At 36.7% G+C, this 72,089-nt stretch overlaps 1 protein-coding gene and 3 long non-coding RNA genes across 10 annotated transcripts; 2 read left to right on the plus strand and 2 right to left on the minus strand.

Annotated features, from left to right (window-relative positions):
- The first annotated feature begins 3,038 nt into the window (after positions 1-3,038).
- Positions 3,039-6,409, plus strand: LOC139355043 (uncharacterized). Of its 4 annotated transcripts, none has more exons than XR_011605806.1 (2): positions 3,039-3,174; positions 5,889-6,409. It is a non-coding gene; the product is annotated as an uncharacterized lncRNA (long non-coding RNA). The 4 variants fall into 4 exon arrangements; XR_011605805.1 differs by lacking the exon at positions 3,039-3,174 and adding an exon at positions 4,575-4,712; XR_011605807.1 differs by lacking the exon at positions 3,039-3,174 and adding an exon at positions 4,809-4,956.
- Positions 6,410-10,052: 3,643 nt separating this feature from the next.
- On the plus strand, positions 10,053-13,495 carry LOC139355055 (uncharacterized). Of its 4 annotated transcripts, none has more exons than XR_011605819.1 (2): positions 10,053-10,188; positions 13,180-13,495. It is a non-coding gene; the product is annotated as an uncharacterized lncRNA (long non-coding RNA). The 4 variants fall into 4 exon arrangements; XR_011605820.1 differs by lacking the exon at positions 10,053-10,188 and adding an exon at positions 11,390-11,756; XR_011605821.1 differs by lacking the exon at positions 10,053-10,188 and adding an exon at positions 11,763-12,000.
- A 14,072-nt stretch (positions 13,496-27,567) lies between these two features.
- On the minus strand, positions 27,568-29,234 carry LOC139355059 (uncharacterized). The gene is made up of 5 exons (XM_070999369.1): positions 29,209-29,234; positions 28,476-29,120; positions 28,207-28,412; positions 28,050-28,118; positions 27,568-27,971 (listed from the first exon to the last, which is right to left on the minus strand). The coding sequence occupies exons 1-5, from the start codon at positions 29,232-29,234 to the stop codon at positions 27,568-27,570; spliced, it is 1,350 nt and encodes a 449-aa protein (XP_070855470.1).
- A 5,364-nt stretch (positions 29,235-34,598) lies between these two features.
- On the minus strand, positions 34,599-35,373 carry LOC139355044 (uncharacterized). The gene is made up of 3 exons (XR_011605809.1): positions 35,245-35,373; positions 34,991-35,178; positions 34,599-34,934 (listed from the first exon to the last, which is right to left on the minus strand). It is a non-coding gene; the product is annotated as an uncharacterized lncRNA (long non-coding RNA).
- Positions 35,374-72,089: the final 36,716 nt, after the last annotated feature.

The following is a 72,089-nucleotide window of genomic DNA, read 5'->3' on the forward strand; positions in this document are numbered from 1 at the left end:
TCGTGAATTCTATATTGGAACCTTTAGGAATGATAACTTCCACTTTGTTCTCTTATCAAAAGGTCATATTCATGAGACTAGTCCAAGTCAAACACGAAGATATGTTTAGAATTCTGACTAAATACCTAGATGACAACAAAATTAACTACTACACTTATCACCTTAAAAGCAGCAAAGGCCAACAAGTAGTAACTAAGGGCATTAAAGCAGACGTACAACCAACAGAAGTAGCACATGTACTAAGGGAGAACGGATTTGAAGTAAAGCGACGCCCTTATCCCTTAATCAAGGTGGAACTGCTACCAGCGCTTAAAGCTTTGAAAAAGAATGAAATGCTTCCCATCTACAAGCTCCCGTACTACCTTCAGTGCAGAGCCTTTGTTGAGGAGCCGCATAAACGCAATGGCCCGGTATAATGCACAAATTGCTCGATTCGCCCCATATGAGTAGCTTGTGGCGAGTTCCATGGCACTGATGACTGCAACTTAAACAAAAAATAAACAAAAAACCAAAAGTGTGGAAACTGTGGAGGTAACCACACCGCAAACTTTACAGGTTGTCCGATTTACAAGGAGCTGAGAAGCCGGATCCAACACAAAGTGTCTACATCTCGGTTCCAGACTGCACCATTGATACAGCTGCGAAAAAAATAATAGCACCACTTACTCGAGCAATGTTTGGATAGTCACTCTACCTATATTTTTAGCACTGTCAAAACATGCCAATACCTTTTTGGAATCAAAATGCAACAAAGTATCAGAAAGTGAAAACAAAAATTTTATTTCTTTTTTGGTTTTTAAAATATTTAAAAAAACTTTACTAAAACTTGAAAAACTTAACGAAAAAAATAATAGCACCACTTTTCAAAAATGGGTTTAAAATTATAGAAACTTCCAATATTCATGAGATAACAATATTAAACTGTTAAATCTATGCTTATATTCTTCATTTAATACTTTGTGGTGTATCCTTTATTGGAAATAACATCTGCGCAGCGTCTTGGCATGGGGTCAACTACGTTCTTGCATCGCTTTATGGAAATTTGAGTCCAGGACTCCTTAATTACTCCCCAAAGGGATCCGATGGATGTTGGTTTTGATGCAGCGACTGCCTTCTTGACGTCCGACCATAGATTCTCTGTTGGATTAAGGTCTGGAGACTTCGGAGGCCACTACATATCGTTCACAGAGTTGTCCCCAAACCTTTTCTTTGCCTTCTTGCTGTTATGTTTGGCGTCATTATCTTGTTGGAAGACCGACACGAGCGGCATTTCATACTCTGCGAAAGGTAGCATAATGGTATCCATGATATCCACGTATACGTGCTGATCCATGATGGCCTTGATCCAATGTATCGGGCCTACTCCGTAATAGGAAAAGCGGGCCCATACCATCACACTACGCCCTACATGCCTTATGGTCCTTGTGGTGTACTGGGGCTTAAATTCCGAGTTCTTTGGACGTCTGAAATACGATCTGGATCCTTTTCCACCAAACATAACCACCTTGCTCTCATTTGACCATAAAATATTCCTCCACTGTTCGGGTGACCAATTTGCATGATCCTTTGCAAATTTCAATCGCTTAGATACATTTCTGGGACTTAAAAGTGGTGCCTTTCTCGGGCTGCAGGCTTTTAGGTTATGTTGTCTGAGATATGTACGCACAGTTTGCTCCGTCGCATTTATTTTAAGCTCCTTTTTAAGCTCAGTAGCAGACTTGAAAGGTTCCTTCTTGCTTTGACGAATCAATCGATTGACATGAAGGGGGGTCATAGATCGCTTTCGTTCTCGTGTTTCAGGTTTTTCCTTATAGTTTAGAGCGTTCTTTATCATTTTATTTGAACACCCGACCAATCGACCAACTTCCCTGTACGATTTTCCATCCTTTATCAACTTTTGGATGATATCACGCTTTTCCTCAGTGCAATGCTTTCCACGTCCCATTTCAATGGTATTGTCAAACTTTTTATGTTCAAAATATTGAAATAATAGACAAATCTAATTGACACGTACTTTGAATTAGACTATTCGCCAAATTTGTATGGTATTTGCTAATAAATGTGTTAGTGGCGCTATGTTTTTTTTCGCCATTTTTTGGGCTTTTTTAATAAAATACTTAAAAATAAATATATAGGCAGGACTTCTAAGTATGGTAACACATTTTTTGGTTAGAAGGAATACTAAAGAGTACAAAAAAATTTTTGTGTTGAAAAAAACAAACACTGAAAACAATTTTAATTTACCCAGAAGAAAATGTATTGAAGTGGTGCTATTATATTTTTCGCCACTGTACCTTCGAAACCTACCCTAACGTCTTCTTTTCACCTGCAGGGATATCTTCATTGTGTTGTTCAAACGTTTAGAAATTCAACCTTACCGGGACTACATTCCATGATGAAATATCACCTGCAGCCACCTACCAACCTATTGAGCAGACAGGTACCAAAATGGAAGTATTGATACGTAACCTGCAACAAAGTAGGCAAGAGCTCATGAAATTTATAGAGACGACCATGCAAGGTCTGATGGGAAATCAAGATATTTTGATTCAGATGCTTCAAAACACCTTATCAAAATAATCAATGGCTTACCTGCGTGTAGCTTTGTGGAATGCTAACGGGGTTTAACGGCACAAACTTAGGCTACACCAGCGGCCAGAAACCGAAGACAATCCTTGGAAAATCATTTCAAATAGAACAAACTGGGTCAAATTTAAAAAGTTCGTAAGCTTGCACTTTGAGCTATACCCACGGCTAAACAACGTAGTAGACATAAACAGCTTTACCAACACACTCGAGTCGGTTTTGGTCTCAGCGGCTCAAGTCTCAACACCCCAAAGAAGAAACTCAACCTAATGCTACACAAATGCAGAAATCGGGAGGCTGGTCCATGAAAAGTGCTAATCAAGAAGAGAGTGGCTGTTACTTAGATCGCCATTCGCAAAGATAAAGTTAAAAGAAGTCACACAACTGCTCACCGAGGCATTGAGACAAGAGGACAGAACCAAGCATAGGGCAAACAAACGGTACTCTTGACAAGCAACATGTTTTTTTTTTCGTCTCTTGCATTTCTCGTCACTTGCATTTTCAATTTGGAAAAGTGAATTTCAGTTCCTCGTGTTTTATTAAATTTTGTTGCTTTTTGCCAACAACTATTAATTAATATTTTCACAGGTGAGGAAAGTGTAGTTAGTGTATGTGATTAAAAAACACATATGAAAAATGTTTTTAAAGGGCTAAGGGAGTTCGAGCTTGTAAAAACATCGGTATGGGGGTCTGAAATAATTAACTTAAAGCCGAAAAATCAAATTGTAGCCTTAGTTTGATCGTCTGTGGTTGTTTATTTTGTAATTAATAACATATTTTCTTAACAAATGTAAGCAAGATTTACAAAAAGTTTTTTTTATGAATGTAGGGCTTTATTGGAAACATGAAAACTTTTAAATTACTTTAGAGTTCGAAGAATTAATTTTCCTTATTTCCTTCTTACTCGTTCTTTAATTATTAGTTTTTTTCGTTCTTTTAGGATGTCCTTGATGTACCAATTTCTCAAATTGTAAAGAAGTCCGTTTCACCTTCAAAGGCAACCCTTTGCCACTCTTTGTAATAATTTATTTATTTATATAAAGCTAGCTTAAAGTTAAAACTATAGGCTAACTTAATTAAGAGCTATAGCAGCTAAGGCCTTCAACTCAACTCTTTGTAATAATTATAACACCTTTTATCATCTAATTTGTTCCTCAAATTCTATCCCTGTATTGAAAACTAAAATTTTAACTCATTTGCTTTAGTCTAAGTTTCTCTTTGATTTGTCCCGCCTTTATTTGTTTTATGAACTATCCTCGCGAACCATATGCGTCCGAAATGAAAAATGGGCCCCGCGCGTAACAAGCACGTGCTTGGTGTCGTTGGGCCACTTGTTTCAACGTTCAACAATATATATACATTATATATTGATATGTCTGTCAAAATATAGCTCTGACTGTAAAATAAAAAAATTGGCTTGAATGGGTGGATACAAGTCGAGATATACGAAGAAATTAAAACAAGAGAAAACTATATAGTCGACGGCCTCGACTATCAGATAGCCTTTTCTCTGCTTTTTTAAATATCACACCTAGCCTATAGCGCCACCTAACGCCACCTAGCGGCACCTAGAGCCACCTAGCCTATACCGTCACCTAGCCTACAGCGCCAACTAGCTTATAGTATATAGATTCTTGAGCTTCTTGAGTAGGGTGCCACTCCCACTCTAACGCGCACAAACGCCCATAACAATAAAACCCGTTAAGCACCAAAATTTCTTAAAATTTTGGAAAATTTTAAATAAGAATTTGTTTTGACTATCAATGTCCAACTGCATTCCAAAAATTGTTTAATTCGGCCCATTCATTAAAAAGTTAAAAGCAACTAAAGTATGAAATCTTGCGAAGAGAGTCTTTGCTACTTATTAATCTCTATCTCCCTCCCGCCCAGTACACTTAGCTGAGTAACGGGTATCTTACAGTCGATGGCATTAACTATAGCGTTCTCTCTTGTGTTGTCTTCTGTCGTTGCTGTGTATCGCAGCTGTGGTGCTGGCGCATGATCGACCTTTCAAGAATTGGCAGCGGTGTACCAGAAACTTCCAGCACTCGTCACATTTAACAGCTTCTGGCAGCAATTCTTCCAGGCTGCTCTTACTTAAACCGGATTCCCTCTTTACTTTGGCAGTTAAGTTTTTTATATCAATTTCCATTTTTGGGCGCTCCAGTCAAGGGGAAGTGCATTTTTTTCCTTGGTCATGTTGAACTGTTGTGGTCAACAGTGGCAGCCTAGAGAGGGGAAACACAACGGTTCAAATAGGACACTGACACTACCACGGCCCACCTCGGCGTTGTGTTTATTAGCGAAGACGAAAAACAAACTCAGCACGTGGTCGTTTGGGTAAAGCAGCGGCTTGTGTGTGTCTGTGATGTAAGTTTACTTCCCAAACGAAAATTCCGGAACGCATTCCGAAAAAACAGTTCTAGGTCGCCATTTTGTTCTGGCTCCTACAGTTTTGATGCTAGAATAAAAACTTTAACTGAAATGTATTGTTCTTATCAATACCTATCGATTGACCAAAAAAAAAGGTTGTTACGCCCACTCTAAAGCCCACAAACCGCCCTAGCCTGTGGCGCCCACAATTTTCATTTAATTTATGTTTTCTGTTCACATGTGTAACTCCTGAATAAATATTAGCACTTCTAGCTTAAAATAAATTTAAATTAGTTATAATAATAATATGTGACGCATCTTCGATGCTATATTTTCTTCCACCACTGTAAAAGAACCAAGCACAGGCCAAACAAAAGGTACCCTTTGACAACCAACCGAAAAATAGGGACATGGGAAAATGTGTGCAGTTCTTTTTCGGCCCTTGGATTTCTCGTCACTTGCATTTTCAATTTGGAAAAGTATATTTAAGTTCCTCGTGCTTCATAAAATGTTGTTGCTTTTTGCCAACAACTTCTAACTAATATTTCCATAGGTAAGGGAAGTGTAGTTAGTGTAAATTAAGAAAATTGAAAATTAAAACAATTGAGTGAAAAGGTAAATGTGATTAAAAGCACATATTAAAAATGTTTGCAACGGGATGATTTTTAAAGAGCTGAGGGGGAGTTCGAGATTTTAAAAACATCGGGGTTTAAAATAATAAACTTAAAGCCAAAAAATCGAATTGTAGCCTTAGTTTGTTCGTCTGTGCCTGTTTACCTTGAAATTAATAACATATTTTCTTAAAAAATGAATGTAGGGCTTTATTGGACAATATGATAACTTTTAAATTACCCAAGAATTTAAACAGTTAATATTCCTTATTTATTTCTTACTCGTTCTTCAATTATTAATTTATTTCGTTCTTTTAGGATGTGCTCGATGTACCAATTTCTCAAATTGTAAAGACGTCCGTTTCACCTTCAAAGGCAAGTGTCCGGAAACAAAATCAAGTGCAAAGTAAAAAGAAACGGAGAAAAATGGAGTCATCGGATGATGAAAACAGTGAGGCGGAGAATGCATGAGATAAATATTATAAATTGGCTTACTTAATATATGAAGTATAAAAAAAGTCTAATGTAAACTCCAATAATATTACATGTACTTTAAAAAACATGTTAAATATCTTTACTGCAAGCATAAACTTATTGTTTATGAGAAAAAATAAATATGTTAGTCTGTAATTACTTCAGTTAAGCTTTTTTTCATTATATTGAGGAATCATTGAAACACACTTTCTATAGACTAACAAAACATTTTTTTGTAGAAAAATAAATACCTTATATTTTGATTTCAATTAACACACACTTAATAAAAAACGATTCAGAATAATGCCCGTACTTGTATATTTAGCTAATCAAATTCTAATAAATGTAAACATTTAATAAATATATTATGTGGAAGCGCTGTTGTTACTTAGTCCAAAGTTTCTGAAACTAAATAGTTTTCTTTACTAGTAGGTCTTGCAAATACAAAAACTTATTTATTTAAAAAGTTTTAAGAATTTCCTTTTAAATTTTAAAAATTTTAGAAATGTTTTTTCAACGTGTCTCAAGTTATAATTTTTGAAATTTACACGTCGTTGGGAGTAGACGTGTTTTCGGTGAGCGCGCATAGTGACCACACATTGGCAAGAAAGTAAGTAAGTGCAAAGTAAGTTTTGATGGCGAAATTTTTTTTAAATTTATTTATTTTATTTTGTGTAATTGACATTGCACTTAAAATTAATAATTAAAAACTGCCGGCAAAAACAAGTTCGACCGTGCAGACTGGAATGGATCGCTACATTCAAATAAAGCGGAAAGCTAAGTTGGGCAATATGGTCATGATTTACCGTGTTGCCTCCAAACAACTTGAGGCGGAGAACACAAGCAGAGAGAAGAGATTTGCAATTCTGGAGGACCAGTCCTATGTTCTGCCCGATACAGCCACTGAATCGGAGAAGAAAAGGCCAAAATCCAGCTCCAATTTGTATACGAGAGAAAACTTCCAACTCCTTCGTGAATTCTATATTGGAACCTTTAGGAATGATAACTTCCACTTTGTTCTCTTATCAAAAGGTCATATTCATGAGACTAGTCCAAGTCAAACACGAAGATATGTTTAGAATTCTGACTAAATACCTAGATGACAACAAAATTAACTACTACACTTATCACCTTAAAAGCAGCAAAGGCCAACAAGTAGTAACTAAGGGCATTAAAGCAGACGTACAACCAACAGAAGTAGCACATGTACTAAGGGAGAACGGATTTGAAGTAAAGCGACGCCCTTATCCCTTAATCAAGGTGGAACTGCTACCAGCGCTTAAAGCTTTGAAAAAGAATGAAATGCTTCCCATCTACAAGCTCCCGTACTACCTTCAGTGCAGAGCCTTTGTTGAGGAGCCGCATAAACGCAATGGCCCGGTATAATGCACAAATTGCTCGATTCGCCCCATATGAGTAGCTTGTGGCGAGTTCCATGGCACTGATGACTGCAACTTAAACAAAAAATAAACAAAAAACCAAAAGTGTGGAAACTGTGGAGGTAACCACACCGCAAACTTTACAGGTTGTCCGATTTACAAGGAGCTGAGAAGCCGGATCCAACACAAAGTGTCTACATCTCGGTTCCAGACTGCACCATTGATACAGCTGCGAAAAAAATAATAGCACCACTTACTCGAGCAATGTTTGGATAGTCACTCTACCTATATTTTTAGCACTGTCAAAACATGCCAATACCTTTTTGGAATCAAAATGCAACAAAGTATCAGAAAGTGAAAACAAAAATTTTATTTCTTTTTTGGTTTTTAAAATATTTAAAAAAACTTTACTAAAACTTGAAAAACTTAACGAAAAAAATAATAGCACCACTTTTCAAAAATGGGTTTAAAATTATAGAAACTTCCAATATTCATGAGATAACAATATTAAACTGTTAAATCTATGCTTATATTCTTCATTTAATACTTTGTGGTGTATCCTTTATTGGAAATAACATCTGCGCAGCGTCTTGGCATGGGGTCAACTACGTTCTTGCATCGCTTTATGGAAATTTGAGTCCAGGACTCCTTAATTACTCCCCAAAGGGATCCGATGGATGTTGGTTTTGATGCAGCGACTGCCTTCTTGACGTCCGACCATAGATTCTCTGTTGGATTAAGGTCTGGAGACTTCGGAGGCCACTACATATCGTTCACAGAGTTGTCCCCAAACCTTTTCTTTGCCTTCTTGCTGTTATGTTTGGCGTCATTATCTTGTTGGAAGACCGACACGAGCGGCATTTCATACTCTGCGAAAGGTAGCATAATGGTATCCATGATATCCACGTATACGTGCTGATCCATGATGGCCTTGATCCAATGTATCGGGCCTACTCCGTAATAGGAAAAGCGGGCCCATACCATCACACTACGCCCTACATGCCTTATGGTCCTTGTGGTGTACTGGGGCTTAAATTCCGAGTTCTTTGGACGTCTGAAATACGATCTGGATCCTTTTCCACCAAACATAACCACCTTGCTCTCATTTGACCATAAAATATTCCTCCACTGTTCGGGTGACCAATTTGCATGATCCTTTGCAAATTTCAATCGCTTAGATACATTTCTGGGACTTAAAAGTGGTGCCTTTCTCGGGCTGCAGGCTTATAGGTTATGTTGTCTGAGATATGTACGCACAGTTTGCTCCGTCGCATTTATTTTAAGCTCCTTTTTAAGCTCAGTAGCAGACTTGAAAGGTTCCTTCTTGCTTTGACGAATCAATCGATTGACATGAAGGGGGGTCATAGATCGCTTTCGTTCTCGTGTTTCAGGTTTTTCCTTATAGTTTAGAGCGTTCTTTATCATTTTATTTGAACACCCGACCAATCGACCAACTTCCCTGTACGATTTTCCATCCTTTATCAACTTTTGGATGATATCACGCTTTTCCTCAGTGCAATGCTTTCCACGTCCCATTTCAATGGTATTGTCAAACTTTTTATGTTCAAAATATTGAAATAATAGACAAATCTAATTGACACGTACTTTGAATTAGACTATTCGCCAAATTTGTATGGTATTTGCTAATAAATGTGTTAGTGGCGCTATGTTTTTTTTCGCCATTTTTTGGGATTTTTTAATAAAATACTTAAAAATAAATATATAGGCAGGACTTCTAAGTATGGTAACACATTTTTTGGTTAGAAGGAATACTAAAGAGTACAAAAAAATTTTTGTGTTGAAAAAAACAAACACTGAAAACAATTTTAATTTACCCAGAAGAAAATGTATTGAAGTGGTGCTATTATATTTTTCGCCACTGTACCTTCGAAACCTACCCTAACGTCTTCTTTTCACCTGCAGGGATATCTTCATTGTGTTGTTCAAACGTTTAGAAATTCAACCTTACCGGGACTACATTCCATGATGAAATATCACCTGCAGCCACCTACCAACCTATTGAGCAGACAGGTACCAAAATGGAAGTATTGATACGTAACCTGCAACAAAGTAGGCAAGAGCTCATGAAATTTATAGAGACGACCATGCAAGGTCTGATGGGAAATCAAGATATTTTGATTCAGATGCTTCAAAACACCTTATCAAAATAATCAATGGCTTACCTGCGTGTAGCTTTGTGGAATGCTAACGGGGTTTAACGGCACAAACTTAGGCTACACCAGCGGCCAGAAACCGAAGACAATCCTTGGAAAATCATTTCAAATAGAACAAACTGGGTCAAATTTAAAAAGTTCGTAAGCTTGCACTTTGAGCTATACCCACGGCTAAACAACGTAGTAGACATAAACAGCTTTACCAACACACTCGAGTCGGTTTTGGTCTCAGCGGCTCAAGTCTCAACACCCCAAAGAAGAAACTCAACCTAATGCTACACAAATGCAGAAATCGGGAGGCTGGTCCATGAAAAGTGCTAATCAAGAAGAGAGTGGCTGTTACTTAGATCGCCATTCGCAAAGATAAAGTTAAAAGAAGTCACACAACTGCTCACCGAGGCATTGAGACAAGAGGACAGAACCAAGCATAGGGCAAACAAACGGTACTCTTGACAAGCAACATGTTTTTTTTTTCGTCTCTTGCATTTCTCGTCACTTGCATTTTCAATTTGGAAAAGTGAATTTCAGTTCCTCGTGTTTTATTAAATTTTGTTGCTTTTTGCCAACAACTATTAATTAATATTTTCACAGGTGAGGAAAGTGTAGTTAGTGTATGTGATTAAAAAACACATATGAAAAATGTTTTTAAAGGGCTAAGGGAGTTCGAGCTTGTAAAAACATCGGTATGGGGGTCTGAAATAATTAACTTAAAGCCGAAAAATCAAATTGTAGCCTTAGTTTGATCGTCTGTGGTTGTTTATTTTGTAATTAATAACATATTTTCTTAACAAATGTAAGCAAGATTTACAAAAAGTTTTTTTTATGAATGTAGGGCTTTATTGGAAACATGAAAACTTTTAAATTACTTTAGAGTTCGAAGAATTAATTTTCCTTATTTCCTTCTTACTCGTTCTTTAATTATTAGTTTTTTTCGTTCTTTTAGGATGTCCTTGATGTACCAATTTCTCAAATTGTAAAGAAGTCCGTTTCACCTTCAAAGGCAACCCTTTGCCACTCTTTGTAATAATTTATTTATTTATATAAAGCTAGCTTAAAGTTAAAACTATAGGCTAACTTAATTAAGAGCTATAGCAGCTAAGGCCTTCAACTCAACTCTTTGTAATAATTATAACACCTTATATCATCTAATTTGTTCCTCAAATTCTATCCCTGTATTGAAAACTAAAATTTTAACTCATTTGCTTTAGTCTAAGTTTCTCTTTGATTTGTCCCGCCTTTATTTGTTTTATGTACTATCCTCGCGAACCATATGCGTCCGAAATGAAAAATGGGCCCCGCGCGTAACAAGCACGTGCTTGGTGTCGTTGGGCCACTTGTTTCAACGTTCAACAATATATATACATTATATATTGATATGTCTGTCAAAATATAGCTCTGACTGTAAAATAAAAAAAATTGGCTTGAATGGGTGGATATAAGTCGAGATATACGAAGAAATTAAAACAAGAGAAAACTATATAGTCGACGGCCTCGACTATCAGATAGCCTTTTCTCAGCTAAAGGGAGTGCCAGAGGGATGCTTAAAGCAACTCTGCTTTTTTAAATATCACACCTAGCCTATAGCGCCACCTAACGCCACCTAGCGGCACCTAGAGCTACCTAGCCTATACCGTCACCTAGCCTACAGCGCCAACTAGCTTATAGTATATAGATTCTTGAGCTTCTTGAGTAGGGTGCCACTCCCACTCTAACGCGCACAAACGCCCATAACAATAAAACCCGTTAAGCAAATTTTAAAAATAAGAATTTTAAATAAGAATTTGTTTTGACTATCAATGTCCAACTGCATTCCAAAAATTGTTTAATTCGGCCCATTCATTAAAAAGTTAAAAGCAACTAAAGTATGAAATCTTGCGAAGAGAGTCTTTGCTACTTATTAATCTCTATCTCCCTCCCGCCCAGTACACTTAGCTGAGTAACGGGTATCTTACAGTCGATGGCATTAACTATAGCGTTCTCTCTTGTGTTGTCTTCTGTCGTTGCTGTGTATCGCAGCTGTGGTGCTGGCGCATGATCGACCTTTCAAGAATTGGCAGCGGTGTACCAGAAACTTCCAGCACTCGTCACATTTAACAGCTTCTGGCAGCAATTCTTCCAGGCTGCTCTTACTTAAACCGGATTCCCTCTTTACTTTGGCAGTTAAGTTTTTTATATCAATTTCCATTTTTGGGCGCTCCAGTCAAGGGGAAGTGCATTTTTTTCCTTGGTCATGTTGAACTGTTGTGGTCAACAGTGGCAGCCTAGAGAGGGGAAACACAACGGTTCAAATAGGACACTGACACTACCACGGCCCACCTCGGCGTTGTGTTTATTAGCGAAGACGAAAAACAAACTCAGCACGTGGTCGTTTGGGTAAAGCAGCGGCTTGTGTGTGTCTGTGATGTAAGTTTACTTCCCAAACGAAAATTCCGGAACGCATTCCGAAAAAACAGTTCTAGGTCGCCATTTTTTAAGCAAAGCGAAACGTTTGAAACTTTTCAAGGCAAATGTACATGATAGGTGCAGTTCATGGCGGTGCCTTCTAGTGCCACGCCCACTCTAACGCCCACAAACCTCCCAAAACTCTGGCTCCTACAGTTTTTATGCTAGAATAAAAACTTTAACTGAAATGTATTGTTCTTATCAATACCTATCGATTGACCCAAAAAAAGTTTGTCAAGACCACTTGAACGCCCACAAACCGCCCACAAACTTCATAAAATCGTACATATGAACGCGGATATCTCGAAATCTATTAAAGATCGAGAATTGGGATTTTAGATTTAGATTCTGTAGACTTGTACGCAGCGCAAGTTTCTTACGCGAATATGCCACGCCCACTCTAAAGCCCACAAGCCGCCCTAGCCTGTGGCGCCCACAATTTTCATTTAATTTATGTTTTCTGTTCACATGTGTAACTCCTGAATAAATATTAGCACTTCTAGCTTAAAATAAATTTAAATTAGTTATAATAATAACATATGACGCATCTTCGTTGCTATATTTTCTTCCACCACTGTAAAAGAACCAAGCATAGGCCAAACAAAAGGTACCCTTTGACAAGCAACCGAAAAATAGGGACATGGGAAAATGTGTGCAGTTCTTTTTCGGCCCTTGGATTTCTCGTCACTTGCATTTTCAATTTGGAAAAGTATATTTAAGTTCCTCGTGCTTCATAAAATGTTGTTGCTTTTTGCCAACAACTTCTAACTAATATTTCCATAGGTAAGGGAAGTGTAGTTAGTGTAAATTAAGACAATTAAAAATTAAAACAATTGAGTAAAAATGTTTTAAAAAATGTTTGCAACGGGATGATTCTTAAAGGGCTGAGGGGGAGTTCGAGATTTTAAAAACATCGGGGCTTAAAATAATAAACTTAAAGCCAAAAAATCGAATTGTAGCCTTAGTTTGTTCGTCTGTGCCTGTTTACCTTGAAATTAATAACATATTTTCTTAACAAATGAATGTAGGGCTTTATTGGACAATATGATAACTTTTAAATTACCCAAGAATTTAAACAGTTTATGTTCCTTATTTATTTCTTACTCGATCTTCAATTATTAATTTATTTCGTTCTTTTAGGATGTGCTCGATGTACCAATTTCTCAAATTGTAAAGACGTCCGTTTCACCTTCAAAGGCAAGTGTCCGGAAACAAAATCAAGTGCAAAGTAAAAAGAAACGGAGAAAAATGGAGTCATCGGATGATGAAAACAGTGAGGCGGAGAATGCATGAGATAAATATTATAAATTGGCTTACTTAATATATGAAGTATAAAAAAAAGTCTAATGTAAACTCAAATAATATTACATGTACTTTAAAAAACATGTTAAATATCTTTACTGCAAGCATAAACTTATTGTTTATGAGAAAAAATAAATATGTTAGTCTGTAATTACTTCAGTTAAGCTATTTTTCATTATATTGAGGAATCATTGAAACACACTTTCTATAGACTAACAAAACATTTTTTTGTAGAAAAATAAATTTTAATTTCAATTAACACACATATTTAGCTAATCAAATTCTAATAAATATAAACATTAATAAATATATTATGTGGAAGCGCTGTTGTTACTTAGTCCAAAGTTTCTGAAACTAAATAGTTTTCTTTACTAGTAGGTCTTGCAAATACAAAAACTTATTTATTTAAAAAGTTTTAAGAATTTCCTTTTTTAAATTTTAAAAATTTTAGAAATGTTTTTTCAACGTGTATCAAGTTATAATTTACACGTCGTTGGGAGTAGACGTGTTTTCGGTGAGCGCGCATAGTGACCACACATTGGCAAGAAAGTAAATAAGTGCAAAGTAAGTTTTTATGGCGAAATTTTTTTTAAATTTATTTATTTTATTTTGTGTAATTGACATTGCACTTAAAATTAATAACTAAAAAACAAGGAAGAACGCTATAGTCGAGTACCTCGACTATCAGATACCCGTTACTCAGCTAAAGGAACCAAAGGGAAATGGAGATATGCAAGCAGCAAAGCAAGATTAAATTAAGCCACCTACCGGCGGTAGACAGATTCAAGCGTTATGGGCGTTAGAGTGGGCGTGGCAAATTTTTTTTTGGATCAAACGATAGGAATTGACGAGACCAATACATTTCATTTACAATTTTTTAACTGGCATGAAAACTGGGCGTCACAGGTTTAGCCGGTTTGTGGGCGTAAGAGTGGGCGTGGCAAACTTTTTTTGGGGTCAATCGATAGGTATTGATGAGAACAATACACTTTGGTTAAAATGTTTATTCTAGCATTAAAACTGTAGGAGCCAAATTTGGGCGGTTTGTGGGCGTACGAGTGGGCGTGGCACACTGTTGAAACAAACTTGCGCTGCGTAAGAAGCTCAGGAATCTGCACGCCAAATCTCAATAGCCTAGCTCTTATAGTTTCCGAGATCTCAGCGTTCATCCGGACGGACAGACAGACGGACATGGCTAGATCGACTCGGCTAGTGATCCTGATCAAGAATATATATACTTTATGGGGTAGGAAACGCTTTCTTCTGCCTGTTACATACTTTCCGACGAATCTAGTATACCCTTTTACTCTACGAGTAACGGGTATAACAAATCAAAGAGACGCACTGCCGGCAAAAACAAGTTCGACCGTGCAGACTGGAATGGATCGCTTCATTCAAATAAAGCGGAAATTATACCCACAGAATGCTAAGTTGGGCAATATGGCCATGCTAAACCGTGTTGCCTTCAAACAACTTGCGGTGGAGAACACAAGCAGAGAGAAGAGATTTGCAATTCTGGAGGACCAGCCACTGAATCGGAGAAGAAAATGCTAAAATCCAGCTCCAATTTGCATACGAGAGAAAACTTCCAATACCCTCTTGAGTTCTATATTGGAATGATAACTTCCACGTTGTTCTCTTATCAAAATGTCATATTCATGAGACCAAAGACCAAGTCAAACACGAAGATATGTTTAGAATTCTGACTAAATACCTAGATGACAACAAAATGAACTACTACACTTATCACCTTAAAAGCAGCAAAGGCCAACAAGTAGTAACTAAGGGTATTAAAGCAGACGTACAACCAACAGAAGTAGCACATGTACTAAGGGAGAACGGATTTGAAGTAAAGCGACGCCCCTAACCCTTAATCAAGGTGGAACTGCTACCAGCGCTTAAAGCTTTGAAAAAGAATGAAATGCATCCCATCTACAAGCTCCCGTACTTACTTCAGTGCAGAGCCTTTGTTGAGGAGCCGCATAAACGCAATGGCCCGGTATAATGCACAAATTGCTCGCTTCGCCCCATATGAGTAACTTGTGGCGAGTTCAATGGCTCTGATGACTGCAACTTTATCAAAAAAAATAAACAAAAAACCAAAAGTGTGGAAACTGTGGAGGTAACCGCACCGCAAACTATAGAGGTTGTCCGGTTACAAGGAGCTGAAACGCCGGATCCAACACAAAGTGTCTACATCTCGGTTCCAGACTGCACCATTGATACCTTCGAAACCTACCCTGACGCCTTCTTTTCACCTGCAGGGAAATCTTCATTGTGTTGTTCAAACGTTTACAAATCCAACCTTACCGGGACTACATTCAATGGTGAAATATCACCTGCAGCCTCCTACCAACCTTTTGAGCAGACAGGTTCCAAAATGGAAGTATTGATACGTAACCTGCAACAAAGTAGGCCAGAGCTCATGAAATTTATAGAGACGACCATGCAAGGTCTGATGGAAAATTAAGATATTTTGATTCAAATGCTTCGAAACACCTTATCAAAATAATCAATGGCTTACCTGCGTGTAGCTTTGTGGAATGCTAACGGGGTTTAACGGCACAAACTTAGGCTACACCAGCGGCCAGAAACCGAAGACAATCCTTGGAAAATCATTTCAAATAGAACAAACTGGGTCAAATTTAAAAAGTTCGTAAGCTTGCACTTTGAGCTATACCCACGGCTAAACAACGTAGTAGACATAAACAGCTTTACCAACACACTCGAGTCGGTTTTGGTCTCAGCGGCTCAAGTCTCAACACCCCAAAGAAGAAACTCAACCTAATGCTACACAAATGCAGAAATCGGGAGGCTGGTCCATGAAAAGTGCTAATAAAGAAGAGAGTGGCTGTTACTTAGATCGCCATTCGCAAAGATAAAGTTAAAAGAAGTCACACGACTGCTCACCGAGGCATTGAGACAAGAGGACAGAACCAAGCATAGGCCAAACAAACGGTACTCTTTACAAGCAACATGTTTTGTTTTCGTCTCTTGCATTTCTTGTCACTTGCATTTTCAATTTGGAAAAGTGAATTTCAGTTCCCCGTGTTTTATTAAATTTTGTTGCTTTATGCCAACAACTTTTAATCAATATTTTCACAGTTAAGGAAAGTGTAGTTAGTGTAGTTCTAAATTAAAACAATTGAGTGAAAAGGTAAAAGTGATATAAAAACACACACGAAAAAGAAGCAGAGAAAAATGGAGTCATCGGATGCATGAGATAAATATTATAAATTAAGTAAATAATATTACATGTACTTTAAAAAAATGTTAAACATCTTTTCTGCAAGCATGAAAAATTAAATGTGTTAGTCTGTAATTTCTTGATTTAAGCTTTTTTCTATTATATTGAGGAATGAAACACATTGTACATAGAGTATGTTTTTTTATCACGATACGGTAACAAAACATTTATTTTATAGAAAAATAAATACCTTATATTTTGAATTCAATTAACACACACTTAATAAAAAACGATAATCATATTGTAATAAATGTAAACATTTCATAAATATATTGTTGTTACTAACTCCAAAGTTGTTGAAATTAAATCGATTTCTTTGTTAGTAGGTCTTGCAAATACAATAACTTATTTATTTATAAAGTCTTAAGAATTACTTATTTTAAATTTTAAAGATTTTTGAAATATTTTTTTAACGTGTCTCAAGTTTTAATTTTGTAATTGGCATTGCACTTAAAATAAATGATTAAACAAGGAAGAACGCTATAGTCGACTATTAGATACCCGTTACTCATCTTAAGCGACCAAAGGTAAATGGAAATATGCAAGCAGCAAAGCGAGATTGAAATGCGCCACCTACCCGTGATCTCAATAAATGGTAATGTGGGTGGTAGACAGATTTAAGCGTAATGGGCGTTAGAGTGGGCGGTGCAAACTCGATAACTATTGACGAGACCAATACATTTCAGTTAAAATTTTGTATCTAGCTTGAAAATTGTGGGCGCCACAGATTTGGGCGGTTTGTGGCCGTTAGAGTGGGCGTGGCATTTTCGCGTTACAAACTTGCGCTGCGTACAAGGCTACGGAATTTAAATCTGAGATCCCAATTCTCTATCTTTGATAGTTTCCGAGATATCAGCGTTCATATTTACGATTTTTTGAAGTTTGCGGGCGTTAAAGTGGGCGTGGCAAACTTTTTTTTGGGTCAGTCGATAGGTATTGATGAGAACAATACATTGATGAGAACAACACATTTCAGTTAAAATTTTTTACCTAGCATCAAAACTTTAAGAGCCACAGTTTTGGGCAGTTTGTGGGCGTTAGAGTGGGCGTGGTACCCTGCTGAAACAAACTTCCAATTCGCAGGAATCTCAGGAATCTGCATGCCTTATCCCAGTATTGTAGCTTTTATAGTTTCCAAGATCTCAGCGTTCATACGGACAGACGGACATGGTTAGATCGACTCGGCTATTGATCCTGATTAAGAATATATATACTTTATGGGGTCGGAAACGATTCCTTCTGCCTGTTACATATTTTCCGACGAATCTAGAATACCCTTTTACTTTTCGAGTGACGGGTATAAAAACACAAATCAAAGACAGTCTTATATTAAATATGAGTCAAAACGATAATCGGGCCCAATGTCAACGCGTGCAAGACGAGCGTCGGCTTTCTATACAGCGAAGCTGTACGCCGGGGGGTAGCGGGGTACCGTCAGCGCTGGTAGAATGGCGGCGTCGGCGGGAACTGCTGCGCTGGGATTCGGCGGCTTGCTGCTGATGCGTCTGGCGTACGTTGGCTGCGGCGTACTGCGTCGAGCTGCAGGGGAGAAACACACGATACGCGAAGTGCTTCTTGACCGAAAAGAAAAAAGTTCACTTTATAATATATGATATATGACTGCCAAAATCGATATACTTAAGTCCAAGCTCAGTTCTGCGCTTCAACGCGTCCGGAGACTTCACGGAACCCCGGCCAGTCGCCCACGCCTTAATCCTGCATGCAGGCGCCGGACTACTGGCAGTCCCTCGTCGACCATTTGGAATCCCGGCTGTATCACCTTCGGGAAGACGTCCGCGCCCAGGATTAAGGAAATGGTGGCTGGCCGATGGAACCGCTCATCCACGAGTGGTAGCTTTCTGAACATCTTTACTACGCTCTCACTGAGCGCACGGATGGGGTGCGGATGCGCACGTTCGTCTCGATCTTGAGGATCACCTCCAGCTTGATGGCGTCGTCGACCTTCGACCGAATCGTCGCCGTGCAGATGCTCTCATCGCCCACGTTTGTTGTCGGAAAACGAAACTCGTCGGGGTTCACGGATCGATGAGTGAGGCGGTGTCGAACGTCACCAAAGCAGTCGGGAGGACGTTGAAGCTATGACGTTGGAAAAGTGCCGCGAGCCTGAGCGCTACGTGGACGTAGAGCCATTTTCCTGGTTAGAGTGTGGATAAGGAAAAAACAAACAGGGCTGATTAACAATGACGTGGATAATGGGTACGGACTAAGGTGTATAAGAAACGCGGCTCGTTACTAGGTAGTTTTGGACGGCTCTCTTGGAAGAAGAACCACTTTGGTCACAGGGCGTTTGACAATGCCGCGTGCCGTACGAAAGCGCGGACATTGCCATCGGTTTAAGGAAAAACGGAGTCTGTTCTTCCGAGTTGCAACTCATTTGAGGGCAAATGGTAATCCTTAATGACGACCATGTCGCCGACGCCCAGATTTTATGTGGGAATTTGCCACTTGCTGCTCTTGTGGAGCTCCTTAAGGTACTCATCCTTCCATCGAGTGCGGAATTGTGGATGGAGAGACTTTAAGTGCTGCCACCGGTTCAGAATGGACTTGGATTCGCCCTTTACTTCAGGTTCCAGAAGAGGTCCACCGACAAGAAAGTGCCCTGTTGTGAACGCTATGAGATCAGATGGATCCTCGGACATAGGAGATTCGATTCGATTCTCGCTAGGAGGGTGGACAGCTCTTCAAAGGTGTACTTCGGTGTAGCGGACTCGTAAAACAAGGTCTTGAAGCTCTTGACACCAGCTTCCCATAGGCCGCTCATATGGGGTGCCCCAGGAGGAATGAAATGCTAGGTGAGCTGCTGATGATTATACTCATCGGTCACAGACTCTTTAACGGCTTGCAGAAAGTCTCGGGAAAGCACAGTAGAAGCGCCAACAAAGGTCTTTCCATTGTCGGACTGGACTTGGCGAGGACACCCTCTTCTAGATACGAAACGATGGAAGTAGGCTCTAGATGGATGGCCTTTGTAGAAAAACAAACGAAAACCAACACACCAACATACTCTTTTGTAATGAGACAAGCTCTACGGGTATAATTTTTTATATAAAACGGGCCGGCGTAGTCCATCCCTGTGTACACTTGAACGACGGGAAAAAGACACTCGTTCTTTCGGAAAACTTCCCATCATCTGGACTTGGGATACCGTTTTGACTGGCGCCACACGCGTCTTGGCCATAGATCGCAGCTCCGAATGCCTTTTGCGAGCCGTCACAGAATCCGTGATGCTCTACGCGGAACTCTGGACGGAAGGAAACCCATCTGGGTATTCTGACTTGGTCTACGACCGAATAGCTCTGGAGAAAGCTGTTCCACCTTTAGCACAGCTCAGTTGGAAGTTTATCGTCCCAACCTAGATCCTGAAGCCAAATCTCTTGCATAAAGATTTTGGCACACACAACAAAGGGAGCAAGCCAGCCTGCTGGATCAAATAGCTTGGCAATTTGGGAATGGACTTGGCATTTCGTGGGGGAGATTTCAGTTGCTAAATCTGGTGGAACGAAAGAGAATTTATCGAAAATCGCCTTCCATCGCCAACATTTTTTAAATAGTTCTGAATTTCGAATTTAATTTTATCAAAATCGGACGACTAAATCATGTAGCTGCCATAGGAACGATCGGAAAATATGTGGGAAAATAATATGAAACAAATTATAGCTTCGGTGTTTTCTGACATATATACTATTGGGAATATCATTTATTGTATTTTTAAATTTAATAAATATAACTGCAAGGGTATACAAACTTCGTCTTGCCAAAGTTAACTTCCTTTCTTGTTTTCAAGAATTTTTTTTTGAAAAATTACTTTTTTTATGATTTTGTAAGAGATTTTATAGCGATTTTCTAAAATTAAAGGCAATATGTATTTTTGTTCTCTAAAAAATTTTCAGATTGCAAAACTGTTTTTCTGTCTTTTTAGAAAAACAATAAAGGGCGAATTAATGTCGGAATAGAAAAAAACACCTTATACTTAAGAATGAAAATACCGATTTAAAATTAACGGAAAACGTTTAAGAAATGCTGTTCTCTATTTTAGAACTTAATTCTTAAACACAGATATTTTTATTTTTTTATATTTTAGAAAAATAATTGTTGAGAGTAGCTTCCAGATCCGATATTTGTGCTGTTTCGATTTTGTTCGCCTTGCTATTTTGAAGCAGATGTAACTCCAAACGCCTGTGCACCCGGATTTATATCAGTACGTCATTCTGTCTCTTGTATTAGGATGTCCTCGCACAAATACAATGCTTATTTCCTATCTGCTTTTTGATTCTTGGCTCCTACGGGGTGCAACTTTTTGCTTAGAGAAAAGTTTCGTTTTATTACTACTTGACCTTTCCCTAAAGAACGAGGTCGGGGAAGGAGAATGTAGACTCGGTTTTTGAGATAATCTTTTTTCACGTTGATCTGATCGAATGTAAGTTCGTAGCACAGCGTTAATAGATCAATTGACTCGCTCATAGAAATTGTTTTGTGGGGAATAGACTCCAGTGTACTTGGATAACTTTTTAAGAAGACAAAAATGAGACAAACTCCTTCTTTTTAAATTAAGATCCATTATCGCTCATTTAGATCATCATATCAATTCGCAGATATTGGATAATGACCTTGGATGTTAATTTCTTCACGGGTTTGAGATATGAAAACATCGAAAAATTATAAAACAAATTATTTAATGATCTAAAATTATAAAGATTTCAATATTTCTAAGTCGAACTGGAACAAATAACTTGTACTCGGATTCGAGATGAAGGATTCCCAGAATTATAATACAAGTACTTGTCTATGACTTAGTAATCGAGAAATGTAATTTTTGAAAATTTGTTCTTGAGTTCTAAGTATTCCTTGTCTAAGAAGGCTTGAGAGTTTATATTAATTTGAGGAAGGGTTTCGATCTTTCAAGCCGGCTTCGTCTTCGTGAGTTTTGGAAGGCTCATCTGCAACTACATTTTGGGAACTTTTACGATGTTTTGTACAAGAACTGAACCCATGCATCCACTTAAGGCTGGCGCGATCTGTCACCATCTTAAACGGGTGCCCGTCGATGCACATCCGAAATCTCTCAACTGCTAAATCCACAGCCAACATTCTAGCTCGGTCATCCTGTTATTCAGCTTTTTCGACGTGAAGCCTATCGGAAGATTGTCTTCATCTTCACCCATCTGAGTTAACACAGCACTAACGCCGTAGGGGGAGGCGTCGCGTTGGACTATAAACGGTCGGTTGTAGTTAGGATGTTGAAGGAAGGGAGCGGAACAAAGTAAGAGTAAAATGGTATATTAGATTCGTTGCAGGTATGCATATGGAAGCGTTTCCGAACCTATAAAGTATATATATCTGATCTAGCCTTGTCCGCCTGACCTTCTGTTCGACTGTCAGTATGAACGATGAGGTCTCGGAAATTATAAAAGCTACAAATTTGGAATAAACATGTAGATTCCACAGATTCCTGCGCAGCTTTGTTTCAGCAAAGTTTCACGCTTTCTCTAACGCCCATAACGCTAAAGTCTGTCTGGCACCCACATTTTTGATGATTTTCTTACCGTGTGAATTGAACTTGATTTTATTGATCAATACCAATCTAAATGCTAAGAATCGATTGCGATTGGTACGCATTGTTGCGGCTGCTATTAAAGTATCTGGCTCAAGTTACTTCTAGCCATATTAGGACCGATTCACCTTTTCCCTAACATTTTTTTGGACCTTTATCGATAAAAGCGCCATACAACTTTTTCATGTTTGATAACTCGTATACATTTTCGATCAATCATTATTTCATAACTTTCGACGTGGATTATTACGACACGGGTGCATTGATGAACTGAAATCTTTGTATGATTAAACTAAAGCACTGTGAAAAACTGGTTTAAGACGAAGTGCCAAAGAACTTTGCGTGCGTGAACTGATAATGCAGGATCGTTATGTGACATACCGTGAGATATAGGCATACATTCGATATTACATGAACAAATGGCCGTAAAAACGTTTGTTCTCGTTGAATCCCGTACAATTTGACAATCGATCAAAAGGCTCGTGTTTGGTGCATTGGTGGATTGGTGCGAAGAAATTACAATTACAATTATAATCTACATACCAAGTCCAAACTTTCTAGCTTTTATAGTTTCCGAGATCTCAGCGTTCATACGGACGGACATGGCTAGATAAACTCGGTTAGAGATCCTGATCAAGAATATATGTATATATTCTTGCTACATACTTTCCGACGAAACTAATATGCCCTTTTACTCTAAGAGTAACGGGCTTTAAGATACATACACTCAAAGAAAAAACAAAAGTTGCCTTTGTTTTTAGAAAATCGCATATGATTTTGCTTCAACGACGATTTTACCTATATTAAAGGAAGTATTATTTTAAATGCAAAGTCGTACCCTAAAAAAACAGAACAAAGTTTTGCAAAGCTTTCATACACTTAATTGCACAAATAATATTTAATTTTTTTTTTTAATTTTAAGTCATCTTATGGATGACAACACCACTGCCGCGCGATACACCCACGTAGATTAAGCTACTATCGATATTAATCGTGGATATTCTCAATGTCATGATGATCAAGGCTTTTCCTCCAGATTGTTCTTCTCAAGGTAGTGATGTTGGAAAATGTAGGTAACTATTCCACCAGACGGGTTACCCGGGGGGTATTGACAAGGCGTTGTTGGTACATTTTTGGCAATCAAAGATCATATGCTCAGCGTATTCAGGTACATTACATATATCACATGAGTTCGCACTTACAGCTTTTATATTGTGAGGAAAAACCTTATCATATGTCGAGTCAACTATAAGTCTTTTCAAAACTTTTATACTTTTGGCATTCCATTTTAGATGGCTTTTTTTGTATAATTGGGAAAACCTTTATGAGGTTTTATTTCTTTATTATACACGTGTGCTTGTAATCCTATTTTCAGTTAGATTCTAAAAGTTTTTTGATTTCCGTTAGAGCATCTTTAATGTTAAGCTTAATGTCTATTGATTCTCCTTCGTTTACAGCTGATTTGGCGAAGAGGTCACTTTTTTCATTAAAGTTAATGCCCTTGTGGCCAGGTACCCAAACTAGCTCTAGCTTTTCAGCATCTGACTTCTCAATTGTGTTGTGTATCTCTTGAACCATGTACACTTCTGACTTTTTATTATTGATTAAACTATTAGCCCCGAAGTAGTATGGAAACGCGGATTCTGTGACAATTAGCCTATTAATGGTCCCCAACCAAAGGTTGTTATCTTAAAGGAACATCACCGATCATGTTGGGGAAAGGCGTGATCACGAACCCTATTGCCTCGTTATCACAGGTGTTGTTGTTGGTTCATGTTGGGGAATAACGTTTCCTATGATTGTAAAACTAATTTAGAAATCAAAAGAACACCAATAAAATAAATCTCACAAGTTAATGATTCTCAGATGTAGAATATTTTCAAACACTCAATTTTTTTTCCGCCCCAGAACGTTTAACTGGTGAATTGTCTAAGATTCTCTCCTTTCCACAAACGGGTCATAAACATGTCATAAAAGGGATTCAAGCAAGCGCTACTCGAACATGCACCCCTCTTCATTACCTGACCGGAATAAAAGGGACACAAGCCTGAAGGCGCATGCTCATTGACAAGATCATGGGTCTGACGCCAACGACCTCACGGGTGACTGCTAGCTCGAATACGTCCCATAATAGGGGTTGAAGTCACGACTGCGCAACAACTCGCAAGTAGCCGACATATCTCAGTCAAGGAAATATTTTCCGTTCTCCGTACCTGTAATTTTAACTCGAAATAAAAAGTCAGATGTATATTTTGAATCATAATAATACATTTATTTATTTATTTTGGTATTGCGAACATGTTTTAATTAATTTTCTGGCTTCGATCCGGGGATTTGCATAGAAGAGGCAGGCGCACGTTTCCGACGTCATTTCAGGATTACAAAATGTAAAGTGTTCACCATATTTCGTAGTTTTGAGATCATGTTCACCTCGATTCATGAACATATTTTTCGTGTTGAAAGTATTGAAAATGCTGACTGTACGCCGGGGTTAAATGGCGTGGATTGCTGCTGGTGCGGCTGGCGCTCGATTCGTGAAGTACCCCGTTGACCGAAAGACATTACATAATTGTTAGCTTGTAAAATATAGAGTTGGGGGAGCGACCGCGGTATATTCGTTGACTGACAGAATCGAACTACTTAAGCCTAAGCAGAGTTCCGCGCTCCAATGCGCAGTGGAAACTCCACGGAGGGAAGATGGAAACAGAGCGGGAGAGCGAGAGAGCGGTGCAATTGGATAGTGGTACCGGAGTCCAGATTTTCCGGACAGTGGGCCTGAACATTCCGCCTTCCTTGAAATCGCTAGCGTTTCAAAAAGAGATCTAAGCCCGGCCAGTCGCATACGCCTTAAGCCTGCGTACAGGCGCCGGAGAGGATCCACCCGAACACCGTCTTCTGGGCTACTGGTAGTTGCTCGTCGACAATGTGGAAGCCATGTATCACCTTCGGGTAGAAGTCCGCGACCAGGATCAGGGAAATGGTGGCTCTCACTGAAATGGTACGCTCTCACTGAGCGCACGGATGGGGGTGCGGATGCGCACGTTCGGCTCGATCTTGAGGACCACCTCCAGCTTGATGGCCTCGTCGACCTTCGACCGAATCGTCGCCGTGCAGATCCTCTCATCGCCCACGTTTGTTGTCGGCAAACGAAACGCGGCGGCCAGGGATGCATCGACGGAGCTTGTCGGGTGGCACGGATCGATGAGTGCGGCGGTGTTGAACGTCTTCTCCCCGGTCCCGACGATCACCAATGCAGTCGGGAGGACGTTGACGCTATAACGTTGGAGAAGTGCCGCGAGCGACGGGGCTGGTGTCGAGGATGCTGAGCGCGGTGGAGGGGGAAGCGTTTGGCGAGTTGGCGGATCTTGCCGGCGCGAACGCTGCGGAGAAGCGGGCTGTTGCTTGGAGCCGGACTTTTCCGGGAAACAAGTTCGTGCATGAGGAGCAGAGGATGGATTCCGCGGCAGACTCGGCATCGGTAGGATTGAGTACCTCTCGTACGTCTGCTTTCCAATACCTGAGCGCTACGTGGACGGGGAGCCATTTTCCTGGTTAGAGTGGATAAGGAAAAAACCAACAGGGCTGATAAACAATGACGTGAATAATGGCTACGGACTAAGGTGTATAAGAAACGCGGCTCGTTACTAGGTAGTTTTGGACGGCTCTCTTGGAAGAAGAACCACCTTGGTCACTGGGCGTTTGACAATGACGCGTGCCGTACGAATGTCGACTACGCGGAGATTGCCATCGGTTTAAGGAAAAACGGAGTTTGTTCTTCCGAGTTGCCACTCATTTGAGGGCAAAAGGTAATCCTTAATGACGACCATGTCGCCGACGCGCAGATTTTATGTGGGAACTTGTTACTTGCTGCTCTTGTGGAGCTCCTTAAGGTACTCATCCTTCCATCGAGTGCGGAATTGTTGATGTAGAGACTTTAAGTGCTGCCACCGGTTCAGAATGGACTTGGATTCGCCCTTTACTTCAGATTCCAGAAGAGGTCCACCGACAACCGTCAACGCTATGAGATCAGATGGATCCTCGGACATAGGAGATAGCGGTCTGGAATTCAGACAAGCTTCGATTCTCGCTAGGGGGGTGGACAGCTCTTTAAAGGTGTACTTCGGTGTAGCGGTGGACTTGTAAAACAAGGTCTTGAAGTTCTTGACAGCAGCTTAAGATAGGCCGCCCATTTGGGGTGCCCCAGGAGAAATGAATTGCCAGGTGAGCCGCTGATGACTATACGCATCGGTCACAGACTCTTTAACGGCTTGCAGGAAGTCTCGGGAAAGCACGGTGGAAGCGCCGACGAAGGTCTTTCCATTGTCGGACTGGACTTGGCGAGAACACCCTCTTCTAGATACGAAACGAGCGAAAGCGGCAAGGAACTCTTCAATCGTTAAGTCGGATGTAGGCTCTAGATGGATGGCCTTTGTAGAAAAACAAACGAAAACCAACACATACTCTTTTGTAATGAGACAAGCTCTTCCGGTATAATATTTTATGTCAAACGGGCCGACGTAGTCCATCCCTGTGTACGTGAACGGACGGGAAAAAGACACTCGCTCCTTCGGACAACTTCCCATCATCTGGACTTGCAATCTCCTTTTGTGGATAACGCAGACCTTGCAGGAGTTGACCAACGCCGTCGGCACCCAGTATCAAGACTGAGTGAGACGCACCACTAACTGATTACCACCATGTAATGAAATGAGATGCGTAAATTTTACCAGAAGCCGCGAGAGTGCATATTCGTACGGTAGGATTATAGGATGTCGTTCATCATACCGTCCATGGTCCATGCCACCAAAGCGGGTTATCCACCAGCTCTTGAAGGGGAACTCCTCGACTAGCCTAATCAGCTGGATTATGTTCGGATTGAACGTGTGACCAATTGGCTGCCTCTGTGGACTCGGTGATCTTCGTCACCCTGTTGGCAACGAACGTTGTTCAAAGGCACGCTGGTTTGGCTAACCATGCTAGCACAATCGTGGAATCGGTCCAGCAATGGAGTTTTGAGGTCAGCCACGGCGTATTAAGAAAAATAGCTTCGACCATCTCGGACAAAAGGAGAGCCCCACATAACTCCAGCCTGGGAAGGGACACCGTTTTGACTGGCGCCACACGCGTCTGGGCTGTGAGCAAGTGTACCATCGCTTTATGGCCCACCAGTACGCTCCGTATGCCTTTTGCGAGGCGTCACAAAAACCGTGATGCTCTACGCGGAACTCTGGACGGAAAGAAACCCATCTGGGTATTCTGACCTGGTCTAGGACCGAATAGCTCTGGATAAAGCTGTTCCACCCTTAGCACAGCTCAGTTGGAAGTTAATCGTCCCAACCTAGATCCTGAAGCCAAATCTCATGCATAAAGATTGTGGCACACACAACAAAGGGAGCAAGCCAGCCTGCTAGATCAAACAGCTTGGCAATTTGGGAAAGGACTTGGCGTTTCGTGGGGGAGATTTCAGTTGCCAAATCTGGGGGACGAAGGAGATTTCATCGAAAGTCGCCTTCCATCGTTCGCCGAGAGTTTCGGCTGTGCTCTCAGTGTTGATCTCGAGGAAGTCTGTTGTCAGAAGATGATCGCTTTGGATATCAGCTAATATTTCTTTGTGGTTTGAGGTCCATTTTCTCAATGGAATGCCCGCGGAATCTAGAGCACTTTGTAGCTCGCGAAGAATGAGCTGAGCGTCCTCGGCGGAGTCAGCTCCCGAAAAGACATCGTCGCTCGCTTTTGGATGGCTGAGCTGCACGTCAGGTGCAGGACTCGAATCGCCAGGAATGGCGCGCAATTGACTCCAAAAGTTACCGTCTGTAATTCAAAATCTTAAATGTGCCCCTCGCTGTTGCGGAATAAGATGCGCTGGAACGGGGAATGCTTCGGATGTACCCATATCTGTCGATACATTTACTCGATATCGGCACTGCAGACGTATCGGAAATATCACCACTTCAGGATCTGGATGGTTAGATCGGACTGTAAGACTGGGCCAGCATGAAGGATATTATTTAAACTGACCCCATTCTCTGAAGGCATTGAAAACCACACGCAGCTTGGTGGTTGTACTTTCCGGCTTGAGCACGGCATGATGCGGAAGGTAGAAGGTAGAAGGCAGAATTATGGGTAGGACGGACTTCTTTCATGTGATGAAGGTCGAGATACTCTTGAACCACGGAGTCGTATTTGATTTTCACCTGAATGTCCCTCTTTAGACGTTGCTCGGTTCTTAGGAACTGCGATAACGCGGAGGATCTGGAGTGACCGAGGGCGGATTTTACGTTTTCAGGATCACGAAACGGAAGACTTACGACATACCTGCCGCTATCGTCTCTCGTAGTCGTCCGGAGAAAATTTTCCTCACAGGTCAAATCGGAAGTTTTTGTCTTTTTTACTGGCAGATACTCCACCTCCCAAAATTTGGTGAGAAGCCTATCCAGGAACGTGACAACCGTGTGCGAGATTTGCGTGGAAAAATCGTTAGGATGCACCCGAAAATGGTTTCTTGACCGAGGAGAGAGCCACCCTGTCAAACGGGTGCCGCTTAGGAGAATGGATGGCAGTACGTCGGCCCCGACCAGAATATCTATTTGCGCGGTCTCGTAGAATTTTGGATCCGCTAGTGGCAGTTCGGGAAGATCCCGTAAAAACTGTTGCGGAATCGGACAAGGTGGGAGGTTTCCAGCTAATTGAGGAAGACCATAGGCCGTCGTGTTTATTTGCAAGTCAGGCCTACCCTTGTGTAAGAATTTTTTCTTCGAGGCGCTGCAGTGGGGGCGGATGTTTTTGGCAGAGATTGACTCGAGCCTGACGGCTGTACGTCGTCTATGGCTTCTTAGGTACGGTGACGCTCCGTAAGGAATGCGTTCAGATCCTGCCACGTCGGAATCTCGGCCTTGTTGTGCAGGGACTGTTCTCACAACGATAGCGTGAGCTTCGGACGTTTGGAGGAGCACATGTACACTAAGAGGCAATCCCAATTATCGGTATGAATTCCGGACATTTCTAAAGCCGTGAGGCAACCCTGGATGGTACGTTGAAGTTCACTGACCCAGATTCCTGATTAACGGACTGCATATTGAAGAGTATATTTAATTGGCTTTTTACTAACAACTGCTTGTTTTCGAAACGCTTAGTCAGGTTAGCCCAAGCTGAGCGAAAGTCATCGTTAGTAAGGGGGGAGTTCGACACTATCGTGTGTGCATCGCCACTTGTTTTTGCATTTGGGTGAAACAGTTTTTCGTCAGCATTGGATTGTTTATATTAATGGCCGTAAAAAGATCGCTAAAGGTCGGCCAAGGCAGATAATCTCCGGTAAAAGCCTCGGTATCACACGGAGGCAGCTGACAGCCGGAGGAAATGTAAGTCTGGGTAGGAACAGCTTGAACTTGGGGAGCTTGGGCTATCATACCCGCGATCTGAGCCCCACATCTCTCTAAACGGAATAGCAGTAGCCGTATTTAGCTTTGAGAATTGGCAAACTAATATCTGCACTGTTTCCGCCTTCTGCTATGCACCCGGTGCATTCATCGTTATCTGCCTTGATGTGGTTCCATAACGCGCGTATTTCTTCGCGGCAAATGTTAAGCATGGACAGAGTAGGAGGGACCGGCGAAGGAGTGTTTGTTCTGGATTTAAATTCACTCAGCAGATCTGAGACCTCAATAAATTTGCTTAGAGCAATTTGGAAAGCTGTTATTGCCATTTTGACGATTGCACGGGTGACCTTTTTTCGGTGCGACGAGGACTTAGCGTTTAGTTCGGGTGTGGGCGGATCTACGGATATGCCTGGGCAGGTGGAACAGACAACTTGTTGTTATCACTTCCAACGGACATTAAAAAAAAACATTTTCTTGGGTCAGAATCTGCTCGTCTTTGCTTATGTCGAATAAATAGGAACCCGGCCCACTTCTGGAACTGTGGAAAGAGGTGTCGACAAAAAAGGTAATGGATCGGAGAAATAGAAATTGAAGCACGTACCGACCTGGTTTACTTTGCGGAATTAAACTCAATGATACGGATTAGGAAAGGTGATTAAGGAGTTCTTATATTACCCGTGGAGAAAAAATACTATGGTATTTAACCTCTTTGGTATATGTATATTATAATGTGGTATAATTGGGATCAAGTTTGGTTTTTTTTTTATTGCTGGAATTTTTTTTTACTTTGAAATAACTCGAGGGGGTTAATATGTATTATAGTCCCCGGTGCAGTAATAGTATTATTTCGCCTTAATTTAAACTTCTGAGTGAAGAAAAATACCAAGGTATGCCAATAAGTTGTTGGCCGGAGGATGCTTTTTTTTTATTATTTAGTAGTAGAGTATTATTTAAATTTTATTTAATATCCCGAGGGGAAAATACTAAAATATACCGAAAAAATTGGTGGACGGAGGATGCTATGCATGCGGTGGAGTGCTAGTATTATTTTCCCTGGATAAAGAAAATTTTACGGAGTAAATAGCAAATACCGAAAAAATACTAAAAAGTTTGGTGGTTCTTAAATAAAACACAATGACCAAAAAAAATTTTCACGTCGGTTGGTGTAATTTTTATTTTATTATTTTTAACCGGATGGCAGACTGAAAACTTTATTTAGTGGGAACGGGATGGTGGAATTAAAATTATATGTGAATGTATATAGGTATGTGTGTATGTAGATATTTATGTATGTAGATATGTATGTATGTAGATATGTATGTAGATGTGGATATGTTTGTATGTAATGGACATGTATATATGTAAAGTTCGCAGGTCTTAAATTTATTGATTAATTATTGCCGGCGGGTATGTGTTGTGGTGGACGTTTTCGATTTATTTGTATGTGGACTGTATTTGGAAAAACAAAAAATATGTGCAAGTAGTTAGCGGCTGCGGAAATACAGTGAGAAAATCTTGGAAAGTTTTGGGGGCCCGAATTGGCAGAACACTGGAAATTAAATAAAATGGCATAGTAATTTATTCATTGCCGTTGTCGGATTTAATCGGACTTGGATTTTAGACAAATCGTACAGAAAGTCAAACGAATTATTGGGAATGATAACTTCCACGTTATTCTCTTATCAAAAGGCCATATTCATGAGACTAAAGTCCAAGTCAAACACGCAGACAAGTTCACAATTTTGACTAAAAAACCTAGATGACAACAAAAAGAACTACTACAGTTATCAGCTTAAAAGCAGCAAAGACCAACAAGTAGTAACTAAGGGCATTAAAGCAGACGTACAACCAACAGAAGTAGCACATGTACTTAGGGAGAACGGATTTGAAGTAAAAAGTGTTACCAACATAATTAAAAGAAATTTACGCCCTCAACCCTTAAACAAGGTGGAACTGGTACCAGCGTCTCCAGAACTTACTTCACCGCAGAGTCTTTGTTGAGGAGCCGCATAAACGCAATGGCCGGTACAATGCACACAAAACAAGTAAGAACGCTATAGTCGAGTACCTCGACTATCAGATACCCGTTACTCAGCTAAAGGGACCAAAGGTAAATGGAGATATGCAAGCATCAAAGCGAGATTAAAATACGCCACCTACAGGCGGTCGACAGTTTTAAGCGTTATGGGCGTAAGATAATACATTTCAGTTAAAATTTTTTATCTAGCATGAAAACTGTGGGCGTCACAGGTTTGGGCGGTTTGTGGGCGTTAGAGTGGGCGTGGCACTCTACTGAAACAAACTTGAGCTGCGTAAGAAGCTTAGGAATCTGCACGCCAAATCTCAATAGTCTCACATAGTTTCCGAGATCTCAGCTTTCATCCGGACAGACAGACGGACATGGCTAGATCGACTCGGCTAGTGATCCTGATCAAGAATATATATACTTTATGGGGTCGGTAACGCTTCCTTCTGCCTGTTACATACTTTCCGACGAATCTAGTATACCCTTTTACTCTACGAGTAACGGGTATAATAAATCTTAATAAATACTACTATAATTACTATTATTTTTATTTTTAATTTTTAATTTTTAATTTTTAATTTTTAATTTTTAATTTTTAATTTTTAATTTTTAATTTTTAATTTTTAATTTTTAATTTTTAATTTTTAATTTTTAATTTTTAATTTTTAATTTTTAATTTTTAATTTTTAATTTTTAATTTTTAATTTTTAATTTTTAATTTTTAATTTTTAATTTTTAATTTTTAATTTTTAATTTTTAATTTTTAATTTTTAATTTTTAATTTTTAATTTTTAATTTTTAATTTTTAATTTTTAATTTTTAATTTTTAATTTTTAATTTTTAATTTTTAATTTTTAATTTTTAATTTTTAATTTTTAATTTTTAATTTTTAATTTTTAATTTTTAATTTTTAATTTTTAATTTTTAATTTTTAATTTTTAATTTTTAATTTTTAATTTTTAATTTTTAATTTTTAATTTTTAATTTTTAATTTTTAATTTTTAATTTTTAATTTTTAATTTTTAATTTTTAATTTTTTATTTTTAATTTTTAATTTTTAATTTTTAATTTTTAATAGAGGTTTACGCCGATGGTTTCAGCAGCGGCGGCGGCGTAGAGTTCTAAATTACCCAGCGGCGGCGGCGTAGCCGTTAGAAAGAACCGGCGGCGGCGGCTGGCGGCGTAAGCATTTAATAAACTGATTTTTTTTTTCCTTTTATTAATAAGTGAGTCAAGCGAAATAACAAATTAAACTAAAACTAAATAAGAGTCTTTTCTTGACTTGATAATTAATTTTTAAGTTAAGCGAAATAACAAATTAAACTGAAATTATTGACTTCATAATTAATAAGTAAGTAAAGCGAAATAACAACTTAAACTAAAATTAAAACAAAATAACAGTCTTTTCTTGATTTGACAGTTTTGAGATTCATTGTCTTTTCTTGACTTGACAGTTTTGAGATTCATTGAAATTGATTGAAATTGAAATTCATTGTCTTCATTATTAAACTATTAAAAAAAAATTCTTAAGAAAAACTTTCCTTACAAGTTTCGTAGTTATCATGAATGAAAATAATTTTATTGACGTTGTGAGGACTGAGCTGCGACCGTTCATGTGTAATTGTAAGACCAGCAATGGAAAAGACTCGCTCACTTGGTGTGCTCGTTGCCGGAATACACAATACTTTTTGTGCCAGCTTCGATAGTAAGGGCATTGCAGTTGTTTTTTCCTTCCAAAAAGCTAGTACGTCTTGGCGTGAAGACAAACTTAACAGTAGATGGCATTCTGCTTCCAAGTTGCCATGTTTTGTGTTTGTAGAATGTCGTTCAGCAAGCTTTAATATTTTGTTTGCAGGTTGATTTTCGCTATCATTTAATTGATCGATATCTTGTTGTATATCGCCAATCAGCTCTTTGTACATTTTTAGCGAAAACTCGGTTTTTTTTAGATTATTTTCTTTACAATAATCAACTACACAATCCAATGAGCTAAATCGCGGATCTAATAAGGATGCGCAGATTAGTATGTCCGATAGTGGGAATCTTGAATCCAATTTCATCTTAATGTTATTTTTCATATAAGTCAAAGAAAGTGGCTCATTGCGCTCGGTTTCATCCAATATTGAGACGATCTCTGTTCTTATTATTAACGCCATGCTTATAGATGGATACGAATCTCCAGACAAAATATTGACAGCGTCTTTAAATTTTTTCAAGAAATCGCGTAACTTATATAAAAGCTGTGCTTCAGTCTCTGATAATATTAAATGAGTCTTATTGCTGCTTGTAAGCAATTTGTTGATCGCAGTTTTTTGGCACCCAAGACTGTCTAGCATGGTTAACACGCTGTGCCACCTAGTTGGGACCGAGTTCTTAAGAGAAACATTTCTCTTGTCCACCAAACTACTTCGCAAGTCATTAGGGTTGTTTATATTCATATAAGTTTGCAAGGGAACATCATCTAATGGCCCAAAATCATCATCGTAGTCAACCCATTCAGTATCTTCGGAAGCTAGCAGTTCTTCTAAATTGTCGATATTGGACAAAACTTCATTTTGAAGTGCGTCAGCTTGACATTTCAAGATATGTTTCTTAAATCGTAAAGCACTCACAATATTTTTGCACTTTACAATTAAATTTTTGATTTCCGACTCGGAATTGAAGCCATCTACATTAAGCAAATTGTGTAGTCCATGTCCAAGGCAGAAATGGTTGTTTATACACCCCATACTGATAGCTTTTTTGATGTTGCTGCCTTGGTCGGTTACGACGAAATTAGAACCCATTTGCAAACTAAACATTTCGGAAACATTTTCGAGCTCTGTTAAAATATTACTTGCCGTATGAGACTTCGACACGTACTTTGTTTCCAGCGTTAAATGCTTCATCGCAAAGTTCCGTGACAAAAAATGGAAGGTAAATGTTATATAACTTCTTCTTCTATAGTTGTCCGTCCACAAATCAAAAGTTAGGGCAAAGTGTTCTTGTCCAGATACCATACGACTAACTGCTTGAAAAATGCATTCATACACATCGTCGAGTGCAGTTGTTGAAAGCGTTTTGTAATGAGGAATGTCATCAGGAGACACAACAACTTTGTATTTGGTTAAGAAGTCTTTTAGTCCATTGTGGCAAATTATATGAAATGGTAGAAGATCTCTAGCCATCTACAAAGCAAGCTCCCGTCCCAGCGCCCATTTACTATCTCTATGAGATTTTATTGGAGTGCACTTGTTGAAAAAAGATGATATTTTTCCTCGTGAAGCCAATGATGTACTCGGAGAGTCGATTTCACGTATATTGCGTTCATTTTTAAGATGACGAGTTAAGTTCCCTGTGGAACAGTTCTTAGAATATGATTGAATTTTAGCACTGAAACAATTAAAAAAATATAATTTTGAACTTGAAATAATAAATTTAACTGTTACCATGAAAAGATTGTTGTTTCGTCTTCTTTTTTCTGTTCATCCAAACACAATTTGCAAAAAACCTTGTCTTCTTCGATGAACTTGTTTTCTTCTTTCGCTTGCAAGACACCAAAAAACTCCCACACTTTACTTTTACGACTTGCGTTGCGCTGTAGTTCAATTGAATACATGTTCAATGCCTTATCCATCTGTTTGTTGGGATATTTAATTCTTATACATAATTCTTAATCCAATTATAACACTGTAAAACTTACTTCGTGAAATTAATTACGCACTCAGCTGTTAAATGTTTTAGAGATGGGACACATGTAAGGAGATGGGAGATGAGACATTTAATCGATAACTGAAAGCGATTATTGTCGAAAATTTTTTTAGGATATATTAATAATAACCTTTTTTATTTATAAAATGAATAAAAATTTGTATGACGCCGAACGCCGCCGCCGCCGCCGCCGCGCCGGTTTTTACGTGACTCGGCGGCGGCGCGTCAAAAAAGCAAAAAATCGGCGGCGGCGGCGGCGTGGCTCGACGGCGTATATGTCTAATTTTTAATTTTTAATTTTTAATTTTTAATTTTTAATTTTTAATTTTTAATTTTTAATTTTTAATTTTTAATTTTTAATTTTTAATTTTTAATTTTTAATTTTTAATTTTTAATTTTTAATTTTTAATTTTTAATTTTTAATTTTTAATTTTTAATTTTTAATTTTTAATTTTTAATTTTTAATTTTTAATTTTTAATTTTTAATTTTTAATTTTTAATTTTTAATTTTTAATTTTTAATTTTTAATTTTTAATTTTTAATTTTTAATTTTTAATTTTTAATTTTTAATTTTTAATTTTTAATTTTTTATTTTTAATTTTTAATTTTTAATTTTTAATTTTTAATTTTTAATTTTTAATTTTTAATTTTTAATTTTTAATTTTTAATTTTTAATTTTTAATTTTTAATTTTTAATTTTTAATTTTTAATTTTTAATTTTTAATTTTTAATTTTTAATTTTTAATTTTTAATTTTTAATTTTTAATTTTTAATTTTTAATTTTTAATTTTTAATTTTTAATTTTTAATTTTTAATTTTTAATTTTTAATTTTTAATTTTTAATTTTTAATTTTTAATTTTTAATTTTTAATTTTTAATTTTTAATTTTTAATTTTTAATTTTTAATTTTTAATTTTTAATTTTTAATTTTTAATTTTTAATTTTTAATTTTTAATTTTTAATTTTTAATTTTTAATTTTTAATTTTTAATTTTTAATTTTTAATTTTTAATTTTTAATTTTTAATTTTTAATTTTTAATTTTTAATTTTTAATTTTTAATTTTTAATTTTTAATTTTTAATTTTTAATTTTTAATTTTTAATTTTTAATTTTTAATTTTTAATTTTTAATTTTGAATTTTGAATTTTGAATTTTGAATTTTGAATTTTGAATTTTGAATTTTGAATTTTGAATTTTGAATTTTGAATTTTGAATTTTGAATTTTGAATTTTGAATTTTGAATTTTGAATTTTGAATTTTGAATTTTGAATTTTGAATTTTGAATTTTGAATTTTGAATTTTGAATTTTGAATTTTGAATTTTGAATTTTGAATTTTGAATTTTGAATTTTGAATTTTGAATTTTGAATTTTGAATTTTGAATTTTGAATTTTGAATTATTAATTTTTAATTTTTAATTTTTAATTTTTTAATTTGAACTTTTAACGTTAAATTTTAATTTTTATTAGTTCTCACTTTCTAAAATTAAATTCCAATATGCTAAATTTTGTAGTTTAATAGTAAGGTGGCTCTTAAAAGCTCTTAAAAAAGTCTTAAATAGTCTTGCAGTCTTTGTTAAATTGAGTTTCCCCTTCAGTTCTGCAGTAGTGACGCGGTAACATGGCTCAAGGCAAAAAGCTTTTTTGTTTTTTTTTTGTGCCAAAAACGCTGTTATGCTGTTGACGTCAGCTCTCAGAGACCAATTTCGGCAGGTCCGTTATATCTTTTGAGTCTCTCCGTTATGTTCGGCTAGCGACTAATGTTTCGGCGGAAAAATTTTCGTGGCGCAGCGACATGTGAATGCCCTAATATTTTAGGAGCACTATTGTATATCGAAAAAAAACTAATATTGTTTTATAAAAGTAAATTATTTGATTATAGTGAAATTAAGTAAATTGAATTAACTTATAATGTTATGCTTACGTATTATACATTAATGTTTATTTATTTATTTATTTATATCCTAGCGCTACAAGTGCACACTTATAATTATCACGCTAGTCACATTGAGTTGATATTTTATATTATTATTATTTTTAAGTTATTAAAACAATTTCTCTCGCTCTTAATTAATATTATTGACTAACATCAAATTTTCGTAGTTTCTTAGTTACAATTATTATTGTTTTTAAAATATATATATTTTTATTTTTTTATTTTTGTTTTGGTTTTTTTTTTTTTTTTTTGTTTTATTTTCTTTTATTTAATTTTTATACTTATGTGTACTGGTATTTTAAAAGATCTTTAACTTTATTGTAAAATTGAGTTGCGCTCCTAATTGTTTTGTATTGGTGCGGTAGATTGTTCCATAGCCGGATACCATTTATGAAAAATTGCCTTCTCGAACACAGTGTTTGTATTCGAGGGCATATGTAATTATACCCGTTACTCGTAGAGTAAAAGGGTATACTAGATTCGTCGGAAAGTATGTAACAGGCAGAAGGAAGCGTTTCCGACCCCATAAAGTATATATATTCTTGATCAGGATCACTAGCCGAGTCGATCTAGCCATGTCCGTCTGTCCGTCTGTCCGTCTGTCTGTCCGGATGAACGCTGAGATCTCGGAAACTATGGGAGCTAGGCTATTGGGATTTGGCGAGAAGATTCCTGAGCTTCTTACGCAGCGCAAGTTTGTTTCAGTAGAGTGCCACGCCCACTCTAACGCCCACAAGCCGCCCAAAACTGTGGCTCCTACAGTTTTGATGCTACAATAAAAATTTTAACTGAAATGTAATGTTCTCATCAATACCTATCGATTGACCCAAAAAAAGTTTGCCACGCCCACCCTAACGCCCATAAACCGCCCACAAACTTCAAAAAATCGTAAATATGAACGTGGATATCTTGGAAACTATCAAAGATAGAGAATTGGGATTTCAGATTTAGATTCCGTAGCCTTATACGCAGCGCAAGTTTGTCACGCGAATATGCCACGCCCACTCTAACGCCCACAAACCGCGAAAACCTGTGACGCCCACAATTTTTATGCTAGATAAAAAATTTTAACTGAAATGTATTGGTCTCGTAAATACCTATCGCCCACTCTAACGCCCGTAACGCTTAAGTCTGTATACCGCCGGTATGTGGCGCATTTTAATCTCGCATTGCTACTTGCATATCTCTATTTAGCTGAGTAACGGGTATCTGATAGTCGAGGTACTCGACTATAGCGTTCTTCCTTGTTTTTGGTTCTTACAGATGTGGCTGGGGTAAGTTTATTGAAAAGATATTTTGGTCTCCACTCGTCACTATTTTGTGAAAGAAGATTAAAATTCTGAGATCGATCCAGGAGGTCAAGTTAAGGTCAAGTATTTTATAGTCAGCTCTGATACATGGTCAAAACGTCTTAAGTTAAACACATAACGGACAACTGAATTAAAAGCTACATTTTATGTACGCAAATCCCGCGCATCACAATTTCCAAAAATTTCTATGCCGTAAAAGAGAGTGGGCAGGAGGATAACTTTGGCGATTAATAGTCTAACTTCCTCAGTTAAGAACGATTTGGAGAATGAAAATTTTCTCAGCAGACCATATGTACGCCCTGTCGCTTTGACTATATGGTTGCTCCATGATAAAGTATTGTTAAATTTTATGCCTAGATTAACTGCATTCACTTCATAGCTTATCGGCGTATGGTTTATATATAATTTTTGAAGTGAAAGTGTTGAAAGTTGCTTTTTACCAATTACCAAGCACTTCGATTTTTTAGGATTTATACCCAAGCCATTTTCCTTTCCCCATTTTTCAATTAGCCACAACATTTTATTACACAGTCATGTATTTCAGTTACGGGTCTACTAACATATATTTGGACATCATCAGCATATACAATAAATGTACTTCACACTCAGACAGGATACTAGGGAGATCATTGACATATGTAGAAAACAATAAAGGGCCTAGCACAGATCCCTGTGGCACTCCCCTGGATAATTTCCGGAGAGGAGAAACTTGCGTTCCAGAGACGACTGCTTGAAACCTATTCGTTAAGTACGACCTAATAAGCTTCGTCTCATTAGTTGAGAAATTAAACATATTCCTAAGCTTGGTACAGGGAATATTATGATTCACAGAATCAAAAGCCTTGCTGTGGTCAAGGAGCGTCAAAAACGTTTCGCAGTTACTGTCCAGTTCTTGTCTTATATCCTCTACAATATTTGTGATTGCAGTAATACAACTCCTTTTCTTACGGAATCCTGATTGTTTTTCGTCAAGTAGAGAATTATTAGCTAAGTATAGTTGAATCTGTGAGGACATAAGGTTTTCAAAGACTTTTGATAGAAAAGGTAATATTGAAATAGGTCTATAGTCATTGTTTGGCTTAGGAATTGTAAAAATTTTGGCGTTTTTCCATATTAACGGAAATTAAGACGTTGTAATAGCCGTGTTAAAAATATATGTAATATGGGGCAACATTAAGGGGAGCAAAAGCTTAACAAATTTTGGACTCATATTACCGAGACCAACAGCATCAGACTTGACATGCAGAATACTAGCTAGGACATCACTTTGGTTTATACATATAAAGCTAAAACTATTATCACAGAGGGGTTGAGTATTCAGGTACGGATTGCATGTTGCTTCAGGTACATCTATTTCCAAAAACTTTTTGTTTATTAATTCGACATCCACCTCAGTCTCTGTCTGTTGCTTACACTTTCCAATACCTAACCGTTTTAGTTCGTTCCATCTGTTTTTTGAGTTAACACAATTATTAAATTGTATGTTATAATGCTCTTTCTTTGCTGATTTTATCTTTTTGTTTACTTTTACCCTAGCCTCTTTGTATTGTTTTCGAAATTCATCAGTTTTGTATCGCTTCCACCGGAGGTAAGCTACATCTCGCTGACGGGTTAGGTTTTTAATTTCACTACTGAACCATGGATTTTGCATTGGTTTAATCACCTTGGTCCTTAGGGGCACAAACTTGTTGAACAAATTCTGGACATTGTTGGTTAAAACCTCTAATTGACAATCTACATGACGAATATGGTAAATACATGACCAGTCACAACACAAAAATTCCGTTTTTAATTCATTATAGTTTATATTTTTGTAATCTCTATACGTAAAAGAATTGATTTTGCTGTCAAAGGTCAAGTCGTATGTTAAAAATATTAGGTCATGTCTGGAGAAGGCTGGTACAGAAACCTGGTCATAATGTATGATTTTGCTAGGGTCATTGATAAGAAATAAGTCAAGTAATGTATCACAGTGGCTGCTATAGTGCGTGGGAATCGTTTCGTTTACGGAAAACAAACCTAGGGATTTAAAGTTATCTACGAGATGGCTTTCTGACAATAGGTTGCTGTTAAAATCACCTGCCAATATGATGTCAGTGTACTCCAACGAAATGTCTGAAACAACATTAAGTAATGGGATTTATTGGGAAGTTCTAATAGAATGCATTCGATAGTACTGTCACTTGGCTGTTTAAGTACCACTTTACATTTCAGCTTCACATTCACGTATATAGCAACATCTCCTGCATGACCAGTACGGTCGGACCGATAAACATTAAAGCCCTCACAAATAATAGACGAATCACATAGATCATTTACAAACCACGTCTCAGACACACATATCACATCGACATTAGACTGAGTGAAAAGGAATCTAAACTCATCAATCTTCTTTAGCAAACTTTGTGCATTTAAGTGAACAATTTTTAGACCAATTTTATAACTACTTATAGTTTTTATCATGGCACTAGCTATGGAACAAACTTCCTCATCCTGCATTGTTGTTATCAATGATTATTAGGGGCGCAATCTCAACATTCAATGCGTATCTCATACATTTCTTAGAGTAAACTAGTTTTAAACCTATCTTAATTAAGAGGATACAATTTATACGCTTAAGAACGAAAGCTATCAGCTTCAGGTCCTGCTGAAGCGTTAGTGAGAGATGTAGAAAGTGGATCAGGCGAAAGATTAATGGACGAAAGTTCCTCCATATTGTTAATGCAACAGACACCCTCTCTTCGAGTGCAGCGTACGTGCACAAGGCCGCGTCGTGTGAAGACAGCCGTAAGGATTTTATGTTTTTTCATGCGCATAGCCTCTTTAAAGATGAGATAATGCTCTTTTAACAATTGCTCATTAATATAAATTAACGCTTCTGAATTGAAACCCAGAAACTGCAAGCTAAGTTGTTTCTTGTGCTCGCGCCTGTACATTCCGACTTGACCAAGCAGCTTGATCTTTTCGCGTGGGTTTAGCATTTTAATTATTATCACCGGATCCACATGTGTTTGCTGTGATTTCCTTGCTCGGAAGATAACGCAGACTCTTGGTGGTGGAGTCAGCTGGAGATTAAAGCATAGCTTGTGATAGAGCGCTCTGAGATCTTCACCTTCGACATAGGGAACTCCATGAACCCTCAGATCACACGAGCTAGTTTCCCTGCATTGCGTTGCCATCCTGGCCTCCAGTGCACCCAACCTCTGACCTGCTGCTTGTAGATTTTCTACCTCCCGGTTCAGCGTCTCAACCCGCTCACCCATTCGGTCCCTCATGGAGCAAAGATCGGCAACCTCGCGCTCCAACGTCAGGACACGAGCATCCATTTGTTTTACTTCCCCGGCGATTTTGTCCATGCGATCCATAAGGCTTCTGAGCATTCGCTGTTCAGCTTCCCGAACGGCCGACTCAATTTTCTCGGTTTGTTCCTCGAAGCGAGTCTTTAGGAGCTCCAGAAGCTGAGGCGAATTTACATCCGAGATGCGTTCGCTGGCAGTTCCAGCATTGTTGCGAGTACGTTTAGTGGGTGGAGCAGAAGAACTCATGACTTTTTTAAGTGTATTTATTGTTTGATTTGGTTAAGGTTAGGTCGGTTGTGTTTGTATTGTATCTTTCGGATTTAATCTTTAAGTTTAAGTTGTAGCTTAGCTTGCAACCACTCACTGCTTTACCGACAAACTGCCTTATCGACAATAGTGAATCGCTGCCTTATCGGCAATAGCGTAGCTGATGGGGCAACCTTTTTCTCTCTTGCACTCCGAAGATGCTGCCGCACCGATTGTCTCTCACTGAAGGTGCACGCACAACCGCACTTGTTGTTCAGCAAGAATTTATTTTCTGATTTATAAAATCAACTTTGTTTATTAGCTCTATGTTGTGTTGTTCGCGGATAGGGCTGGTGGTATATTAGGCAGTTATAGACTTTCTTCAATTTTATAAATGTTATTTTCCGTGGAATATCGTTTATTTTATAGAGCGTTCAATAAAGCGACTGCACACGGGAGAGTTGGAGACTTTACAATATATTTTTTAGTTAAGTTATAGAAATTTAGTCCGTTAAAATTGATTTAAATATTTAAATCATTTTATATTTAAACATTAAAATCATTTTAATATTACCATTTTTAAAAATACTCGTAGTGTACTTTTTACTTAAGAAGTAAAAATAATACAGTCGGACATTTTTGGCTTTAGAAAGGGTATAGGTGCAGTGACACGCGCCAACAGCGAAGATTAAACAAAAGACAACAAGTAAAGGGAGGGAGAGAGGAAAACTTGGTGCATTCTGTTTGAGTGATTGAAAGGGAAGCATCCATTTAATTTGTGGTCAGCAGAGTTACTTTAATCGATTCTTTAAGTTAATATAATAACGTCAGGTAAGTGTTACATTAAGTTTAAGATGTAGTGCGTTAATCTTAGTTTAAAGTACGAAAATTTTGAAGGTATTCAATGGGTTCCGTCAGCCGAAAGTGGGTAATGAAATGATTTGTGCCAATAAAAATCCTGCAAAGGGTTAAACACAGCTCAAAAAATAAATATATAAATAAACAAATAAAACGAATTTTTTAAACATATGCCCATGAATTTTTTCAAGAGCGTTGGCCAAGGATTCGGAGGACCTGGACAAAGTTTTAAGGAAGGCGATGACCAATGTAAAAAGCCAAAAACGTAACATAAATCTGGGCCCACTAACAATAATTGTCCTTTAACAGAAATCCGAAATAACACTATTTAATTAAAATGAATTTAAAAGTAAATAAAAATATATGCATTTTAAGTTCTATATTTTCATAAGTGAAAACTCATTGGAAATATTCTGAATTTCACGAGTGATTTCACGTGGGACGTGACAGGCCATTCGACAAAAGAGTATAAGGAACAAGAAATCCCGTTGGACTTCGAAAAATTTTCATTTAAATTTTCACTTGTTAAAAAGCGGACATCCCATACAATTGTCTATATGGAATGTCACTTGTTCTTCTTTTGTGCAAGAGGACATGTCCCACGGGATTCACAAGGTGATTCACAAGTGAAACTTTTTTTTTGGAACTGAAGGGTACTGATTGCCTTGATAGTGTGTGGAAGTTGGTTCCAAGTGCAAACAGCAATACAAGGAACTGCCTCCTTGTGCATAGGTATTTATACTTAAAGCTTATTATGTTTCTGGTTCTTCTTCTTGCACTAAAAATAAGTTTTTCATAGAGATACGACGGCTCTTGTTTGCTTATAATTTTATGGAGTATTAATAGGGTTCTAAGGTTTTTACAGAATTTAAGTGGCATGTTAAAGATATAAATTGTAACGTCACTTATATGGTCAGCTCTTTGTCTATTATAAATATATCTTGCCACATTATTAAACGCTACCTGCTTCTTGCGCTGACCTACGGAGCTGATGTCACTAAATACCTCTAGTCCATAGAAAAGTACCGGTATGAGGTACATTTTTGCAATTATCTCTTTCATTTTGGTCGGTAAGAAGTCTTTGGTCAAGTTGTGAGGAGTTGAATAACTCCCCACAAATAGAAGCAGCAGCAGATGGCCGGCCACTTACCAGATACGCGGCGAATTCGCGTAGTAACGGCGCGGCGAGGAGAGTTTGGAGATTTGGATGGAGTTCGAGGGAGTTTGGAGACTTGGATGGAGAACGAGAGAGTTTGGAGACCAAGGATGGAGAACGAGAGAGTTTGGAGACCAAGGATGGAGATCGAGAGAGAATGGAGACTTCGCGGGCAAGACAAGAGTGCCGTGTGCAAAAGCGGATAACGGAACTCCACCGGACTTTGGACTCTCCCGTGAACTTTGGACTGGGAGAAGAAGTGCCACATCTCGGCAGTGGAGCGGCACACAGGCGTGCCACAAGCATCTCGAAAATCAGCGGGACGGCAGCAGTGGGCGGTGCATCGATTGGAAGCGGTACATGGAGGACAAATGGGTCAACCAGGAGGCACGGACTTTGGACCCGAAGTGGAGAGATCCAGCGGGCCATGCGCAAAAGGGAAGTAACGGTTCCCGGAGGTCCTATATAAGGCCACAGAGCGCTGGATCAGTCGATCACGAGGAGTCAAACCTTCAAGATCAGTTAAAGTACTAAGTGAACAGTCAGTCAAGCAAGTAATCTACGAGGGAGCCACGACCAAGCGAGTCGTCGGAAGCAGAGCAGTGGGAAGCACACAAGGAACGAGATCGCCACGTCGAGACGTTCGGGACTGGGACATTAGGAATCTCCGAATTGAGACACAGGTGGCTGAGTTCTGGAAGGCATCACGCGGCTAAGTCAAGGCGTTTGTTTTCTAACTTTGTCACGACCACACCCTGGCGAGTCGCCCGGCGGGTCTGTCAGAGACAAGCAAAAGAGTCCTACGACGAAGAGCCGTCAGCTTGGGGAGGAAAGTTGTCTGCGACCCAGCGTACCTTGCCCGACCAAGCAGGACCTGGCGTGACGGACGAGCGGTAGATCGATTTGCGGTTTCAAGAGGCGTTCGCCTGGAGAGCCCTGCGATTACCGGCGAAGTTCCCAAACAGCAACCGCCCAACTCCCCGAGTGCCAGAACACCGAGCTACTGGTCAGGAGACAGCGCAGAGGACATCGGCAGTGACGCCAGCAGACATCTCCGGCAGCCACGTTACCATCGCCGCGCGGAGCACATTGGGGAGCTCAGGAGCGTCGCGGACGTCACGCATTAGGGTGAAGCCGGGTGGAACGTTCGTCTGCGCTAGGCGTAAAGCGAAGTGAACCGCTAGACAGCTTCCTGGCGGCAGCCTTGACTGTCAGCGCGAACTGAGCAAGAACCTAGCGGGACCGTCCGGGACAGAGCAAGGGACAGGTATTGCCTCGAATGGCGTCGGCCTGGAGAGCAAGGCTTGTTCACCCTAGTCTGAGAACGGTGACGCTCCCCTAAGCCCACAAGGCCGAACTCTCTGCGGGTCTAAGGCGCGACCCCGAGGCAGCGCGTCGGCAAGCAAGCAGAGGCGGCCACTACGAGCGTCCCGAGACCCAGGATCCAGAGGAAGACGAGTCAACGCATCGAGGAGCCAGAAGGAGGAGCGCCAGCAGCCGGCGGAACCAGAGCCAGGAGATACCGAAGCCAGCCCAGCCACACACCCGCTGTACTAATACCACGACAATAAATCCCACTGTTACCATTTGAACCCTTTATTTTTCTCACTGATCTACGGGGCAGTCACGTCATATAAATTTGGTGGGACGAATACACAATCTTCTGAGCTAGCCGCACGAATCTCGTAGCGAGCAGACACAAAATCAGGTCGATACAAAGTAAAGTTTTAAAGTATTGCATATATTTTTCCAACAGATTTATTAATGTGATTATCCCAGGTCAATGTTTAATTAAACGCAAATCCTAAATTAATTGCAGTTTTTACATACTCAGCCATCCCTCTTTTACCTACAACAATACATTTAGAATTTTCGGATTTAGCCATTTAACCAATTTAATTCAGTTCGACAGACACTTACAGATTCATTAATTCTACGAAAAGAACGACTTACATACATTTGAACATCATCTGCATACATGTGTACGAGTACTTCACAGTTCACATACACTGAGAACAGTAATGGACCTAGGACGGATCCTTGAGGCACACCACGTTTCAGACAAAGAAAAGACGAGTACACATTATTTACGAAAACCGACGGCCCACGATTGCTCAAATAAGAACAATTTAGTTGCACGCATTAAATGCACGCGAGAAATTACATAGACGTTTTTACTTAATACAAAGAATTTCGTGATTTAACGTGTCAAATGCTTTACTATAATCTAAAAGAGTCAACAATTACTGTGTTTATGCGATGCCGAATTCACGCTTTTATTTCACAATTTCAGCCGATTCGTGTGTGCATAAACGCCATTTCATGAATTCGGCAACACACGAAAGTTGACTATGAATTCAATCTGAAAGCGTTAAATGGTCACAATTAAACTCAGGTAACTCTATATAATTATCGGAGTTGCCAGATCGATATAAATACATAAATACACCTTACTTTAAACAAATTATTTTTTAATTCAGTGCCAATGGAAACTAGTTTTTATACCCGTTACTCGTAGAGTAAAAGAATATACTAGATTCGTCGGGAAGTATGTAACAGGCAGAAGGAAGCGTTTCCGACGCCATAAAGTATATATATTCTTGTTCAGGATCACTAGCCGAGTCGACCTAGCCATGTCCGTCTGTCCGTCTGTCTGTCCGGATAAAAGCTGAGATCTCGGAAACTATGGAAGCTAGACTATTGAGATTTGGCGTGCAGATTCTTAAGCTTCTTACGCAGCGCAAGTTTGTTTCAGTAGAGTGCCACGCCCACTCTAACGCCCACAAACCGCCCAAAACGGTGGCTCCTACAGTTTTGATGCTAGAATAAAAATTTTAACTGAAATGTAATGTTCTCATCAATACCTATCGATTGACCCTAAAAAAAGTTTGCCACGCCCACTCTTACGCCCACAAACCGCGAAAACCTGTGACGCCCACAATTTTTATGCTAGATAAAAAATTTTAACTGAAATGTATTGGTCTCGATAATACCTATCGATTGGTCAAAAAAAAAAAATCTGTATTAAATCTGTATACCGCCGGTAGGTGGCGCATTTTAATCTCTCTTTGCTACTTGCATATCTCTATTTAGCTGAGTAACGGGTATCTGATAGTCGAGGTACTCGACTATAGCGTTCTTCCTTGTTATCTTTTATTTTGATGGTAGAAAAAAAGTTTCTACTGGCTTGCACACACTTTATCTTTAATATTATCAAGATTATTTCATGCGAATCGAAAAAAATGGTCGGTTTAATTATCGCTCACACCTTTTTCCACCGGTCCGGCATCTCTGTCAGTTGAGATTGATAAAATGCATGAATTCGGCCGCGACGCATAAACAGGAGCAAATTTTATTTCACGCTTTCAAGAAATCATGAAACCCTTAGCATAAACATATATATGATGGACGTTGATGCACTACGAGCAGTACAAACAAGTGGCCCAACGACACCAAGCACGTGCTTGTTACGCGCGGGGCCCTTTTATCAATTTGGGCAAAAAATACGAGTTCGCGAGGAAGATACAAAAAACAAATAGAGACGGGACACAAATGAAAATAAAAGAAGCATCTAAGAATGAAGCAAATGAGTTAAAATATTAGTTTTTAATACCGGGATAGAAGTTGAAGTGCAAATTAAATGATAAAGGTTGTTATAATTATTACATAGAACGCGAAAGGGCTCGTGCAGACAAAAATTAGATGTACATCGTGGCAAATTTAGGGGATAATAATTTCGTGTTAGTCTAACAGGAACATTGAAAGTTAGGCGGTTTACAAGTTCTACAGAATCAATATCACCTCTTACAAGATTTTGCATAAAAATAGTACCAAGCATTGTTCTACGATTTGCAAGGGTAGGTAAATTAAGCAAAAGTAATTTTCTCTGATAGGAAAGTAGCCTTTTGATCCAAGTTCAAACTACGAAGGGCAAAAAGAAGAAATTTTTTTTGTACCGACTCAATACGGTCAATATGTACTTGATATTGTGGACTCCAAACCGAAGAACAATATTCCAAAATAGGACGGACAAGGGTGGTAAATAATAATTTGGTTGTATAAGGGTCATCAAATTCTTTTGACCAACGCTTTATAAACCCAAGAACACTCATGGCCTTGCTGACAGTGGACATTATGTGGCAGTCAAATTTAGGCTTTGGGTCCAGAAGAACGCCTAAGTCATTAACTGAATATATAGGGTCGAGTGGCGTATTTTGAAAAGAGTAACTAACAAAAGTAGGAGTACCCCTATGAAAAGTCATAACGTTGCATTTAAGGCAGTTCAAATTTAAAAGGTTATACTCACACCATCCCTGAAAACAATCAATATCTGACTGTAAGTTGAAACCCGACGCTATATCATTATGTGATAAACAAAGCTTAACATCATCAGCTTACATTAGTACACGAGAGTGTGTTATGATAGAGGGAAGATCGTTAATAAACAAAGTAAACAGCAAAGGGCCCAAATGACTACCCTGAGGCACTCCAGACGTCACATAGATCAGTTTTGAGGCAGCAAGCTGATTTAATTTGAATAAGAGAAGAGAGTGGTTGACAGAGTCAAAGGCCTTACTAAAATCAGTGTATATAACGTCAGTCTGCATTTTATTCTTAAATCCATTTATTACAATAGATGACAATTCCAGAAGGTTGGTGGTGGTCGATCTTCGCTTAACAAAACCATGCTGACACGGTGATATTAGCGAGGAACATAAATGTTGCAAATGAGAAGTAATAATACGTTCAAATGCTTTAGGAATTGCCGACAATTTAGAAATACCTCTGTAATTCTGGGCATCCGCCTTCGCACCCTTTTTGTGAAGTGGAATGATAAAAGAGTCCTTCCAGATAGTAGGAAAAACTGACGATGAAATAGACAAATTAAAAAGTTTAAGAATCGGTTTACATATGGTTGACGCACAAAACTTAAGCACACACCCGGGGAGTCCATCAGGACCGGGAGAATAAGTTGGCGTTGTTTTTTCTAAGTCTCTTACGAGAGAAATTTCCGTAATTTCAGGGGTAAAGATACAATTTGCCTTATTTAAGGGATTAGGGTAGTTAGAATTTGACCAAGCAGCCGAACTATAAGTAGCTTGGAAAAACTCGGCAAATAAATCAGCAATTTCAGAATCCGTCGATGCCTCCATTGAGTTAAAACGTACCGATGAAGGCAATGCTGACGACTTACGCTTGGCATTGACAAAGTTATAAAACTGCTTCGGATCATTTGAAAATTCAAATTTACATCGACTTAAATACATAGAATAGCAATGACTATTGAGAACATTAAAATCCGATCGAGCCACCACATATTTCGAAAAATCAGATGGCTTATCCGATTTCTTATACTTTTTATAAGTGTTTGTCTTAAGGTTTTTAAGTCTTTGAAGCGCATTGGTAAACCAAGGTGGGCTGTTTGTCTTTGAAGGAAACCTATCAGGAACGCATTCATTAAAAAAGGTATTTAACACTATATAGAAGTGTTCAGTGGCGCTTTCAATATCCATACAATTGTACAATTCTGTCCAATTATATTGAGAAATCACGTCGTTAAGTTTTTTAAAGTTACATTTTCGGAAACATCTCACTTTAGTTTGAGAAACTAAAGGAGAGAGGGTATCAACGCATGGGAGGCAGATTGTCAATTCCATTGTTGGATGATATCGGTCTTCAGGTACAACAAGAGCGTCAATTCTAGATACCGTGACTTCAGACGGGTCTGAGACAAACACAAGATCTAGTTGTCTATTTAATGAATTCCGTATAAAGCTTACTTGCTGTAACGATAATTCTAGAAGACCATCAACAAAATCATGGGCGGATAGAGGTATAGCGACTAGTGAGTCAGTAGGAGGAGACCAAGAAATATCAGGGAGATTAAAGTCGCCCAAAACAATCAAAAGGTCACTGTTAGAAAGAAGGGATAGAACAGATTTTGTCGCAGACAGGTGGTGCTCATAAATTATTAAATCAGAGCCAGGTGGAATATAGGAACATGTAACAAATATTGAGAATGATTGCAAGGAAACTTTCACACTAACAAATTCAATTTCATTAGGAGTATCAGAGTGAATTCTCTCGGATGTTAGGCTAGTGCTAACGGCAATCAGCACACCGCCTCTCCTACGTGAGGAGCGATCGGTCCTATAGGCATTAAAATTGTTTGACAGAACTTCATTGTCAGATATCTCTGGTTTCAGCCAAGTTTCCGTAAAAGCCAAAATATCAGCAGTAAATGCAGAGGAGTAAGCATAAAGCTTGGGTAGCTTCATATGTAGTCCCCTAACATTTTGATAAGCCAAAAATAAACTTTTTAGTTTTTTGGCGCCGTGGAAGGTCTGTTATTTGTTCTCGGTTTATTGGGAACAAATTCTTTTATTACTAAATCATCATTAAGACAAAAGCTTTCAGAAAGTAGTACCTTAAACACATCAGGCGGAGCAAATATTTTAAACGACGATATACTACGAGCATATGAAAATCTAAATTGTTCCACTGAAATATTCTCGGATGGGAATTTTTCACGAATAAATTCCAAAACATCCTCAGATGTGGTATCTGGGGTGAATCTCGAAACAAATAATTGTTTTCTATGTGGAACAACTGATAATTTCTTACGTCCCCCAGCAGCAGATGGCACCTCACTAAGCTGAGAGCCAGAAGCGGTAACTTCTGTACCTATAGGTACGGTCGGCACCGTAGCCGGCACTGAAGGTTTTTTTACCACCCGACTTCGAGAAGCAGTGACTTCACCTAAAACAGCTGTATCCATAGGCGCAGTAGGCTCACTTACTACAGTGTCAACAGAGACTGCTGCAGCCACCAAGTTCGGATTTGGGGTGGATACCGTGACCGTATTAACTGCCGCTAAGCTGGTTTTTTTTACGTTTAGGCGACTCAGTTAGTAATTTTTTATTATTAAATTGGGCACAAACGGAATTGAACCCCTCATTGAGCTGTTTAAAAGCACCAGAGAGATTCAAAAGGCTGTCTCGAGTCTGCTTCATAAAGCCGCTCATCTCAACAATCATTTCCTTGCAGGATCCACATGACCACATGAGTCCAGAATTCTGATCAATGAAGTCTTTGACTCTACCAGTAAATCCTGCGCATTTAACGTGCATTATCGACTCGCAGAGCCAGCAGAAAATAAAAGGGTCTTTAGTTGAAGACGAAAGAGTACAATTTTTCTTAGAGCAGACAAGAGCCATTTTAAGGAAATTAAATAAAATAAAATAATATATGAAAAATACCTCGAGTAAATTTGGCACTGGGATCAAATTCCAAAACCACAAAGGCACAAAACACGAAAAAAAAATAAGAGCGCGAGATCGCGTAATATTTTAAATGTAAGAGAGCACGAGAGAAAAAATCTTCTATCGATTGAGCGTTGCTTGTGGGACACTGACAACTTTACGCAGGAACAGTTACAATGTAAAGCAAGCAAGAGAGAGAGAGAGAGAGAGAGAGACAAGAGAATAGCACACCAAAAGTCTACCAGAAATTTGGCAGGTTCAGAGAGAGTTTAAGTTACAGTTGTAATATAGAGCGGGAGAGAGAGTGAGAAGCAAAGAGTTTTAGCAAGTTTAGTGAGTATAAGAATTACACTAACAAAGCTAGGAGATTAAACAAATCTAATATAAATGTTAAAATAACTATAATCACTGGGAGATCTAGTAAAAAACACTAAACACACTAACCCAGCGGTTAGACTAAGCTTTGTTAATAAACAAACACAAAACACTCGCAAAAAATCACAGAATAGACAAAAATTCAGAGCACAAGAGTAAACACAACCGTTCACAAGCGACGCTAAATCGTTATATAGTAAATGTTATGTTGTCAGTATCCATTTTTTCCCTGATGTCTTCAACTATTTTAATAGTAGCTGTTGTACAGCTTCTGCCAAGACGGAACGCTGATTGCTTATCGGTTAGAATATTGCTACTTGTTAAATAATTTGTCATCTGATATCTGTCATATATTCATTTGCAGATTGCAGTATTATATATAAAAGTTATGTATGGTAATATTTTTGGTAATAGTATCTTTATAACTTTTGGGTTTATGTCGTCGACTCCAATGGCATTTGACTGAATTAGTAACATTGATTTAAGGACATCGGACTCAGTTACACACGCGAAACTAAAACTACTTTCACAGGTACCATTATAACAGCCGCTATTTATATTATCACAATTTCGATATGTATTTCGAGGTAGGTGATCAAGATAGTCACCTTTAGTTACGTCAGGTACGTTGCAGTCTAAAATTTTTTTGTTACGTTCATCAGGATTGGTAGTGTTGGATTTTCCAATATTTTTAATATTTTTTATTAATATTATTTTTAATATCAGCCCATTTCTGCTGACTGGATGTTGCCCTATTAAATCTGGCAAAATAATATTGCGTTTCTCTTGATTAATTAATTGTGAAACATTTTTTCTTAGAGTTTTATATTGCGCTGCGTGCTGGCTTGTCTTGTATCGCTTCCATTTTTTAAATGCACTATCCTGTTGTCAATAAGAACTTTAATTGCTGACTTAAACCATGGATTTTCACGTGGCTTGGTCATTTTCGTCACTAATGGTACGGATCGATTATATTAGTATATTATATTATATTGTAGGACAGTCAATTGAGAAGTAATATTTGTATAGTCATAAATAGAGTGGCAGTCACATAAATTACAGTCGGTACTTAGCAAGGCGTAGTCAATATTTTTAAAGTCCCTATAAACTATTTGGTTTTCAGTTGAGTCTGTTTTAACATTATAAATTAAATAAGCTAGGTCGTGTTTTGAAAATATTGGCATTGAATCACAGTCATTTACAAAAAATAAGTCAAGTAGAGTTTTACAGTGGTTTGAAAAATGTGTAGGTACTGATAAGTTTACTAAATTTAAGCCAATAGATTCGATGTCGTCCGGTAATTTATTTTCCTTTAGAATATTGCTGTTGAAATTCCCAGCAAGGATAACATCCGAATAAGGGATATATATAGAGGACAATAAGTCAATTAAATTTCGGTAGTCAATAAATCGGTTTGATCCATAAACGCATCCCATTAAAGTTTTTGATGAGTATAATGTATTTGTGATCTTAACAAATATCCATTCAACGGAGATATCACTCGGATATTTATAGACAAACTTTGCATTAAGACGTTTACTTACATTTATGGCTACTCCCCCAGCGTGGCTACCTCGGTCGGAACGAAAGAGATCATAGCCACTACACTCTACTAACGAATCACTAACATAAGACGAACACCACGTTTCGGACAAACATATAACATCCATGTTAGAATTGACAAATAAATACCTAAATTCTTCAATTTTATTCACTAAGCTTTGAGCGTTTATATGGCATACACGATGGCCAGTTCTCTGATTACCAAGCACTATAAACATCGTATAGCTGCTCGCACTCGGCGAGCATACATTGTCATCCAACATCATCGGACCAGACAAACAGTAACGCATACAAGTTATATGACACATTATTTAGGGGCTCTTATCCAATTTATAAACAACTTTGAGCCGAGAGCTAATTTCCAAATAACTCTGACAGACCCGAGATAAATCCGTGGTCAGCTATTTCTGCCAAGCAGGCCTCCAAATCATTCCCACCCAGATCAATTTCACGCAGTCCAAATCGAACGGATGCTGTAAACATCCAAACCGATATTGTAAACAATCGGAGCCCCAAACGAGCTCTGAGTCCGCTAACGTAAACAAAAGATCCCCAAAGCGAGTCCCGAGTCCGCTAACGTAAACAAAAAGATCCCCAAAGCGGTCCCTAAACTCCACTAATGTAAACACCAATTTCCGGCCAAGATTGGACTTCGAATTTAATTGGCAAATTGCATCATCCTATTTTCCGACTCTCTTGAGTCATTCTCTTTATCAATTTTTGGGGATAAAATCTCTTAAGCCGAGTTTAGATTATTGATCATTGAACTAGAGAGGAGGCAGTCCGTTTTTGAGATCCGAATCGAGCAGAACAATAATTCGAGAATAAATACAAGAGCAGTGAATTAAATAAGTTCGACCTATTTTAAAATTGTAATAGTGAATAAGTGATTGTTAAAAATAAAAATAAATTTTTTTATTCAATTCACTAGTGAGAAACTTAATTGGCGCCCAACGTGGGGACGTGTGATTAAAAAATTCTAAAGCAAAGCTTTTAAATAAACCCCCAAAAAAGTTTAAAAGTGAAAAAGGAATTTTGCGCGGCCAACAACCCGATACAACCGACGAATATATAAAGCCTGTGTTGATAAAAATAAGGTGGAAATTAATAAATGCAATAATCCCCTTAAACTCTATACAACCGGCAAAAAAATAAAAAGTTTGTGTTGATCAAAAAATAATAAAGTGGAAAATAATTAATGGAATAATCCCCTTAAAATCTCAAATTACAAAATAGTGTTCGTAACATAAATTCACTGCTCGGACAATATAAAAAATTTAAAAAGTGACAACAAAATTCATCGAAACAAATAACCATTGTGAAAAACAATTTAATTAAATATCTAAAAACAAAAATCTACAAACAAATCTTCGAAATCATCAACAAAAAGACATTTAAAGACAAAAAGGCTGAAGGGCAATCCCTCGCCAAGAAATAAACACTGAAGAAAGAAGGAAGACACCAATTTAAAAACCCGAAGAGAGAAGGAAGACCCCAAGATACAAAAAAAGGAAGGACGACCTTAAGCAGGATCATCATCGAAGAAAAACGACGACCCCAAAAACAACGACAAGAAAAATAAGGAGGACGATTCGTGAGCGATATAATCTTTTTTTTTATTATTATTATTATTATTTAATAAGAAATTTGTAAAAAGAAATATAATTATACAAAGTGGAAGAATTAATTTCTGATTTCGAAAATATTCTCAAAATGTCAGAACCTTCAACAAGCCAGAACGGAGCAAATAAAAGACTCCACATAAGTTCGCCTCAAGAACATCATCAGGCGATTACAAACAATACCATGTTTAAAGTAGGAGATTTAATTAAACAAATTGTAAATTTTGAATTGAATCCATTAAAGGAAGAGATCGTTAACTTAAGATCGCAGCTTTCTCATAAAATTAAGACGGTTGAAGATTATCAGATAGAGATTATAGATCCAAATATAAAGTGCGACACATCTAATGAGATCATCAAATCTGTTATGTAAGCTGGAGAGAATCGGCTGAAATAGCCATGGGGCAATATGCCAGAGGGAGTGAAAGATTTTATTCCGCCCTATCGATATTAAGAAACAAAATAACGGGAATGGCAAACGATGCCTTAACCCATAACGGTACGGTATTAAATTTCGATGCCATAATGGCCAGACTTGACTTTGTCTTTAGCGACAAACGTCCTATTCATATTATTGAACAGGAACTAAGTGTTTTGAGTCAGGGAAAATTATCAATTATGGATTATTATGGTACAGTTAATAGAAAGTTAACTCTACTTATTAATAAAACAATTATGACCTACGGGAGAAACAAACCGATAACAGCAGAAATGAATGAAAAACATAGGAAGACTGCTCTTAGAGTTTTCATTACCGGCCTAAACGGCCAAATTTCAGACACAATTTTCTCAATGAATCCACCTGACCTACCGAATGCAATGGTCATAGTTAAGGAATTGGAAAGCAACAACATGAGGGCGCATTTCGCAAATAGTTTCTCAACCACTCAAAGAAAAAATAGTGAGCCAAACACTGGTGGAAATGGTCAAACACATTTCAACCAAAAGCAAAGACAACAAAACAACAATTACAATAACCAGCGAAATAGTAATAATTTAAGGTTTAATAATGACAACAACCAGAACAAAAATAATTATGGTTATTATAATCAGAACAAAAATAATTCCTGGAACCAGGGTAGATTTAATAATAACCAACAAAAACCATTTTTTAGACAAAAGTCAGGAGTAGGCTTACCCTACTTATTTAGAAATGACCCGAAAATAAATAAAAAATTAAAAATATTAATTGACACTGGGGCAACCTCGTGTTATATTAGAACTGGAGTTTACAAAAATAAGAATGAGCTTCCAATATACAAAAGAGTATCCACAGTGAATGGATATTTAATAATTAAATATTATCATATGATAACTATTTTTGATACACAATATACCTTTTATGAAATAGAAGGGCTAGACTCAGATCTACTGATCGGCTATAACTTATTGAAAAAAATAGGAGCTGTGATTGATACAGCTAAGGGAGTTATTAAATATAACGGAATAGAAGAGAAATTAAATTATGACAACGGAAACAATTTAAACCAACATTCTTTAACAGAAGAAAACACCATTCTTCCATTAAAAGAATTTATATAAAAAAAATACTTTGATGAAAAGGCTCAAATCAGATCCGAATCTGAAATGGGTAATCAAAGCGAATTTAGTTTGGGATATACAAATCCTGAACACGCCGTCGTTGAAATATCCGACAAAAATACAAGTTTGGAATTTAAAAATTCCGAACACGCCGTCGTTGAAATATCCGACAAAAATAAAAGTTTGGAATTGAAAAATTCTGAACACGCCGTCGTTGAACTATCCGACAATCAAAAAATAAACAACATAAAAATATCATCTGCAGATCAAAGAAAAGATCTGGAGAATGAAATATTAAATATTATAAATAAAGAGCATTCAAAAATAAATATGCAGATTCCTTTTAGGACAGATATACGCGTTGAAATAAACACCGTAAATGATAGGGCCATTTACAGCAAACAATACCCTTATGCTCTATCAGCTTAAGATTTTGTAAATTCTGAAATAAGTCGAATCTAAAAGAAGAAATTATAAGGCCAAGTAGAAGTCCTTATAATTCCCCTGTACTAGTGGTACCAAAAAGGGTTTCAATGAAGATGGAACTCCAAAACTAAGACTCGTAATTGACTATAAAAAACTAAATGAAAATACTATACCTGATAGGTATCCAATGCAGGACCCTTCAGTGATTTTATCAAATCTCGGAAAAGCCAAATACTTTTCAACAATTGACTTGGAATCTGGATTTCATCAGATTCTCATGAACGAACCTGACATACAAAAAACCTCATTTTCAATAAATAATGGGAAATACGAATTCCTAAGAATGCCTTTCGGTTTGACAAACGCTCCTAGAATATTCCAACGAGCGATGGACGATATTTTGAGAGAACAAGTGGGTAAAACATGTCATGTTTATATGGATGACATAATCATAAAACAAAAACAATTGAGCAACATTACAAAGACCTAATTGTCATTATTAAAATTTTGCTGAACGCAAACATGAAAATTTCGATTGAAAAATCAAAGTTCTTTAAATTAGAAACAAACTTTCTCGGTTACGTTGTTTCTCACAATGTGATCAAAACCGATCCCGAAAAATTTCAACAATTGTAAAATATCCGATCCCTAAAAATATTCGAGAGCTTAGAAGCTTCCTAGGCCTTACAGGATATTACAGAAAATTTGTGCAAAATTACGCAAAGATAGCTAAACTTTTAACAAAATATTTAGAAGGCCAAAACGGCAAAGTATCTAAAAAAGCATCACGTAAAACTTTAATACAGTTTGATGATTCAGCTGTAAGAGCTTTTAACGAGCTCAAAGAAAATTTAATTGCACAAGTAGAACTAGTACAACCGGACTATAATAAAAAATTTACCCTAACAACTGACGCGTCTGACTTAGCAATTGGTGCGGTTCTTTCTCAGGAAGGAAAACCAATCACATTTATTTCAAAAACTCTAACCAAAACTGAACAATTACACGCGACAAATAAAAAGGAACTTTTAGCCATAGTATGGGCTTTTAAAAACCTTCGTAATTACTTATATGGGGTTAACAACATCGAGATCTATACCGATCACCAACCTCTTTCATTTTCCATTTCTCAAAAAAATCCAAATATTGAAATGAAAAGATGGTATTCTTTTATTGAAAGCTATTCACCCAAAATAATTTATAAGCCAGGAGCAACAAATGTTGTTGCGGACGCTTTATCAAGGATACAAATTAATAACTTAACGGAAAGTAATGAATCGGTCTCAGATCAAAATACTCAGCATTCAGCAGAGAGTAGTTTTGAGAATGTTAAACCCGAAAACCCTTAAACCAGTTTAAGCAACAATTGCTAATAGCAACGGGGAGGTATACAATACATGAGTCGATTAATGTATTCGGAAATACTAGACATATAATAGAGTATGATACTCCAGAAAATTTAATATCAATATTAAGAGAATATATTCCACCCAACATAACAATAGGAGTTCACTGTACTCTAGAAGATTTTTATAGAATTCAAAAACCACTTAAAGACATTTTTATAAATACATTTTTATACACTAAGACATTTGTCCAGGATGTCGAAGACGCTGAAGACAGATCCGTGATTATCACAGAAACTCATTGTAGAGCTCATAGAGGGCTTGATGAAAATTATAAGCAAATAACTAGACTCTATTATTGGCCTAATTTATATAAAAAAGCTTAAGGAATTTATAAAGAATTGCACAATCTGCAATCAAAACAAATACAACAGACACCCAGTACAGATTCCTATCAGTCAAGCGCCTATTCCAGAAAGAGAAGGTGAAAATTTGCATCTTGACATATATTACGCATATTCATTACTTGTATAGATTCCTATTCGAAATATTTGGTCGTAAAAGAAATCCCTAACAAACTAAATATAGAAAATAAAGTTTCAGAAATTTTACAACAATTTCCATTAGCCAAATCTTTGATGATAGATAACGAACCAAGTTTCTCTTCATCCCAATTCAAATCCTTTGCTCAAAGAAATGGGATATCTCTATTCTTTGCAGATCCTCGACATAGTACGTCCAACGGACAAATAGAAAGAGCACACTCTACTTTAACAGAAATTACTCGCTGCATTAAAGATGAGCTTAATTTAGTTGATTATTCTGAAATTATTATTAAGGCAGCACAAAAATATAATTTAACAATTCACTCAATAACCAACCAACGACCTTTTGACATACTATTTAATAAAATCAAACACGAAGATATGCCTAAACTATTGCAACAAGCTCAAGAGAAAATGTTGCATTTCCACAATAAAGATAGACAAAATAAGAATTATCACGTAGGAGAGGTAATTTACGAAAAGAAACATGGGGAAAGAAACAAGCTAAATTCTAGATACAAAAAACAAGTAGTTAAGGAAAATCTCCCTAATAAAGTTATTATAAATAACAGAAACCGTACGATTCATAAAGATAATATAAAATAATTTGTTTCAAATTACAGATAATGATTTCAATAATGTACTTATTACTGCTGGTAGCTACAACCAAATCCGAAATTATGGATTACACGAACCATGATTTCCTTCTTTACAAGGATACCAAAGATGTTCTTATTTATGAATCATACGCAGATTTATTTCATATAACTAATATAAGTCTTTATAGAGATATAATTAATCTTGAAACAGAATTTCTGAAGAGTCACGACAGCAACAATTTTCTTTGGGAAATATCCCACGATTTAAAAATTATCCAAATACTTATCTCCCAAATTATACCCAGTAGATCGAAAAGAGGCATTAATGAAATAGGCACTATTTGGAAATGGATAGCGGGAACACCAGATCATGATGATTTCATAACTGTCCAAAATAAAATAGATGATTTAATACAAAATAAAACCGATCAATTCGTTATTAATTCTAAAATATTTAAAGAGATAAAATCTTTATCTGAAGAATTCAAAACAGCCTTTAAAGATCAAGAAATTCCGCTTAGAAAATATCGTCTGCGTTTGCTTACTTACGATCTTATGAATTTAATGGACACAATTACACTCGCCAAAATCGATGTATTTAATACTAAAATTCTAATCCAAAATCGATGTATTTAATACTAAAATTCTAATAAACGACGATATACAAGAAATTTATAAACACGAAAATAGACCTGTAGTTATAACAGACCTTTTAGATATATCTGAATTTAAAATCGCTTTGCATCAAGATCTTATTATAATTTACATAAAATACCCTATTATTACCGATCGCTGTGACGTTTACAATTCAAGATCCATTTCACATGATGATGGAAAATTATTAATTGATAATCACGTCGCAAAATGTAGAAATAAGTACTATGTAATGTCTAATTTTAAGACAGAAATACTTAACAATTATTGCACACTTAACCCACTTAACAAAATCAGAGAAAAAAATAAAAAAGTAGATGTAATCCAAGATGGAGCCATTTTTGTAAATGGAGAAAATACAGTTAATGACACTCATTTAAGTGGGTCATATTTAATTACTTTTAATGGCACCTCTATAATTAATAATATTTCCTATGCCAATGTAGACAATAAGATATTGGAATACATCACAGCTCGAAAATATACAGATTTTTTAATATCCGAATATATTATATCTAATGATTCGGAACTCTCATTTGATAATATTAACATACTAAATCCATTTATTCAAATTAAACAAACTCAAATACCAGTTACGTTAATATTAATCATATTAGCATTAATATATTTAATTATTATGATTATAATCAAATTCAGAAAATTTTTAATATTCAAACCATGGCAAATTCATATAGAAACCGAACCAGAAAGCAATATTTCCGATATTGAGATAAATAATACACCCGACAATGAAAATACCCTAGAAGAAAATATCATTGTCGAATTAACCAATCAATTACATTCAATATACCCAACAGTTCCAATGAATCGGGACGATTCAATTTAGAATGGGGGGAGTTATATGACACATTATTTAGGGGCTCTTACCCAATTTATAAACAACTTTGAGCCGAGAGCAAATTTCCAAATAACTCTGACAGACCCGAGATAAATCCGTGGTCAGCTATTTCTGCCAAGCAGGCCTCCAAATCATTCCCACCCAGATCAATTTCACGCAGTCCGAATCAAACGGATGCTGTAAACATCCAAACCGATATTGTAAACAATCGGAGCCCCAAGCGAGCCCTGAGTCCGCTAACGTAAACAAAAGATCCCCAAAGCGAGTCCCGAGTCCGCTAACGTAAACAAAAAGATCCCCAAAGCGGTCCCTAAACTCCGCTAATGTAAACACCAATTTCCGGCCAAGATTGGACTTCGAATTTAATTGGCAAATTGCATCATCCTATTTTCCGACTCTGTTGAGTCATTCTCTTTATCAATTTTTGGGGATAAAATCTCTTAAGCCGAGGTTTGATTATTGATCATTGAACTAGAGAGGAGGCAGTCCGTTTTTGAGATCCGAATCGAGCAGAACAATAATTCGAGAATAAATACAAGAGCAGTGAATTAAATAAGTTCGACCTATTGTAAAATTGTAATAGTGAATAAGTGATTGTTAAAAATAAAAATAAATTTTTTTATTCAATTCACTAGTGAGAAACTTAATTGGCGCCCAACGTGGGGCCGTGTGATTAAAAAATTCTAAAGCAAAGCTTTTAAATAAACCCCAAAAAAGTTTAAAAGTGAAAAAGGAATTTTGCGCGGCCAACAACCCGATACAACCGACGAATATATAAAGCCTGTGTTGATAAAAATAAGGTGGAAATTAATAAATGCAATAATCCCCTTAAACTCTATACAACCGGCAAAAAAATAAAAAGTTTGTGTTGATCAAAAAATAATAAAGTGGAAAATAATTAATGGAATAATCCCCTTAAAATCTCAAATTATAAAATAGTGTTCGTAACATAAATTCACTGCTCGGACAATATAAAAAATTTAAAAAGTGACAACAAAATTCATCGAAACAAATAACCATTGTGAAAAACAATTTAATTAAATATCTAAAAACAAAAATCTACAAACAAATCTTCGAAATCATCAACAAAAAGACATTTAAAGACAAAAAGGCTGAAGGGCAATCCCTCGCCAAGAAATAAACACTGAAGAAAGAAGGAAGACACCAATTTAAAAACCCGAAGAGAGAAGGAAGACCCCAAGATACAAAAAAAGGAAGGACGACCTTAAGCAGGATCATCATCGAAGAAAAACGACGACCCCAAAAACAACGACAAGAAAAATAAGGAGGACGATTCGTGAGCGATATAATCTTTTTTTTTATTATTATTATTATTATTTAATAAGAAATTTGTAAAAAGAAATATAATTATACAAAGTGGAAGAATTAATTTCTGATTTCGAAAATATTCTCAAAATGTCAGAACCTTCAACAAGCCAGAACGGAGCAAATAAAAGACTCCACATAAGTTCGCCTCAAGAACATCATCAGGCGATTACAAACAATACCATGTTAAAAGTAGGAGATTTAATTAAACAAATTGTAAATTTTGAATTGAATCCATTAAAGGAAGAGATCGTTAACTTAAGATCGCAGCTTTCTCATAAAATTAAGACGGTTGAAGATTATCAGATAGAGATTATAGATCCAAATATAAAGTGCGACACATCTAATGAGATCATCAAATCTGTTATGTAAGCTGGAGAGAATCGGCTGAAATAGCCATGGGGCAATATGCCAGAGGGAGTGAAAGATTTTATTCCGCCCTATCGATATTAAGAAACAAAATAACGGGAATGGCAAACGATGCCTTAACCCATAACGGTACGGTATTAAATTTCGATGCCATAATGGCCAGACTTGACTTTGTCTTTAGCGACAAACGTCCTATTCATATTATTGAACAGGAACTAAGTGTTTTGAGTCAGGGAAAATTATCAATTATGGATTATTATGGTACAGTTAATAGAAAGTTAACTCTACTTATTAATAAAACAATTATGACCTACGGGAGAAACAAACCGATAACAGCAGAAATGAATGAAAAACATAGGAAGACTGCTCTTAGAGTTTTCATTACCGGCCTAAACGGCCAAATTTCAGACACAATTTTCTCAATGAATCCACCTGACCTACCGAATGCAATGGTCATAGTTAAGGAATTGGAAAGCAACAACATGAGGGCGCATTTCGCAAATAGTTTCTCAACCACTCAAAGAAAAAATAGTGAGCCAAACACTGGTGGAAATGGTCAAACACATTTCAACCAAAAGCAAAGACAACAAAACAACAATTACAATAACCAGCGAAATAGTAATAATTTAAGGTTTAATAATGACAACAACCAGAACAAAAATAATTATGGTTATTATAATCAGAACAAAAATAATTCCTGGAACCAGGGTAGATTTAATAATAACCAACAAAAACCATTTTTTAGACAAAAGTCAGGAGTAGGCTTACCCTACTTATTTAGAAATGACCCGAAAATAAATAAAAAATTAAAAATATTAATTGACACTGGGGCAACCTCGTGTTATATTAGAACTGGAGTTTACAAAAATAAGAACGAGCTTCCAATATACAAAAGAGTATCCACAGTGAATGGATATTCAATAATTAAATATTATCATATGATAACTATTTTTGATACACAATATACCTTTTATGAAATAGAAGGGCTAGACTCAGATCTACTGATCGGCTATAACTTATTGAAAAAAATAGGAGCTGTGATTGATACAGCTAAGGGAGTTATTAAATATAACGGAATAGAAGAGAAATTAAATTATGACAACGGAAACAATTTAAACCAACATTCTTTAACAGAAGAAAACACCATTCTTCCATTAAAAGAATTTATATAAAAAAAATACTTTGATGAAAAGGCTCAAATCAGATCCGAATCTGAAATGGGTAATCAAAGCGAATTTAGTTTGGGATATACAAATCCTGAACACGCCGTCGTTGAAATATCCGACAAAAATACAAGTTTGGAATTTAAAAATTCCGAACACGCCGTCGTTGAAATATCCGACAAAAATAAAAGTTTGGAATTGAAAAATTCTGAACACGCCGTCGTTGAACTATCCGACAATCAAAAAATAAACAACATAAAAATATCATCTGCAGATCAAAGAAAAGATCTGGAGAATGAAATATTAAATATTATAAATAAAGAGCATTCAAAAATAAATATGCAGATTCCTTTTAGGACAGATATACGCGTTGAAATAAACACCGTAAATGATAGGGCCATTTACAGCAAACAATACCCTTATGCTCTATCAGCTTAAGATTTTGTAAATTCTGAAATAAGTCGAATCTAAAAGAAGAAATTATAAGGCCAAGTAGAAGTCCTTATAATTCCCCTGTACTAGTGGTACCAAAAAGGGTTTCAATGAAGATGGAACTCCAAAACTAAGACTCGTAATTGACTATAAAAAACTAAATGAAAATACTATACCTGATAGGTATCCAATGCAGGACCCTTCAGTGATTTTATCAAATCTCGGAAAAGCCAAATACTTTTCAACAATTGACTTGGAATCTGGATTTCATCAGATTCTCATGAACGAACCTGACATACAAAAAACCTCATTTTCAATAAATAATGGGAAATACGAATTCCTAAGAATGCCTTTCGGTTTGACAAACGCTCCTAGAATATTCCAACGAGCGATGGACGATATTTTGAGAGAACAAGTGGGTAAAACATGTCATGTTTATATGGATGACATAATCATAAAACAAAAACAATTGAGCAACATTACAAAGACCTAATTGTCATTATTAAAATTTTGCTGAACGCAAACATGAAAATTTCGATTGAAAAATCAAAGTTCTTTAAATTAGAAACAAACTTTCTCGGTTACGTTGTTTCTCACAATGTGATCAAAACCGATCCCGAAAAATTTCAACAATTGTAAAATATCCGATCCCTAAAAATATTCGAGAGCTTAGAAGCTTCCTAGGCCTTACAGGATATTACAGAAAATTTGTGCAAAATTACGCAAAGATAGCTAAACTTTTAACAAAATATTTAGAAGGCCAAAACGGCAAAGTATCTAAAAAAGCATCACGTAAAACTTTAATACAGTTTGATGATTCAGCTGTAAGAGCTTTTAACGAGCTCAAAGAAAATTTAATTGCACAAGTAGAACTAGTACAACCGGACTATAATAAAAAATTTACCCTAACAACTGACGCGTCTGACTTAGCAATTGGTGCGGTTCTTTCTCAGGAAGGAAAACCAATCACATTTATTTCAAAAACTCTAACCAAAACTGAACAATTACACGCGACAAATAAAAAGGAACTTTTAGCCATAGTATGGGCTTTTAAAAACCTTCGTAATTACTTATATGGGGTTAACAACATCGAGATCTATACCGATCACCAACCTCTTTCATTTTCCATTTCTCAAAAAAATCCAAATATTGAAATGAAAAGATGGTATTCTTTTATTGAAAGCTATTCACCCAAAATAATTTATAAGCCAGGAGCAACAAATGTTGTTGCGGACGCTTTATCAAGGATACAAATTAATAACTTAACGGAAAGTAATGAATCGGCATCAGATCAAAATACTCAGCATTCAGCAGAGAGTAGTTTTGAGAATGTTAAACCCGAAAACCCTTAAACCAGTTTAAGCAACAATTGCTAATAGCAACGGGGAGGTATACAATACATGAGTCGATTAATGTATTCGGAAATACTAGACATATAATAGAGTATGATACTCCAGAAAATTTAATATCAATATTAAGAGAATATATTCCACCCAACATAACAATAGGAGTTCACTGTACTCTAGAAGATTTTTATAGAATTCAAAAACCACTTAAAGACATTTTTATAAATACATTTTTATACACTAAGACATTTGTCCAGGATGTCGAAGACGCTGAAGACAGATCCGTGATTATCACAGAAACTCATTGTAGAGCTCATAGAGGGCTTGATGAAAATTATAAGCAAATAACTAGACTCTATTATTGGCCTAATTTATATAAAAAAGCTTAAGGAATTTATAAAGAATTGCACAATCTGCAATCAAAACAAATACAACAGACACCCAGTACAGATTCCTATCAGTCAAGCGCCTATTCCAGAAAGAGAAGGTGAAAATTTGCATCTTGACATATATTACGCATATTCATTACTTGTATAGATTCCTATTCGAAATATTTGGTCGTAAAAGAAATCCCTAACAAACTAAATATAGAAAATAAAGTTTCAGAAATTTTACAACAATTTCCATTAGCCAAATCTTTGATGATAGATAACGAACCAAGTTTCTCTTCATCCCAATTCAAATCCTTTGCTCAAAGAAATGGGATATCTCTATTCTTTGCAGATCCTCGACATAGTACGTCCAACGGACAAATAGAAAGAGCACACTCTACTTTAACAGAAATTACTCGCTGCATTAAAGATGAGCTTAATTTAGTTGATTATTCTGAAATTATTATTAAAGCAGCACAAAAATATAATTTAACAATTCACTCAATAACCAACCAACGACCTTTTGACATACTATTTAATAAAATCAAACACGAAGATATGCCTAAACTATTGCAACAAGCTCAAGAGAAAATGTTGCATTTCCACAATAAAGATAGACAAAATAAGAATTATCACGTAGGAGAGGTAATTTACGAAAAGAAACATGGGGAAAGAAACAAGCTAAATTCTAGATACAAAAAACAAGTAGTTAAGGAAAATCTCCCTAATAAAGTTATTATAAATAACAGAAACCGTACGATTCATAAAGATAATATAAAATAATTTGTTTCAAATTACAGATAATGATTTCAATAATGTACTTATTACTGCTGGTAGCTACAACCAAATCCGAAATTATGGATTACACGAACCATGATTTCCTTCTTTACAAGGATACCAAAGATGTTCTTATTTATGAATCATACGCAGATTTATTTCATATAACTAATATAAGTCTTTATAGAGATATAATTAATCTTGAAACAGAATTTCTGAAGAGTCACGACAGCAACAATTTTCTTTGGGAAATATCCCACGATTTAAAAATTATCCAAATACTTATCTCCCAAATTATACCCAGTAGATCGAAAAGAGGCATTAATGAAATAGGCACTATTTGGAAATGGATAGCGGGAACACCAGATCATGATGATTTCATAACTGTCCAAAATAAAATAGATGATTTAATACAAAATAAAACCGATCAATTCGTTATTAATTCTAAAATATTTAAAGAGATAAAATCTTTATCTGAAGAATTCAAAACAGCCTTTAAAGATCAAGAAATTCCGCTAAGAAAATATCGTCTGCGTTTGCTTACTTACGATCTTATGAATTTAATGGACACAATTACACTCGCCAAAATCGATGTATTTAATACTAAAATTCTAATCCAAAATCGATGTATTTAATACTAAAATTCTAATAAACGACGATATACAAGAAATTTATAAACACGAAAATAGACCTGTAGTTATAACAGACCTTTTAGATATATCTGAATTTAAAATCGCTTTGCATCAAGATCTTATTATAATTTACATAAAATACCCTATTATTACCGATCGCTGTGACGTTTACAATTCAAGATCCATTTCACATGATGATGGAAAATTATTAATTGATAATCACGTCGCAAAATGTAGAAATAAGTACTATGTAATGTCTAATTTTAAGACAGAAATACTTAACAATTATTGCACACTTAACCCACTTAACAAAATCAGAGAAAAAAATAAAAAAGTAGATGTAATCCAAGATGGAGCCATTTTTGTAAATGGAGAAAATACAGTTAATGACACTCATTTAAGTGGGTCATATTTAATTACTTTTAATGGCACCTCTATAATTAATAATATTTCCTATGCCAATGTAGACAATAAGATATTGGAATACATCACAGCTCGAAAATATACAGATTTTTTAATATCCGAATATATTATATCTAATGATTCGGAACTCTCATTTGATAATATTAACATACTAAATCCATTTATTCAAATTAAACAAACTCAAATACCAGTTACGTTAATATTAATCATATTAGCATTAATATATTTAATTATTATGATTATAATCAAATTCAGAAAATTTTTAATATTCAAACCATGGCAAATTCATATAGAAACCGAACCAGAAAGCAATATTTCCGATATTGAGATAAATAATACACCCGACAATGAAAATACCCTAGAAGAAAATATCATTGTCGAATTAACCAATCAATTACATTCAATATACCCAACAGTTCCAATGAATCGGGACGATTCAATTTAGAATGGGGGGAGTTATATGACACATTATTTAGGGGCTCTTACCCAATTTATAAACAACTTTGAGCCGAGAGCAAATTTCCAAATAACTCTGACAGACCCGAGATAAATCCGTGGTCAGCTATTTCTGCCAAGCAGGCCTCCAAATCATTCCCACCCAGATCAATTTCACGCAGTCCGAATCAAACGGATGCTGTAAACATCCAAACCGATATTGTAAACAATCGGAGCCCCAAGCGAGCCCTGAGTCCGCTAACGTAAACAAAAGATCCCCAAAGCGAGTCCCGAGTCCGCTAACGTAAACAAAAAGATCCCCAAAGCGGTCCCTAAACTCCGCTAATGTAAACACCAATTTCCGGCCAAGATTGGACTTCGAATTTAATTGGCAAATTGCATCATCCTATTTTCCGACTCTGTTGAGTCATTCTCTTTATCAATTTTTGGGGATAAAATCTCTTAAGCCGAGGTTTGATTATTGATCATTGAACTAGAGAGGAGGCAGTCCGTTTTTGAGATCCGAATCGAGCAGAACAATAATTCGAGAATAAATACAAGAGCAGTGAATTAAATAAGTTCGACCTATTGTAAAATTGTAATAGTGAATAAGTGATTGTTAAAAATAAAAATAAATTTTTTTATTCAATTCACTAGTGAGAAACTTAATTGGCGCCCAACGTGGGGCCGTGTGATTAAAAAATTCTAAAGCAAAGCTTTTAAATAAACCCCAAAAAAGTTTAAAAGTGAAAAAGGAATTTTGCGCGGCCAACAACCCGATACAACCGACGAATATATAAAGCCTGTGTTGATAAAAATAAGGTGGAAATTAATAAATGCAATAATCCCCTTAAACTCTATACAACCGGCAAAAAAATAAAAAGTTTGTGTTGATCAAAAAATAATAAAGTGGAAAATAATTAATGGAATAATCCCCTTAAAATCTCAAATTATAAAATAGTGTTCGTAACATAAATTCACTGCTCGGACAATATAAAAAATTTAAAAAGTGACAACAAAATTCATCGAAACAAATAACCATTGTGAAAAACAATTTAATTAAATATCTAAAAACAAAAATCTACAAACAAATCTTCGAAATCATCAACAAAAAGACATTTAAAGACAAAAAGGCTGAAGGGCAATCCCTCGCCAAGAAATAAACACTGAAGAAAGAAGGAAGACACCAATTTAAAAACCCGAAGAGAGAAGGAAGACCCCAAGATACAAAAAAAGGAAGGACGACCTTAAGCAGGATCATCATCGAAGAAAAACGACAACCCCAAAAACAACGACAAGAAAAATAAGGAGGACGATTCGTGAGCGATATAATCTTTTTTTTTATTATTATTATTATTATTTAATAAGAAATTTGTAAAAAGAAATATAATTATACAAAGTGGAAGAATTAATTTCTGATTTCGAAAATATTCTCAAAATGTCAGAACCTTCAACAAGCCAGAACGGAGCAAATAAAAGACTCCACATAAGTTCGCCTCAAGAACATCATCAGGCGATTACAAACAATACCATGTTAAAAGTAGGAGATTTAATTAAACAAATTGTAAATTTTGAATTGAATCCATTAAAGGAAGAGATCGTTAACTTAAGATCGCAGCTTTCTCATAAAATTAAAACGGTTGAAGATTATCAGATAGAGATTATAGATCCAAATATAAAGTGCGACACATCTAATGAGATCATCAAATCTGTTAGGGAATATAAAGGAGAAGGAGATAAATATGTAAGCTGGAGAGAATCGGCTGAAATAGCCATGGGGCAATATGCCAGAGGGAGTGAAAGATTTTATTCCGCCCTATCGATATTAAGAAACAAAATAACGGGAATGGCAAACGATGCCTTAACCCATAACGGTACGGTATTAAATTTCGATGCCATAATGGCCAGACTTGACTTTGTCTTTAGCGACAAACGTCCTATTCATATTATTGAACAGGAACTAAGTGTTTTGAGTCAGGGAAAATTATCAATTATGGATTATTATGGTACAGTTAATAGAAAGTTAACTCTACTTATTAATAAAACAATTATGACCTACGGGAGAAACAAACCGATAACAGCAGAAATGAATGAAAAACATAGGAAGACTGCTCTTAGAGTTTTCATTACCGGCCTAAACGGCCAAATTTCAAACACAATTTTCTCAATGAATCCACCTGACCTACCGAATGCAATGGTCATAGTTAAGGAATTGGAAAGCAACAACATGAGGGCGCATTTCGCAAATAGTTTCTCAACCACTCAAAGAAAAAATAGTGAGCCAAACACTGGTGGAAATGGTCAAACACATTTCAACCAAAAGCAAAGACAACAAAACAACAATTACAATAACCAGCGAAATAGTAATAATTTAAGGTTTAATAATGACAACAACCAGAACAAAAATAATTATGGTTATTATAATCAGAACAAAAATAATTCCTGGAACCAGGGTAGATTTAATAATAACCAACAAAAACCATTTTTTAGACAAAAGTCAGGAGTAGGCTTACCCTACTTATTTAGAAATGACCCGAAAATAAATAAAAAATTAAAAATATTAATTGACACTGGGGCAACCTCGTGTTATATTAGAACTGGAGTTTACAAAAATAAGAATGAGCTTCCAATATACAAAAGAGTATCCACAGTGAATGGATATTCAATAATTAAATATTATCATATGATAACTATTTTTGATACACAATATACCTTTTATGAAATAGAAGGGCTAGACTCAGATCTACTGATCGGCTATAACTTATTGAAAAAAATAGGAGCTGTGATTGATACAGCTAAGGGAGTTATTAAATATAACGGAATAGAAGAGAAATTAAATTATGACAACGGAAACAATTTAAACCAACATTCTTTAACAGAAGAAAACACCATTCTTCCATTAAAAGAATTTATATAAAAAAAATACTTTGATGAAAAGGCTCAAATCAGATCCGAATCTGAAATGGGTAATCAAAGCGAATTTAGTTTGGGATATACAAATCCTGAACACGCCGTCGTTGAAATATCCGACAAAAATACAAGTTTGGAATTTAAAAATTCCGAACACGCCGTCGTTGAAATATCCGACAAAAATAAAAGTTTGGAATTGAAAAATTCTGAACACGCCGTCGTTGAACTATCCGACAATCAAAAAATAAATATGCAGATTCCTTTTAGGACAGATATACGCGTTGAAATAAACACCGTAAATGATAGGGCCATTTACAGCAAACAATACCCTTATGCTCTATCAGCTTAAGATTTTGTAAATTCTGAAATAAGTCGAATCTAAAAGAAGAAATTATAAGGCCAAGTAGAAGTCCTTATAATTCCCCTGTACTAGTGGTACCAAAAAGGGTTTCAATGAAGATGGAACTCCAAAACTAAGACTCGTAATTGACTATAAAAAACTAAATGAAAATACTATACCTGATAGGTATCCAATGCAGGACCCTTCAGTGATTTTATCAAATCTCGGAAAAGCCAAATACTTTTCAACAATTGACTTGGAATCTGGATTTCATCAGATTCTCATGAACGAACCTGACATACAAAAAACCTCATTTTCAATAAATAATGGGAAATACGAATTCCTAAGAATGCCTTTCGGTTTGACAAACGCTCCTAGAATATTCCAACGAGCGATGGACGATATTTTGAGAGAACAAGTGGGTAAAACATGTCATGTTTATATGGATGACATAATCATAAAACAAAAACAATTGAGCAACATTACAAAGACCTAATTGTCATTATTAAAATTTTGCTGAACGCAAACATGAAAATTTCGATTGAAAAATCAAAGTTCTTTAAATTAGAAACAAACTTTCTCGGTTACGTTGTTTCTCACAATGTGATCAAAACCGATCCCGAAAAATTTCAACAATTGTAAAATATCCGATCCCTAAAAATATTCGAGAGCTTAGAAGCTTCCTAGGCCTTACAGGATATTACAGAAAATTTGTGC

This window comes from Drosophila suzukii, unplaced genomic scaffold (assembly GCF_043229965.1).
Source record: "Drosophila suzukii unplaced genomic scaffold, CBGP_Dsuzu_IsoJpt1.0 scf_7, whole genome shotgun sequence".
Classification (NCBI taxonomy): Eukaryota; Metazoa; Arthropoda; class Insecta; order Diptera; family Drosophilidae; genus Drosophila; species Drosophila suzukii.

What these genes read in the sequence shown, in the direction of transcription:
- LOC139355059 (XM_070999369.1), bottom strand. Translation starts at nt 29,234, where the DNA reads ATGCAGTCCGTTAATCAGGAATCTGG. An exon ending in TCCGTTAATCAGGAATCTGG is followed by an intron (nt 29,121 to 29,208) that starts GTCAGTGAACTT and finishes ATTGCCTCTTAG; the next exon opens with TGTACATGTGCTCCTCCAAA. An exon ending in AAATGTATCGACAGATATGG is followed by an intron (nt 27,972 to 28,049) that starts GTACATCCGAAG and finishes TTTGAATTACAG; the next exon opens with ACGGTAACTTTTGGAGTCAA.